Genomic DNA, 72089 nt, shown 5'->3' on the forward strand with positions numbered 1-72089 from the left:
GCAATTTCTCCTCTGAATGGGTCTTCAGGGAAGTGATATAAAATCTGAGAAACCTAACATTTTAAAAGGAAAAGAGAAAAGTAAAAAGCAATGGTCATATTTTGGTTCTTATTAAAGCTGACCACATCCCCTGTGCCCCTCCTTTCTACAGAGAGAAAGTCACTTACATTGATCTCTCCACCCCAATTTTTGTCTGTGTAAGATATTGAATGAATTATTCATTGTGGGAGTAGGAGGATTCTAAAAGGCCTGCCTGTCCTTCTCCCCACCTCTAGCCCTCCACAGCCATCCTCATCTTCTCCCATCAATAGTCAAACTGGCAAATAAGTCCCAGTTACATGCAAATCTTTTTTGTCGGGAATTAAAATACATGTGTGGAGCCTGCAGATCTTGTCTGTCCCAGTCACACTGTGCTGCGTTACAGGTTATATTCTACCCTGTTTCCTCCAACATCAGCCTCTATTCCCAACCTCCAGGAGGAGGTTGCCTAGCAACTGTATCTGCTTCTACCAGTGGACTGGAGGCTGCATCTTAAGTGGAAGGGAAATCAGTGGAATAGTGATGTGATTCTGCCAGGGCCATTCAACATCGATTCTGGGCTTCTACACAACAGCCTCCAAAGGGAAGCTAATAACACACAGCCCTGTGGATTTTTTCCATTCTCCTTTTCTCTTCCATTGCTACGTGTTTTTGTTTTTGTAAGAAACATTATGAGCCATTAGTTGCAGTTTTTAAGTCTCTTTAATATAGAATATGAGCTTATTTTTTTCTCCCTCCCTGTTCTGTAATGAGAGCAAGAAAAGCAAATGGAATGATTCTTTCCTATACAATTGTCTCCTAACTAAAAAGGAGAAAGAAATGAAAAGAGAAGAATGAGGGACGTTGACACAGTGACACCGGAACCTGCATTACAGGTGGTGGTTAGCCTCCATATGGGTGCTGGGAATTGAACCCGAGTCCTCAGGAAGAGCAGCCAGTGCTGTTAGACACTGAGCCATCTCTCCAGCCCTGATGCAGTATTATTTTCAACCAAATGTACGACATATCTTTCCTGCTCCTCTAAATATCAGGCTGTGTATAACGTTTGCACACAATGCCTAGTCTAGCATTGCTGATGGTTAGTTGGAGGAGTCAACAAACAAGGGGAAGGAGACTGACGCTGGCTTTTCTCTGTTAGATCCAGACAGGAAAGTAGCACTCTCTGGATTTATTGTGAGTTCCCTACACCTTGCGGGTGACGTGATGACTTGATGCAATCCTGAGTTAAAGGGAGCAATTTGTTGTTCTTCTTGCTCCATCATGACAACAGGAAAGTCATCATGTGGAGTTGTGTGTTGTAATGGCTGACTCTGCCGGCTTCATGGTGGGTAATCTAGCTGGAAGATGGCATTTCGGACATGTGCAAGTCATCTCAGTGATGGCAAAGCATCACTGGGAGCTCTCCAACAAGACACCTGGGAAAGCTGGGCCTGAAGAAAAGATTTTTGTTTTTCTTTTGCGACGAGCTCTTACTAGTCCAGACTGATCTCAGCATATTATAGAGACAAAGTTGGCTTTGAACTCATGAAGATTCATCTGCCTCTACTTCCCAAGTGTCAAGGCTAAAGGAATTTGCCGTGCTCTTTTTTTTTCATTTTTAATAACAGAAAGAATCTGAGGAATTGGCAGGGCAAGAGACAAGGGACATATAGTAATATAATATAAATATTGACAGGTCCAGAGAGTCATTCAAATTAGCTACTCTAGAAAGAAAAAATTTGCTTCCTTGGAACATGAAAGTAAAGAATAACCTCAGCAACTGAGTTGTCACTTCTAGGTCCCTGCTTGCCCAGAGCACAGGGCTTGACCTCATATAGGTGCTCAGTAAACCATAAGGTCTTCATATTGATGACAAGGGACATTTAGCCTCTCTGTACTCCTGCAGTAAGTGAAGGCTTGTACCAACAGCACAGGAATAAAAACACCCATAGAACCGGGCAGTGGTGGCGCATGCCTTTAATCCCAGCACTCGGGAGGCAGAGGCAGGCGGATCTCTGTGAGTTCGAGACCAGCCTGGTCTACAAGAGATAGTTCCAGGACAGGCTCCAAAACCACAGAGAAACCCTGTCTCGAAAAACCAAAAATAAATAAATAAATAAATAAATAAATAAATAAATAAATAAATAAAAACACCCATAGACAGTGCAAGGTGACAGGGAAGGGCAGAGGGTATGAACCAAGTGAGCTCCATCCAGCTATGCCTCAGAAGCCATGAACCAAGAGAGCCCCATCCAGCTATGCCTCAGAACCCAGGAGCACTGAGTCCTTAGAAGACAGTGTCTCTCCACAGGCTCACAGGGAGCCCCAGGATTGGGGGAACACATGGATGTTCTCAGGATGATCAGTTGTGATTCCAGAGTCAAGTCAGGTGAATTTCCCTGGGGGGGGGGGGGGTGTGCCACATCCTGTCCATGGTGCTGAAAGTCAGATCCCTTGTTGGGGTGTCTGTTAAAACCTGCCTCAATACTTCAGAGCTGGGAGAGTTGAAGCTAATTTCCCCAAGTGTCTCCTTTTGCCATGGGGAAAACAATGGCCCAAAGAGGAGAAGGCATTCACTCAAGTTTCCGAGCAGAAGGGGAAGCAGTCCCAGATGCCGGACCAGTCACAGCTCAGTTTCTCACTTTCTAGAGGCCTCCCTGAGAGACACCCACAGCCCAGAATCACCATGGGCTGTGACACTTCCAGGTGGCACTTCATAGAGACACAGAATCTTTGGTTTCACAGCATGGGTTCCTCTCTGGGCATGTCTTTGGCTGCTTTCTTTTCAATTTGCTCTCCCCCACCATCTGACCATCCCAGGCAGGCGTGCCTGCTGCAGCTTGTGCACCGAACCGGGCAAGGGCTGTGTAGCAATGCACTCTGAATTTAACATTACCCTTTAGGAGGGAGGCTCTTATGATCAGGAAATAAATAACTGGCAGGTTTCAGGAAGTCCATGAAACTTACAAGCTCCACAAGTCCCTGCCCCCTGGTCATATAAGCAGCAAGGACTGCTGGGAGGGATGAGACTCCCTGATCTGGCCAGCAGTCTGCAAGAAGAGCACTCTGCCTGTGCTAGGGGTGCTCTCTTCAGTGATGAAGCTGCCTTGAGTCATCCACGCTCCTGTAGTAAAGCCTCAGCCGTACTCCTGTAAAGAATCCCAGTAAACCCACTGTTTCTTCAGGTTGAACTTCAGTGGAATTGTTACTTTGTCTTTAGACAGTGTTAGCCAGGGTGTTGGGAGCAGTGTTGAATGGAGTCATCAGGATGGAGCTCTTTGTATGAACTTCCTATTTCAGCATCCACAGACAGTGTATCAGTGAAGCAGGCAATGCCCAGACATGCATGTGCTGTCCATGGCTGTCTCACAAGGAAGCCAGGGTCAAGTAGTGGACAGAGGACACGTGAACCCAGAACATTTGCGATTAGACTCTAGACAGGGAAGGTTGCCAAGAGCCCTTTGGGAATGTCACCCTTGTTCACATGACAGGAACAACCCAAGGCACTGCTGTTCTGGTGGTCATCTGACCGAACCCACATTTCTTTAGCCGGTTGTGACTTCCTTGGAGCGTCTGTTCCCATCTCCACACACCTCCATGAACTGTCTCAGACACTGTTCCATGTAACTGTTGTCATGGGAACTTGCCTCACGTGCATTTGCCTTCCTGATTTCTCCGGATTCTGTTACAGTCATCTCTTTGAGGACAAGGACACTCATTACTCTTGACAATTCCTGGATCTAGTGTCTGTCAAGACCTGTCACTCAGAAGCTGATCAGTGAGTGTTTGTGAATACCCGATTGCAGTCTCGTGCTTGCTCCACGCCACAACATTATAGAGTAATTGCCCAGCCATCTTTTCACAAGCAACTTCTCAGAACCAAGGAATCTGGTAAAGGCTAAACCAAAAGGCAGGGCTTTGGGGCGTTACTGCTTTGTGAGTAAAGTGACTATCCTTTGCTGTAGAGTTTTTGCTGTAGCTAACTCCCTTTCTGTTACATATTTGGGAATAAATTCATATGGTCCAGAACTGGCCAGGCCTTGTTGCTCTCTCCTAGGTTAGGTGAGCACAGAGATTTGCCTTCCTGCAGTTAAGTTTATCAGCAGGCACTTGGTCAGAATTTAGGCAAGAACATCCCATTTATGATATTCACAGGTCTCCAAGGACATAGATTTACTGCCTGCCCAAGCTGCTGCTCTGCTTTTACCCCACTTAAAGGATTTCTAACTCCTTATGCTCACTTTCACCTCAGTTTACTGATGATTTTAGCTCAGGACTCTCAAGGACAGCAGAAGGGATAATTAACTGAAACTCAGAGAAAGACCCACAACCCCCACGATCAGAATGGCTGATAAAGATGATCAGAACAGCTGATAAAGCCCAGAACTGATAATTTAGAGGCATGGGTCTCTTCTTTGTTTAGAGTAGTAAATCTAACTCCAGGCCTAGGTCCATAGAAACTGCAGCATCTGGTGTGTGTGTTATCTGATCAAGAGCCATCGGTTTCTACCTGACTCTTGTCTAGTTACCTGGTATCTTCTATGCATATTGGGAGAAAACAAGCATTGTGTGCTGATTTAAAATACAATCGGTGCCCTATTCATAATTTTACTGAAAATAAACCTTTTAGCTCTTACTAACCACCTAAAAATGTGGTGTAGCATACTAACCTTCCCCTCTAGAATTCCCTGATGATCTATTTCCTTTCTTAACTAACTTTCTCCATTAAGGAGCTCATGGGACATATTCTAGCCACTCCTTTGGATCTGTGTGTGTGTGTGTGTGTGTGTGTGTGTGTGTGTGTATGAAAACTCTTATCTGATTTTCTATGGGGCAAAAGAATTATGGTCCTGGAACCTGCTAGGGCTGGGGTATTGCTGGTTTTAATGGTATATATGACTGAGAACGTTTGTAATGAGGAGGATAAGGAGGAAAAATGTAGAACTAAGAACAATGTAGAACAAGAGGAAACAACGAGAAATGATGGATTGAGGAGAGAAGAATAAAGATTTATGGATAGACGGAACTTGTGAATAGACTTCTTCACCCTCAGATCTTAGCCTCTCTTTAGCCATTCCTGACATCCTTAATTGAACCCTGTAACAAATAAACAAACAAAAAACTATGCCTACATCTTAAAGTGTTTTTATTATAGCACACTTAGTGGTTTATGTTGCTTTTTAGACTCATTTTTATTTTATGTCCATGGGTGTTTCGCCTGCATGCTATGTTTCTGCACCCAACATATGCTTACTTGTGGAGACCAGAAGAGGGCATCAGATCCCAAGGGTTTACAGGTGGTTGTTAGCCGTACAGGAGGAGCAGGTTGGGCAGGGGAGGGATTAGGAGGAGAGGAAGGAGGGGAAACTGTGGTTGGACTGTAAAACAAACAAACAAACAAACAAACAAACAAACGAAAAGGACCTGTCCCATTTAGGTTTCTGTTCTCACTACTGAGTGGTTTCTAGAGGGTGCGGAGGAAGATGCAACATTCCAGCTTTTCTCTGCAATGTACCCAAACACATTGTCACAAATCTTACCTGCTGTGCAATAAGAGATCTGTGTGCTGTGTTTTCTTTTTTCCTCTCTTATTAAGGTTTTTTTTGATACAATCTTTTCTCATTTTACATAGCTATCTCCATTCCCACTCCTTCCCTTTCTCCTGCTTCCTCCACTTTCCTCCCACCTCTTCCACTCCTCAGAAAGGATAAGATTTCCCATGGGGAGTCAACAAAGCCTGACACTTCACTTCAAGGCAAGACCAAGGCCCTCCTCGCCCCCCTCCAATATCTAGGCTGAGCAAGGTATCCCTCCAAAGAGAATGTGTTCTTAGATGCCAGTTCGAGCACTAGGGATAAATCCTGGTCCCACTGTCAGGCTCCACAGACTGTCCAAACCTCACAACTGTCCTTCACATTCAACAAGGAGAACCCTAAGAGAGACATAATTGGATCCTCCTGAGAAGGGAAACAGACAAGATCTCCTGAGAAAATTAGGAGAGAGGGAGAAGGGAGGGTGGAAGGGGAGGGGGAGGAGAATAGAGGAGAGAGGAGGAGAACGTGAGGGAATGGGATCTTCAAGGGGGAAGGACAGTGAGACAGAGAAAGGAAAGAGATATCTTGATTGAGGGAGCCATTAAAGGGCTATGGAGAAACATAGCAGTAGGGAAAATCCCAGGAATCCTCAAGGATGACCCCAGCGAAGACTCTAAGCAACACTGGGAGAGGGTGTCTAAACTGACACTCCCCTGTAATCAGACTGATGACTACCTTTTTTGTCATCATAGAACCTTCAGCCAGCAACTGATGGAAGCAGATACAGAAACCCACAGGTAAGCACTGGTCCAAGAGAGGGCGGAGAGATAATATGAGCAAAAGAGGTTGAGATCATGATGGTGATACCCACAGAAACAGCTAACCCGAGCTAGTGAAAGCTCAATGACTCCGGACTGACAGTGGCTGCGGTTCTCTGTTGACCTTGACCGTGCTTTAGTTGACAGCAGTAGGGAGACCAACAGCTCATCACCCTTAGGCCGTTCCACCAGCATCAGGTACTTGAGGCTAAGACCTGGGCCTCCCAGCTGTGTATCCTGCAGGTCTGTGTACTTCTCAGACAGCTTTGTGTGTTGACCGCTGTCCCCAAGTTCTGCTTGGCCAGGCTGGGGATTAGTGACTGCTCTGCTAATTAAATCTGTCTCTGATACACTCTGGCCGCTGCTATCAAAACCCCATCAGGAAAACTTCCTGCCAAGAACCTGAACCTGAACTGTTAAGGGTTCTCATCATCCCTGGAACGTCGGCAAACTGTTTTATTGAACCTAAACTGTGAGCGAACAGTGTGACTCGTGCCAAAGCCCTCGTGCCCTTCCAGGAGTCTGGGGTTTGGTACCTGCGATGCAGAAGATGCTTGTGATGCTGCGACACTTAATTTTCATTGCCAGTGTGGCTGGATTCCATGACGCCCTCTGGGTAAGACTTTGAGGGAGTTTCCAGGGAGGTTTAGTTGAAGGAAGACCTACACTGAGTGTAAATGGCACCATCTCACTGGCTTGGGTCCCATAGTGCATAAAAAAACGAAGAAAGAAAGAATCCATTGGGAGAAAACCAGCATTCCTCTCTTCCTGCCTCAGGAGTGGATGTAACGAGAACAGCTATCTCTCACTACGGTGCCCTTCCAAGGTGATGGATTTTATTCCTTCTTAAACTGCAGACCCAAACAAGCACCTCTTTCTTAAGTTGTTTTTTACAAAGTATTTTTGTCACAACAGCAAACATAGCGCTTCTGTATGACTGTATCCAATAAACACTGTGCACTTTAAGACTAACAAATTTCCCTGGGGTAATTTTTTTTCATGTATCATCACAGTTTTTTTTTCTGGAGAAATTGAATGAACCTTTCTTTTTTTAAATTTATTTCTTTATTATATATACAATGTTCTGTCTGTGTGTATGTCTGCAGGCCAGAAGAGGGCACCTGACCTCATTAAAGATGGTTGTGAGCCACTATGTGGTTGCTGGGAATTGAACTCAGGACCTTTGGAAGAGCAGGCAATGCTCTTAACCACTGAGCCATCTCTCCAGCCCCTGAATGAACCTTTCTAACCCTACAGGGAAGAACCCTCAGAAACGTGTGCCTGCTTTCCTTTGGGCTTTATCCTATGCATTACTTCCCATTGCTGATTTTCTTTGGCATCCGTTCACAAATCATATTATTTATGCTAAATCATGTAAGAGCTTCCGTGGATCACAGAACTTAGGAACAAAAGTTATATGCTCTGAACCATTTCAGGATGTTGCACAATTAAGTGAGATATTTTGTCCCTAAATTAAACAGCAAAGAAAGACATATATTGGGAATCGAATAAATGCTCTTGGTTCAGTTTGGCTTGTTGTAGTTCTCAGTATGACCAGAAGATGGCGGGGATGACCCATAGATTCCCAACCTTGGGATAAATCCTGATGTCACTGTCAGTGGCCCCTCAGTCTGCCCCAGCTATACAATTGTCATCCACATTTTGAGGGTCTAGTTTGGTCCTATGCTGGTTCCTTCCCTGTCCGGCTGGAGTTGGTGAGCTCCCATTAGTTCAGGCAAACTGTTTCAGTGGGTGTCCCCATCATGGTCTTGACCTTTTTGCTTATATTCCCCCTCCTCTCACTCTTTAACTGGACTTTGAGAGCTCAGCCCAATGCTACACTGTGGGTCTCTGCCAGCTGATCCATCATCAGTTGCTGAATGAAGATTCTATGGATATTAAGATATTCATCAATCTGACTACAGGGCAAGTCTCATTTGGGCCCCCTCTCCTCTAATGCTTAGCTGGGGTCATCCTTGTGGATTCTTGGGAATTTCTCTAGTGACATGTTTCTTGCTAGCCCCACAACGGCGTCCTCAATCAAAATATCTCTTTTCTTGTTCTCATCTCTGTCATTTCTCCATCTTAGCAAGGAGACGAGGAGCAGGCAGTTTTCATGGAGGGCAGAGAGACCATTATCTCGGTAGCCAGTTGGGGTGAGGAGGACTTCCGGTGGGGTCACCAGAGTAGAAGCAGCGTCAGAAAGGCCCTGAGATCCAGGGCAAATGTAGACCCTGTCTGTATGTGTGCAGGTGACAATAGATGTGGAGCAGAAACTCTTGGGGCAGAACAGCCCTATGAAAGACTGGAGGAGACGCTGATCATGCAAACAGTGCTTAGCCCTGTGGTTAGCTGGCAGGTTGACAGCCCATCCAGGTATCCACCCCTTCACAGACTATTTCCAGGAACAACAGGGTCAGGGGCTGAAAGGCAGCTTCCTGACCTTGGGACTAAGTACACACAAAAGCAAAAAAACACTGTGACCAAATAGAGCACTTCCAGTGTGACCTGGTACCAACTATTGACCTTACCTTCTGCCATTAAACCAGCAGCGTCAGGGGGAAGCTCTGGCTCCGAGTAATGAAGAAATGTAAGTCAAGATGCTTCCTGCTTTTTCTATGCCCTGAAGAAATAGACATTTTATCTAGCCCTGTGGCAGTATACCACCCCGAATAGTTTTACACTCACAAGGAATGTGTCGGCAGGAATTAAGAAACAGAATCCTTTGTACGTCGGGATCTGATTGGCAAGGGACCTGGAAGGGTAACTCAGTCATATTTATGCTGGTATTTTGTGACCTCCACCACACCCCTCCCAGGCTCTGTGTGAAACTCTCACAGTGGGTTCCCTCAATACTCCAGGTTAATGTGGATTTTCCAAGGCAACTGCCGTGTTTAGATCTGTAATGTCCCCAAATGTCCTTGTGTTCAAGACTGAGTATCCAGCTTGGGGCCCTACTGGCAGGTGATAAAACCATGAAGAGATGGAAACTGGTAAGCAGTCTTATGTAGCTGGAGGAATACTCCTAAATAGATTGTGGGCAGTGGGTAGGCTTGTCTTTCCCCTCTTCTTCTCATTTCAGGCTGCAAGACAGATAAGCCCTCTTCCGTGTTAAGCCCCCACCATGAGACACCATGGATATCACAGGCACAGAAGCGAGAGGAACAAGTGACCCTAAAGTCAAAGCGAATCTTTCCTCTTTGTAAGTCAATCATCTCAGGTATTTTATTAGAGTAGCGAAAAGCTGATGGATACAGAAAAACAGCTATATTAGAAACGTAGCTCAGAGGCCGGTGGAAGGGCTCAGTGTAGGTAAAGTTGCTTGCAGCCAAACCTGGCTACCTGAGTTTGATTCCCAGAGCCCGTATGGGGATGAAGATACCTACAAACTGCCCCGTGCCCTCTGACTTCTATATGTGTACCATGGCATACACATGTGCGCATGGACCCGTGCACACACACAGGCATGCAAACATACACAAATAAATGAATGTAGAAAGGAAATATGGTTCAGAGCTTACTGAATTGTACTTCTTGAATGTCTTGTGTCTCTTCTACTATACTGCCCCAACTGAGCAACAAAGCAAGACTATTTACCCACAGGATAATCATTGCACGATTCCAACTACATGCTCCACCTGAAGTAGTTGACTTCTTAGAGACAGGAAATAGAATGGCAGTTACCAGCGGTGGTAAGGAGGGGAGAGTTGGGTGGTTACTGTTTAGTGTGTGGAATTTAAATTTGGGATGATGAAATATTGTTGGGGATGGGTTGGGGCAACCTCATAACATCATACATGTTCTTACTGACTCACACAGTTATTAATGGTCTAAGTGGTATGTTATATACATTTTATCAAATTAAAATGGCTAGAATACAATGCGGCTGTGGTCAGTACAAACAAACACAGTCCATTGTCAGGGCACGGGGTAGAACTATTTAAGATAAGATCACAGGAAGTTTTTCCTCGACAAGAATCTTTGAATAGAAGGGAAAGAGTCAGAGAGAAGAACACTAAAGAGTGAGAACATCCCAGCTAGAAGACAATAGTGTGGAGTCTAGAAGTGTTCTTCATGTACTGACAGTAGCAAAAAAGGGCTAGTATCCTTTATGGTGTATGCATGTGCATGTGTATGTAGTGGGTGTGCACAGAGCATATGTGTGCTCAGGTATGTGTATGTTCCTCTACACATACAATTTCAAGCAAGGAAATTGGTATGATTAGCCTCTTGAACCTGCTTATTATGGTAACTCAGTCATGAGAATTAGCCAGATGGATGTCAATTGAAGGGGAGATGGTGCTGCTTTAAGGTAGACACCCATGTTGCACCCCCTGGAGGCTTCTGGGTAAATCCTCCTGAGGAACGTCTAATACAGTCCTAAAGAGAGTTGCTTATTAATCTGGGGTTGAAGGTCAGCATGGATTATCCCTTTTTTATCAGCGTTGGCTCCTCCCTCACTTGGAGGCATCTGTCAGAGTTCCCAGTTGAGTGGAAGTTTGAATCCTTGCTGTGTCAAAGTCCTGCAAGTCCTTTCTGGTGAGTGGATTTGGGTTCCTCTGTTCACGGTCAAGGGATCTGATTCATGTCTGAAGGCTTGAGGTAAGAGGCAGGTCAGACAGAAGTCATGCTGGTGGCCGCACTTTCTCTGCTTGCTGGGCCCAGTCCGTTCTCTCAATTATCTGTTTGCAAAGAAGACATTGCAAGGAGAGTGCCGTGGGATCTAAGGCCTACAGGACTGGGATGTTATGGTCTCCTAGCGAGGAATAGCTGGAAGAAAGCCTTGAAGGACATATGTGATGGGGACAGAGGCATTCCACACAGGTGTGGCTAGTTGCCGGCAGTTTGGTCATGCACAATCTAGGAAGTAGAGAGGAAATCTACCAGAGAGAAATTTACAGACTAAATGCTGTCCCAGCAACCCCGTCTTGCTGTGTGGAAATGAACTAGCAAGAAGTGCACTCAAGTTCATTCGGATTGGGGTTAGTAGACTTACTATGTGATCAGAGTCTGGTCCTGTCTCTTTTAATCACTAACCCACAGTTTACTGTTGAAAACCGGGGAAAGAATAACTAGCTGATCTTGGAGAGAAGTCGTCTATTCCAGTGTGAAAAGAGGATTTGGGCTGCAGATGGTGTCCAAGGGTAGGTAGGTGAGATCCTTTAGAACAGTGGGCTCTATTCATTCCCATCCTCTAAGGCACGAGACGTTAGTGGATTGGTGATATGAAGCCGTTCTGCTCTCACTGCCATGAGAAGCACATTCATAACCTGCCCGCAATGAGAGGAGTGACCTGGGCCCTGGTGACCTTCCTCAGAAGGGCCTTCATTGCGTCTTACGTTGTTATGCCAACCTTTGTTAACTAACAGACACAGTATCGTCAGTGATTGCTTTTCAAAATACCCAGTCTGGACACTAGCGGTGAGTAATCCACATGTACAATGTCTGTCCCCAAGTTACAGGACAGAGGTCAGTATGGTAGATACATGCTGATGAACTGAAAGGGACGATGTAATCTTCCATGATTTTCCCCACACCAAGGTGAGGACCATGTTCCTGTTCCCATCACTCCTTCTCCTGGGTGTGGTCACAGCAGCTTATGCAGAGTCTGTAATAGAAGGTGCTCAAAGTACCTGCCCTGTGATTGCCTGCAGTTCTCCAGGCCTGAATGGCTTCCCAGGCAAAGATGGACGTGATGGTGCCAAGGGAGAGAAGGGAGAACCAGGTATGCATTCAACTGATTTCTTTGCTCTTAAAAATTAGTTTTAATTATGCAAGGTTTGTGTGTGTGTGTGTGTGTGTGTGTGTGTATGTGTGTGTACACAGTCATGCACTCATTTGAGTGCAGGCTACTTTGGAGACCAAAGACAGTGTCTTCTTGGAGCTGGAGTTACAGGCATGAGACACCCCAAATGGATGCTGGGAACTGAACTCATGTCCTCTGTAGTATTAGCTCATGCTCTTAACCACTGAGCCATCTCTCTAGCCCCTTTCTGTGAAACCTACGGCAGATACTTATTAGGCATATTGTTCTTTCATCAACAACATACTGTAGCTCAAAACACACAAAGCTCCAGTTCTCTGGCATACTGGATGTCTCCACAGAAGTGTGTGATGCTTGTCTTGCCTTTCCTGAAAGTAGATCTCATGTTGGTCTAACTTATGGAACACAGGGGCCTTATCTTACCACAGGGGATTAAGCATCAAACCTTTGGAAAAAGAGCAGCAAAAGCATAGATATCAACCCAAGTTTTGTTTGTCTTCCAACAGGTCAAGGGCTCAGAGGCTTGCAGGGCCCTCCTGGAAAGGTAGGACCTGCAGGATCCCCAGGGATTCCTGGGCCAAAGGGAGCAGTGGGGCCAAAGGGAGCAGTGGGACCAAAGGGAGACCCCGGAGAGCATGTCGGTAAGGAGATCATTTCAGATTGTCTGGGATGATGACATTCAGGGTTCTGGAGCCCAGAATACTGGTGGGGTGTACTGTTTCTCAATACTGCAAGGGTAGATGCCCAGTTCTGCTTCCTGATCAAGTTCCCATTCTGTAGGCTGTGGTTTTTTTGTTTTGTTTTGTTTTGATGACCATGTCCTTTGCTTTACAGAAACTTTTCAGTTTCAGGAGGTCCCATTTATTAACTGTTGCTCTCAGTGTCTGTGCTGCTGGTGTTATATTTAGGAAGTGGTCACATATATCAATGAAACACACACATATCTGAGAGAGAAACAAATAAAGGGATCATTGATTCTCAGTCTGTCTTCAAGCTTAAATATAGGACCAAATAGAATAGGGGACAGAAAGGATTCACAGGTAAGCAGTCCCGCTAAGGGGTGCTTTCATTGACGATTGTCCCCAGCTGTGGTTCAGAGAGGCAGGCTAAAAAAAGTCCTTCTTGCCAACATCACTTGAGGGGACCAGTCTGATTCCCACAAGCGATCATTTCTGTTCTCCACTGTTGGCTTGCCCTCATGGGGAACTGCCTTATCTTGGGAGGGAGGCTGCTCTGTGAGAATTTGGTCTTCCTGGAATCTGATGATGGCAGCCTTGAGCTGTTGTCCTGGAGGAGGGTGAGATGGGTTAAAAAGGCAGTATTTTACCTCTGCTGCCGTGCAGAGCTAAAGAGGTGGTCGAGAGTAAAGGAGCACGAAGTAGAGACAGGAAGGACAGGGAGGACACTCATTCTTTCTACCTTCATATGCCTCGTAAGTTTAAACAAGGAGTCAAGTCTTTATTTGTTTATTTAAGCAAAAGTAGCTACTAAGTGCCTGTTTTAGAATAAGTATCAGGCAAAGACTGATATTTTAGGCCAGGTAAAAACAGATTGTTTTCTCTTTTAAAGTATATCCACGTTAAAAAATAAAAGCAAACCTTGCTTCTTTTTTTTTATCTGAAAAAGATACCACGCTCCCCAATATACAAGGTTTTCATCCTCATCTTAACAGTTCTTTTTGCTGTTTAATTTTCTAGAATACGACACTAGAGAAATCGATGCGGAAATCGCAGCTCTGCAATCAGAGCTGAGAGGCTTTAAGAGGTGTAAGTATCCTTCCTCTCTTGTTAAAGGCAACCTAACGTTTGGGAATGGTGGAAGGCAGAGTATTCTCACTGCATGCATATGATTTTTCTAGGACCTGAAAAAAATCGCTCATATTTTGATCTCATGATACCCTCCCAGCAATCATTTGGGAGAAACAGAGGCAAATGGGAATTCAATTACTTACTCAAATTCACAGAGTTCAGTGGTAGAATTAGCTTATACGTTGCAGTGAGCGTGACTCTGGGACCCCAGTCCTGTGGGGTCAGATCTTTGCTTACCAAAAATAGGATGCAGGCCCCTTTGTAATGCTGGGATCTAGACCAGACAGTGGAGCCAATATGCTTCTCCCAGCTGTGGCTAGATAATCCCAGACAATTTTGTTCGATTGTAAGTTAGCAGTATGGTAGGATTTAGAACTCCAAATTACATGTGCTCTGTAATGAAGACCTAAACCTACAAAGGCATTGAGCCTATTGATTCATATTAAGACGGCAAGGAAAAGCAGCAAGGTAAACAGCTCAATTCGAATTTTAGATAAAAGAAGCATGTTTTGATTTGCGTAAGCATTTCACAAGGGGGCTCATCTTCTTACGTTTTAGGGGTGCTCTTCTCTACGAGTGGACAAGTCGGAAAGAAGTTCTTTGTGAACAGTGGTAGAAAGACGAACTTTGACGGAGCGAAGGCTCTGTGCGCCCTAATACAGGCCTCTGTGGCCACTCCCAGGAATGGTGAGGAAAACAGCGTCCTCCAGAACGTGGCTAAAGACATCGCCTACCTGGGCATAACAGATAAGAGGATTGAAAACCGGTTTGAGGATTTGACAGGCAGCAGAGTGCACTACACGAACTGGAATGAGGGTGAACCCAACAACACCGGCCTTAAGGAACACTGTGCGGTGCTCTTATTGGATGGCAAGTGGAACGATGTCCCCTGTGACGACACCTTTTTAGCAGTCTGTGAATTCTCTGAGTGAGGGGCTTTCTTTCTCAGTCCTCCTGGATCTTTTACTGTGCTCCATAAGTCCACAATTTGTTCTGAAATATAAAATATATACTATTAAACATTAGCTGCCCAATTAAACTATAACCCTTTTTCTGAATAGTATTTTCTTGTGAAGGTGCAAAAATAAAATGAGCTTGGTCTTTTCATTTATGATGAACACGTGTGCTCTGCTGAATCCTCTTTTTGCTTTGGGTTGGCGGTTTCTAGGGTAGTGACATCACCCTAGTTAATTCCACAGTTTCTATGCCCAGTCTGCCCAGTCTCAGGTGTTAAAAGGGTCTACTTATAACTTTATTTCCTTCCTTCCTAATGCGGTGCTAAACTATGTACAGAATGTAAGTGTAACGTAAACAGATTAATGAATTCCCTCTCAATCTCTCTTACACATACACACACACATACACACACACACACACACACACACACTCAGACACTCCATCCATCCATCCATCCATCCATCCATCCATCCATCCATCCATCCAACTATCATTTGTCTGTCTACTGCCTGTCTGATAGGCTTGCTCGGCTAGCTTATGCCCCGAAATAATTACACGGACACTGTATTCTTTTAATCACTGCTTGGCCCTTTAGCTCTAGCCCTTACTGGCTAATTTTGATGTCCCGATCAACCCATCTCTAATAATCTGTGAGCACCGGTCTTACCGGGAAGATTCTAGCCTAAGTCCATCCTGGGTCGGAGCTGGGGCATGGCGTCTCTCTGAGGCATCTGCTCCGGAGAGGAGAGCTGTGCAGTCTGAGCTCACTTCCTCTTCCTCCCAGCGTTCTGTTCTGTTTACTCCTCCTACCTATGTTCTAACCAATAAAATGGGCCAAGGCAGTTCCTTTATTAGCCAATGACCTTCCTCCATCATTTGCTGTCATGTAAGTGCTGAGAATTGAACTCTGGTCCCCTGGAAGAGCTCTTGGTGTTCTTAACCAATGAGCCATCTCCTAAGCACCAAAAATGTAGTATTTTCTTTTATCTTTAAGATTATAATATAATTACACAATTTCTGCACTACAAACCTTCCCATAGACCCCTTCTTATCTTAATTTTTAAGGAAGCCTCATTTATTAATTTTTTATTAATTAAATTTATTCATTTATTTTACATCCTGACCACAGTTTCCCTCTACTTTCTCCTCCCCTTTCCTCCCCCACTTCCCCTCTGCACGCCCCAACCCACTCCTCCTCTGCTTCTGTTCAGAAAGGGGCAGGCCTCCCATGGGTGTTAACAAAACATGGCAGATCAAGATGAGGTAGTACTAAGCTCCTCCCCTCATGTTAAGGCTTGGTAAGGCAACCCAGTATGAGGAGTAGGTTCCCAAAAGCCTGCTGAAGCATCAGGGACAGGCTCTGCTCCCACCGCTAGGAGTTCCACAAGTAGACCAAGCTACATCACTTCATACATATACAGAGGGCCTAGGCTGGTCCCATGTGGACTCCTTAGCTGTCAGTCCAGTAACTGTGAGCTCCTACGAGTCCAGGTTAGTTGTCTCTGTGGGCTCCCTTGTGATGACCTTGACAACCCCCTTACCCCGGCTCAGATAATCCTTCCTCTCTCTCTTCAACAGGTTTCCTGGAGCTCAGTCCAGGGCTTGGCTGTGGATCTCTGCATCTGTTTCCAGCATTCACTGGATGAAGGTTCTCTAATGAATGACAATTAGGGACAATTAGGGTAGTCACTGATATGTTTGCAGGAGATGGCCAGTTCAGTCTACCTATCCAGTATTGCTAGGAGTCTTACCTGGGGTCATCCTTGTAGATTTGTGGGTGTTTCCTTTGCACCAGGTTTCTACCTGACCTCCAAATGCCCCCCATCAAGACATCCCTTTCATTACACTCCTTCTTTATCCCGTGCCCAATCCAATTTCTCACATTTACACCCCCACCCACCCCTTGTTTACCCAGGAGATCTATTTCCCCTTCCCAGGAAAATCCGTGCGTCCCTCTTTGGACCTTCTTTGTTATCTAGACTCTCTGGGTCTGTGGGTTGTAGCATGGTTATCTTATACACAACAGCTAATGTCCACTTACAAGTGAGTACACACCATGTTTGTCTTTCTGAGTCTGGGTTACCTCACTCAGGATGATCTTTTCTAGCTCCACCCATTTGCCAGCAAATTTTATGATGTCATTGTTCTTTTTTTTTTAAATATTTATTTATTTATTTATTATGTATACAATGTTCTATCTGTGCGTATGTCTGCAGGCCAGAAGAGGGCACCAGACCTCATTCCAGATGGTTGTGAGCCACCATGTGGTTGCTGGGAATTGAACTCAGGACCTTTGGAAGAGCAGGCAATGCTCTTAACCACTGAGCCATCTCTCCAGCCCCGATGTCATTGTTCTTAACAGCTGAGTAGTACGCCATTATGCAAAGGTACCACATTTTCTTTATTCATTCTTTGGTTGAGGGACGTCTAGATTGTCTCCAGGTTCTGGGTATCATGAATAACGAACATAGCTGAACAAGTGTCCTTGTGGTGTGATGGAGCACCCTTAAAGGAGATTCTGTTCATTTAGAAGCTGTGGCTGGCTCAGAACTTAGAGCCCTGACATGAAGAAGGAAGACTGTGAAAACTCTGAGCTCCATGGGGCTCCTGGAGAACGAGCCACCTTTTCTCCATCAGGAGTGAAGTGTGGAGCCCTGATCTGGGTTGGCCAAGAGCAGAAATGGGCTTAATGGGCTTTCCTAAGCGCATTGCAGAAACTTTGGCCCACTTGATTGATGAACCACAGCCTAACTGGTGTGGGATAATTGTCTGTATTCTGTCAATCATGTTTTAAATAAATGCTGATTGGCCAGGCAGGAATTATAGGCGGGAAAACCAGACAGGAAGTAGAGGTGGAACAAAGAGAACAGGAGTATTCTGGGAAGCAGGAAGCTCCCTCCTGCAGTCCTACCCAGATCATGGAAGAAGCAAGATGTGACCTGCCACGCCAAGAAAGGTACCAAGTCATGTGGCTAACATAGATAAGAATAATGGGCTATATAAGTTATAAGAGCTAACACGAGGCCTGAGCTAATGGGCCAATCAGTTTTATAACTTATGGAAATCTCTGTGTGATTTTCTTTGGGGTTTACCAGCTGTGGGAACTGGGCAGGATGAAAACCCCAACAAGAAGGCCCTCGTGTTACACCTAACCTTTAGGCCAAGGTGCGCAGCCTCACTATTAGGCTAAGAGCACAGAATTTTTCTATCTTGCCAACATCTGTGACTTAGGTCTCTTGATGTTCACAAGGTGGGACACATTTCAAGAGGTTAAGTACCAAATTCTTATCAGAACACGCCACCTTCTAGTACTGAAATGACTAAAAGGTTTGCATGGTGGTTATATAAACGCTCAGTCACAATGGTAGGCTCCCAATGGATACAGCAAGCGTGCCTGTTAAATGATTGCCACTGGCCATCTCTGGGCTTTCACGTCTTCTAGGACTGCCAGCCTTGCTCAGGGCTACCGCCCTTCTCCCACTCTTACCAGACATCCACGTTACCCCCATAGCTGCAGAATCATCCTCTGTGATAGGTTAGCTTGCCGTAGCGTGTTTGAGAGCACTGTGGCTCTTTTTCTGCTGCCTCCACAACTGCTTCATCCCAGGCTTTGCCTCCTCTGTGTGTTATTCTGAGTCAGCTTGCTGCAGGTGCAATCACTTTGCTTCTGACTTTGAGTTGCCTCTTCCCAACTTGTTACTTAAAACAGTATTTTATTATTATCTAACTTTTATTCTCTCATACATTACATACTGACCACAATCTCCCTTCCCTCCCCTTCTCCCAGTCCCTACCCCCACATTTCCTCTCCCCTAGATCAATTCCTCCTTTTTCCCTTCAAAACAGATAAATGAATGAATAAACGAATAAATAAATAAATAGAAAGAAATGAGTGGGCCTCCTAGGGATAGCCAACAAACATGACCTAACGATTTGCAATAAGACAAAGAACAAATCCTCACATCATGCCTAGATGTGGTAATCCAGTAAAAAGAAGGTAAAGGGTCCCAAGCATAGGCAAAACAGAGTCACCCCTCCCCCCACCTCCTCTCCCACTGTTGGTGAGAACACCAAGCTACACATAAAGTGTTTGCAGACTTAGCTTCAACGGCTATGGGGTCTGTTTGTAGTTTCAGTTTCTCTGAGTTCCTGTGAGCCCTGTTTAGTTGACTCTATGGCCTGTGATTTTCTGGTGTCCTTGACATCTCTGGCTCCTACAATCCTTCCTCCTCCTTTTCTGTGAAGCTCCCCGGCTCCACCTAGTGTATGACTGTGAGTCTCCATGTCTGTTCCCATCAATTGGCGCACCTTGGATGACAATTGGGTGAGGCACTGTAGGTGACAGGACTTTTCTGTCCTGCCAAGCAGTTCCCAAATAACCACATTAATTATAAATGCTTGACTGAAATCTTAGACTTGTTTTTTCAGCTAGCTCTTATAAGTTAAATTAATTCATTTCTATTAATTGTTGTGATTTCCCGAGGTGTGTTTACCTCAACCATGTATTGCCCATTCTGTTTGCTCTGTGTCTCATGGTGTCTCCTCGAGATTCCTCAGACTCTGTCTTTCTTCTTAGCGAGTGTTAACTCTGCCCCCCAAATCCTGACTAGCCATCAGCCAGTCAGCTCTTATTACCAGTTAGAGTAATACATATTCACAGTGAATGAAAGGATTATTCCACAGCATTTTCCCACCTTTTTGTCTAATTAAAAAGGAGGGCTTTAACATAATAAAGCTATATATAACAAAAAAACAGTTATCAAGTAAGAATTGTAGTTATAATATCCAGTCCATTTGTATTTGGAAAAATTAGAGAAAATGCTCTATTATTTATCTTATTTTGTGAATCTAAAATTTTATACTAAATTTACTTTTATCACAACTAAAAAAAACCTGTAAGTTTAATTATTTAGTCTTTAACTTCATCAGAGACTCCAGAAGGGTGTAATATTACCTAATGACAGGACATCTGGCTGCCTGGACAGTCACCCAAAGTTCTTCTTAACATTGGGGCATTCAGTTTTGGCCTACAGGTCTAGTATATCTGACAGACATTTCTGAGAAGTAGGGAATTTTGGAGTACTGTACTACTTTGTCTTGGCAAAGTTTAGCAGTCACTTTCTTTTGTGTCCTTCTTGTCCAGTATGGACAGCATACTGTCAGCAGTAGAGGAAAGGGCAGTTTCTTGCACTGGTTTCTATATCAACTCGCAAATGCTCCCCATTTCCAGTCATCTCTCCTCAATACTTTTTCACTCCATTTCTCCCACCTCCTGCCCACTCCCTCCTAATTCCATCCCCACCCACCAGCAGTCTACCTGCACAATCTACTCTATTTTCCCTTCTCAGGGAGATCCATGTGTTCCCATCCTGTTCCCCAGCTCTTCTTGTTACTTAGTCTCTCTGGATCTGTGGATTGTAGTATGATTGGCCTTTACTTTACAACTAATGTCCACTTATAAGTGGATACATACTATACTTGTCTTTCTGGGTTTGGGTTGCCTCACTCAGGATGAGGTAACCCATTTACTTGCCTGGAAATTTCACAATGCCATTGTTTTTAACAGCTGAGTGATATTCCTTTGTGTAAATGTACCACATTAAAAAAATATCTTCTTTGGTTGAGGGTCATCTAGGTTGTTTCCAGTTTCTGGCTTTTATGAATAGAGAAACAGTGAACATGGTTGGGCAGGTGTCCTTGCTGTAGGATGGAGCATCCTTTGGTTATATGCCCAAGAGTGGTACAGCTGGGTCTTGAGGTAGATTGATTCCCAATTTTCTAAAGAACCGCTATATTGATTTCCATAGCCTGACTTGTCACTCTGAACAGGTAGCTGGAGACTTAGAGATTTTGACTTATGATCATGACTTTGACAATGATATGAACTTGGTGGACAAATCATACACGATGCTGGTGCTTCCCCAGCATGTAGTATGGAAGATAAAGACAGTAGAAATGAGTTTATCAGAGGTCTATAATCATGATCTACCTGTAGTTAAGCAAAGCTCATTTTGGGGAAACCTTTGTATGAAGGGAGACTGGTTAGTAGCATTTGTTCAAAGGTGTATTGTGGAGTTCAGGTTCATGCACTCTAATTTTTGAGGACACAGACACTGAAGTTTTAGTCTGAGCTGGGTCTCATCAGAAAGCCGAATGTCTTAACCATTGTGGAAAACTGGTGGGGAACTGAAAGACTTTCGAGCTCACACTAGCTAGGGAGATGTATTAGCCATATCGTGTTGTTCTTCACGACCTTTCCTGTCTGCACTTGAGCATGGTTCCAGACACGATTCCTAAGTGCTCTTAATTCGTTTATGGGAACTTTGTTTTTGAATGCTGGAGATATATCTTAGTAGTAGAAAATTCACCTAAGGGGAGAGGCTCTAAGTTTGACTCTCAGTGCCATAAGAATAGTGATGATAGAGGTCTGCCCATTCCTTTATTTTGCATCATTTTTTGATAACCTTATTTTCCAAGGAATCCAACTTTGTAAATTTATTGCTGTAGTTCATAGGCATCCCCTACAATGCAGAGGCCAGTAGTGATAGCTCTTTTTTAATTAATGATATTATTTTGACTATGTCAGGCTCAAAGGGTCTAACAGACATTGATAAATATGTTTTGATCGGTTGCCTAAGATTATAGGTGAAAAATTGGCAAAAACCCTAACAAAATAATAAAAAACAAACACAATCAATCCATCCCCCCCCCCCAAAAACTGGAACAAAGCCGGGCAGTGGTGGCGCACGCCTTTAATCCCAGCACTCGGGAGGCAGAGGCAGGCGGATCTCTGTGAGTTCGAGGCCAGCCTGGTCTACAAGAGCTAGTTCCAGGACAGGAACCAAAAGCTACAGAGAAACCCTGTCTCGAAAAATAAAAAAAAAATAAAAAAAACTGGAACAAGAATTTAGGTGCTTTGCTGCACAATTTTAAAAACAACACTTACTAAATTCTTTCTTATAATTAAACGTTTTGCCCCCTGAGTTTTGGAGCATGCCTTATAACTGGAATATAGGATAATATTGTATAAAGAATATAGAAGAGATGTAAGGACTAAGAACATTTATATCCTCACTTCTTCATCCCCACAAAATTGGCTGACTATGCTCTCACACCATGACTGCATATTATTATTTGAAATGACTCATCCTGGAAAATATCAAGGAAGCAATCTACTGTGTGCCATTTTTAGTGGCTGTCTTCATTAAGACACCAGAGGGCGATCTCCTACTGAAGTATCACACACACTACCAGGAATTCCATCTCAAGACGCTTACTGTGTAGCAAGGAATGTAATTTAGTAAAATCATGTTTGTGTACTTCAAATTGTTGCTTTTCTTTTTTTTTTTTTAAAATTAGGTTAAGACTCAGAGTTGTTCCTCTCCACGGAAATCTTTAGTAAAAGGCGAAAGATTTATACGATCTGAAGAGAAACCAGAGTATCAAATTGTTGCTTTTCAAGAGAAACACATTTTGAAACTTAAGTAACTAGTGTGATATTCCTGCTACTTCAGTTGCCATTGGAAACATGAAAACTAAGATCCTTCAAAAAAAAAAAATAACAAGTTGCTCATTTATGCAGAGAGAAAATTGTTGAAAAATTTAGGGAGATGCTGAACAAACTGTGGTTGCCAAAAATAAGTCAGGCAATATTGCAGGTCATGTTTAGTTGTAGAAAAAAAGCAATATACTGTCACGAAAATAACATGACCAATTCAATAACTCTTACTGACACCCCACCACCCTTTCCTCTGCCCAGACTGGGTGATTTTTAAACACAATTTGTATTTATCAATCCTACCATAAGTTACATATTTTAGACCAGTGAGGTTTTCCTCTCCTCCTCCTCCTTTTTTCTTCTTCTTTAGGCCCCTTGTGACCATCTGTCATTCTCTAGTCCAGGCTAGCCTGGACATTACATTGTAGCCCAGGCTGGTCTTAAACTTATCATGATCCTCCTGCATAAGCCTTGCAATGGCTGGCTTACAGATGTGAACCATCTTATCTGACAGAACATTTTCCTCAAACTGATAACCACGGGAGTGGGGATGTAGCTTGATTGTCACAGTGCTTGTCTGGTATGCATGAAGCCTGGGTTCAATCCCCAATAACACATACACTAGGCATGATGTGGCATACTCCTCTAATCCCAGCACCTGGGAGGTGGAGGTGTGTGGGGGAGCAGATGTTCAAGGTCGTCCTTGGGTACATGGCTGGTTCAAGCCAGCCTGGTCTAGATTAGACCTTCCTTTGAACAACAACAACAACAACAACAACAACAACAACATCAACAACAACAAAAAGGCAAAATAGTGCTACTACTTTAAAAAATTAAAATAAATAAATTCCTTAAGATTATCTAATTCCAAGCTATTATTTCTTTAAGTTTTAACCTTTGTTATCATCTTTGTTATTCAATGTATCTAGGAAGAGGTGTCCATTGTACTTGATTTTCACGTCCCTGGAGTTACACTTAATGTATCAGACCACCTCCTTTATCAAACTTATAAAAGAATAAGTTTTATTTTATTTCAGTGTACCATGTACTCAAAGTGTGATCTCCAACAAATTCTAAGGTCCTATGAGTAAAAATTTCAAAGCACATCTGTTATTATTAAAGCACCATCTATCTTTTAACAAGAGTTGTAGGCACATTATAACATGGTGAAGCTTTGAAGTTTGATGAGAAGGGAGTTTTGGAAATATTTTTTCCTTTTTCTTTTTTTTTCATTTTAAAAGATATACGTATATGTACACGAGTGTTTGATTGATGTTTTATATTTATCTTGTATACACTTGCTGGCAGAGACTATAGAGGGTGCTGGAGCTTTCTGAGCTGGAGGTATAGGGTTCAGCTGTGGGTCATCATGTGAGTGTTAGGAACTGCGCTCAATTCTCTGTAAGAGCTGGGAGCTCTCTTAACTGCTGAGTCATCTCTCCAGCCTCTTGTGATTTTTTTGTTTTTTTTTTTTGGATTCTAATTCCATGAAGTCATTAGTCATGTATCTTTGTTTTATGAATTTCTGCCTAACTTTAATTAAGATTAGAAAATTGATATAATTTGAATATTATTTCCTGGCAGGTGCTCCACTTATTTAATGGTAATTTGTATCTCTTCTTTGACATTATCAACTCTTGAAAACCATTACCTTTGTGTAGTAATTTGTTTGTGGGTTTACAAGGTGATGACATGATAATCCTAGCATTTCTTCTTTTATTAACAGAGATTAGGGAGGTTTTCCTTATCTTTTTATTACATTTGAAATAAAATCCATATAGAACTTGTAAGCCAAATAAATGCATGATATTCTAAATCTGATCACATCTCTTCTTCCTCTTTCTTCTCTATCTTCTTCTTATATTCTTCTTCTTCTTCTTCTTCTTCTTCTTCTTCTTCTTCTTCTTCTTCTTCTTCTTCTTCTTCTTCTTCTTCTTCTTCTTCCTCTTCCTCCTCCTCCTCCTCCCCCTCCTCCCCCTCCTCCTCCCCCTCCTCCCCCTCCTCCTCCTCCTCCTCCTCCTCCTCCTCCTCCCTCTCTCTCTCCTACTCTTTCTCTCCCTTGTTTTTGAGGCAGAGTTTCTCTGTGTAACCCTGGCTGTCCTGGAACTCTCTTTGAAGACCAGGCTGGCGTCAAACTCACAGAGATCCACTTGCTTCTGCCTCTGAAGTGCTGGGATTAAGGGCATTCACCACCACCCGTGGGCTTCCCCCATCTCTTTAAATCTCATAAAACATGAGACAAAGACAGGCTAGATAACTGGAGCTTAACTAGCATTTCAAACTAGAAAGAAAGCACAGCATGGGGCAGGTTAGAACTCTGCCTGCCTGCCTCTCACATACAATTTAGTAGTAGTCAATGAAGCCTTCTTTAAAACTTTATATAACTTTTTTTTTTTGCTTATTTTAGGAGACTAGCCCCTCTCTCCACTTTCAATCTTTTCTCATTTTCTTCATTCTTGTACATTTGTGAATTTTCTTTTCTTTTATCGATCCTTTGTGGATGTCACCTCATGAATTCTGATCCCACTTATCTCCTCGTCCCCTCACATCTGTCCTCTGCCCTTGCAGCCTCCCCCAAAACAAAATCAAATTTAGAAGAAAAACCAGAAACTAAACCAAACAAAGAACCAAAGCATAGAGTAAAAATAGAAACAAAAGCAACAACAACAACAACAACAAAAAGAAGACTCTTGTCATGGAGGCTGTGGTGTGGCCCCTTGAGTCACACAGTGTACACTTTAGTCCATACAGCTTTACTTGTAAGTGTTCATTGCTGTGAGCCATTGATCTGGTTTGAGGCCTCTGGTTTCTGCTACACCACTGGTAATGGGCTCTCATTGGGTCTCCTCTTGGATAGCTTGTTGTCCTGTGTCATGGAAATCCTGCTATTTTGGATCTGTAGGTTCATCCCCTTTACATGTTCCAACAGTTCATAGATTTGGTGGACGCTGGGGTAGGCCAACAGAGCCCTGGTTCTGAGCCTGGGTGCTGGCTGGGTTGGTCAGCTTGCTAGCTTTCCCTCATCTTCACTACTCGGGGGAGCTCTCTTGCACTGCCCAGGCTAGCTCACCCAATGCAGCCTACAGTCAGGAGCTCGGCCACTTCTCCTGCTCTTGGGCCCTCAGATCTGGGTCCCTTTCACTCATATTGCCTGGGTCAGCTCTACTGTTTTGCTCAGGCAAGGTGCAGGGCCCTTCCCAACAGCAGGGTCAACTCTAGTGTGTGGCCCAGACAAGAGGTGTCTTATTTGGTTGCACACTGCAGCGGGGGAGGGTCAGGCTAGCTCTCTTATTCTTGTGACCCCGGGGCCAGCTCTCTCACCTGTCACAGGTGATAATGGGTGGGGGACATCTTTCCCTCACCCTTGCTACCACATGGCAGATGAGGTCAACTCCCCTGTTCTCATGCCCTCTGGGATGTCTCACCTGTGTCCCCGACCATGCTGAAGAATTGTCCTCCACTCTTAAGTCAAGAGTTGTCAGCAGATAGTGCTACTAGCTTTACCAATTAAATATATTCCAATTTGTTAGTGAAAAAGTTGACGGTAGGGGATAGCAGGATTTCTCAAAGTTATAAGACTAGTAAGCGACAAAGTCAACATTGATCAAACCCATGTCCCAGAGCCTGAATTCAGAAATGATAACTACAACCATTCTGATCTTGTCTCATTGGTTAGTACCTAATATTTCAGTATTGAACTCATTAATAATATTCATAGTTAAAATTGGTCTATTATTGTGCTAAGATAGTCAATACAATTAGTCGGTTGTGATGTAAATCTTGGATATTTTTTTATCGCTTGAAATCTATGCCAAACAAATTGCATTGAAGTCTAAGGGTTGAAACATTAGAATCGGTCCTTGTCAGTCTTATCTATTCAATGATATTTGTCTTTATTTAGATGTTACAGGAAACTCATCTTGTAGGGCTGGAGAGATGGCTCAGTGGATAAAAACACTGGCTGCTCTTCCAGAGGTCCTGGGTTCAGTTCCCAGCACCCACATGGCAGCTCACACCTCTCTGTAACTTCAGTCCCAGGGGGTCCTTTGCTTTCTCCTGGTCTCCTCTGCCACTGCATGCACATGGTACACAAACACACATTTCAGGAACAACACTCATACACATAAAATTGATGATTCTACATTAACATTTTGAGAAATTTACATTAGCAATTTTCTGCTGATTGCTTAAAGCAGGAGATTATTGTAGTATCTTTATTGTTATAGTAAAAACAGCTCCTTATTTTTTAAAATATTTATTTATTTATTATTATGTTTACAATATTCTGTCTGTGTGTATCTCTGCAGGCCAGAAGAGGGCACTAGACCTCATTACAGATGGTTGTGAGCCACCATGTGGTTGCTGGGAATTGAACTCAGGACCTTTGGAAGGGCAGGCAATGCTCTTAACCACTGAGCCATCTCTCCAGCCTTATAGTAAAACCAGACCACACCCTAACAATGTAAACTTCCACTATTATAGTGCTATAAGATATTTTCTCCCAATGTTTTGTGACTGAAAAACAACTAACCAATCAACAAACAGAAAACTTACGAAAAACCTTGCCAGACTACATGATCTTGCCTCAAAAGACAAAAACAAAAATAAGATAAATGCAGGGGCTGGAGAGATGGCTCAGAGGTTAAGAGCATTGCCTGCTTTTCCAGAGGTCCTGAGTTCAATTCCCAGCAACCACATGGTGGCTCACAACCATCTGTAATGAGGTCTGGTGCCCTCTTCTGGCCTGCAGACATACGCACGGACAGAATATTGTATACATAATAAATAAATAAATATTTAAAAAAAATAAGATAAATGCATTTGTCATCTCTTTTCAATTAAGCACACTGTAAGAGTCACTAAAGGGAAAATTTCAGTTGTCTTTTTACTATTATTACATGCTGTTTTTCCTATTTTTTTTGAATCAGTTTTATTATGCAGGCTTGACTGGATTGGAGCTTACCATGTAGGGCCTCAAAATCATAGAGATCTGCTCACCTCCCCTCTTGAGTTCTGGGAATAAAGGCACAAGCCACCATCACCAGAACCAAGAAGATAAATAGGTCAGAGCTGGATGAAAAGTAAAACTTGATGGCATCATATCCTCAGGATTGGAACTTTTTTTTTTTTTAAATCAATTAATTAATTAATTAATTAATTTATTTATTTATTATGTATACAGAGCATTCCTTCCATGTATGCCTGCAGGCCAGAAGAGGGCACCAGACCCCATTACAGATGGTTGTGAGCCACCATATGGTTGCTGGGAATTGAACTCAGGACCTTTGGAAGAGCAGACAATGCTCTTAACCTCTGAGCCATCTCTCCAGCCCAGGATTGGAACTTTTATATGTCATCTGCACAGCACACGATTCCTGTGTCTATATTTCTGCCTCTCAGAATTGGGGGCAGTTCCAATTTCCCTTTCTGCCAACTAGTTTCTTTCATAGGCCTCTTGTCTGTGGGACAGTGGGCAATTGAGATGGTGCCTCACTGTGTAACCCTGGTTAGCCAGGAACTCTCTGTGTATAACAGGTTGGCCTTGAACCCATAGAGATCAATTAACTTGCCTCTGATTCTAGAGTGGTGGCATTAAAGGCATGTGCTACCACACCTGACCCTTCATGTGCCCATTTTGACCTCCCTCTCCACTCTACTCTCTTGCCACAATAGTGATAGGGGAAAGAACAGAAATAGGTAGTAGTAACTAAGGAATTGAAAAGATGGAAAAGAAGCCAAGAGAAGCCAAGAAGCAGACTGCAAATTACATAAAAGAATCACAATAATATCTACAGAAGTGGCAAAATCTTGTAGTAATAAGGGCGGCGGGGCTGCATCCCCAGCACCCCGGCTGCCTGGCTAGCTTATGCCCGAAATAACAACACACAAACTGTATTCATTTAATCACTGCTTGGCCCATTTCTATCTAGCCTCTTCTAGGCTAATTCTCACATATTAATTTAGCCCATTTCTAATCATCTGAGAGCACCGGTCTTACCGGGGCTAGCTCAGTCGGTAGAGCATGGGACTCTTAATCCCAGGGTCGTGGGTTCGAGCCCCACGTTGGGCGCCAAAATGTAATGGCGTAAACAAATGCAGACAGATTGTAAAATATATATATATAGCTTTAATGTAGAAATAGACCAGGAAAGCAGAAGCAACCGCTGGGAGCACGCTGGCCAAATTTATAGGCAAACATTAGCCCGAGGCGAACACGCCCCCCAAGGGGCGGGACTTATACCTACAAAATCTTAACAAAAACTTAAGTTGGTGAAGGAAAATTGTCTGTATTCTGTCAATCATGTTTCAAATAAACGCTGATTGGCCAGAAAGGAAGTATAGGCGGGTCAACCAGACAGGAAATAGAGGCAGGGTGATTAGAACAGGAGAATTCTAAGAAGGAGGAAGCCCATTCCTCCCGAGTCCTGCCCAGACACCAAAGAAGGAAGATGTGACCTACCCCACTGAAAAAGGTACTGAGCCATGTGGCTAACATAGATAAGAATAATGGATTAATATAAACTATGAGAGCTAATAAGAAGCCTGAACTAATGGGCCAATCAGTTTATAATTTTATGGAGACCTCCATATGATTTTCTTTGGGGGCTTACTAGCTGTGGGAACTGGGCAGGATATAAACCCCAACAAGCAGGCCCCAATGTTACATTAAGTTCTATATATAAACTATCAGTTTGTGAGTAAAGGATGTTCTTGTTCTAAGGAACAGCAAGAATGGGTTAAGTTCCTGCACCACATACAATTTTTGTGGTCCTCAGATAAGGTTAATGTTTAAATAGAGGTCAAGAGGAGCATCTCTGTGCTGTCCTGGTTAAGTTTTGCAGTCCCGTTTATCACTAAGTCAGTGTTATCTTAGATCTCATTTTTCCCAAAAGGTGGTCTTCGAAATTGTTAGAACTACGTAAAATCTTTTCCCAGAAGACAAGAGAGCCAGCATGAGTCTAATCACAATGTAAAAGACCTTTTCTGGTGATAGTTGAAGCAGAGATGTTCGTGAGGAACTTCTGCAGAAATCTAGGTTGAGATATTACTCTTCCGGACCAGAGCAAGGACTTGGAGGCAGGATGGAGCTCACAGAATTTCACGACTTAAATAATGGCACATGCCACTGCAAAAAACCTCCAAATTTTATAAAAAAAACCCAATTGTTTTATTTTTGTATTTTGTTGTGGGCAAAATGCCTAGCAGTGAACTTACAAAGCTGGTGGGAAACAAGTCATTTTTGTAAACAATTGGATTCCATATCTCATTTTATACATGTGTAGAATGTACTTTGATCATCTTTTACTCTCTAGGGACTTTTCTTACTCCTCACCCTACTTTATTTTTTTGTTTTTTCCCCTACTCCTAAATTCCACAATGAGAGATACTTGTCCTTGTGAACCTAGCTTGTTTTGGTTAACATGGTAATCTTTAGTTCTTCCTGACAAACTGGTTCCATAACAGGCTACGCTACAATAACACAAGTCTGCAGATCTATCTGGAAGGTGACTTCAAGTCTGATTGCTGATCTAGGCCTCATTATTCAAATCTAAAGTCTACATGCCATTCACTGAGGCAATTGAATAAAATTACAAGATGGGTTTTTATTTAAAGTGAACCAAAATTAATTTTAGTTAGGTTTGACATTCAGTTTGCTCTATTTTTTATTCTTCCACCTCTTCATTCAATATTCACTAATACAATGGTAGATAACAAACAGTAGGAAGTGAAGGAAAATATATAGAAATACTCATTCTTCCATAAAATTATTACACTATAGGGTTGTCTTCTTTTGAATGTGGGATGAATCTTTTTTGCTGGATTTTCATAAACACATTTCCTGTTTGTTATCTCCATTGACAATATTAATAAGTGCACCTCAAAATATGATGGTCAATAGATAACTGAACTGAATGTTCTAGTTTTCCCAAAATGAAGGATTTTTGTAAACAATTGGATTACTGTCACTAGAAAAATGTATGAAGTGATAGCTTTATAATGTATGGCTTAGCCATGAGCTCCTACCCTGGGAACCAGCATTTAGATACCCTCACGGTTTTCTTCATGATGTAAAAGCTCTTCAGCCAAATAAACCAATGACTGACTATAACTAAAACGGATCATCACTCAGTAAATACCTGTTGAATGCTTATTTTGTACAAGACATGATTTTGATCAATGTGAAAATAGATCTTAAGATTCTCCCTTGCTCAGGAAGATAATTTAGAGAACATTCAGAACACAATCTGTATGTCTAAACATCATGAGAGGAAATATGACGACAGTGGGTGTCACCAAAGCAAGCATGCCTCTCGACTTTTTTTTTTTTAATCCTCTAGGCCTGATGATTTTCACCTAAGAATGAAGACAGAAGAATTATTTTAAGGACTAAGAGAGTAACATGAATGTGATCCATAAGAAATGCTTGGAAATGACTTTTTCTATCGAGATAAAAATATTTCAGTGTAACAGAAGCTCACTAAGAGGCATCCATGGACATTCAGAGATGGGAACGCCCCTTTGCAAGTGTTTATGTACTATGTTATTGTGAGGCAACAAAACCTAAAAGAGAGATTCACGATAAGCACAATATTTATACTCCAGTAAAGCAGAGTTCAAATTTCAGTTGTGTCTGTCTTCGAGTGTCCTTGCCAATTTACTGGCATTCTCTGTGAAGGTTTCCTCTCATATAAACGGGGGTAACTGGAGGTGCCTCATACAAAGTTGACATGTAATGGTTTCCCACACAACGTTGTAAGTGTGATTATGAGCATTAGCAATGTTACAAAGCTTGAATCAGGGCCTCAAAATTCCAGAGTGGTTTTTCTTTCAAATCTCGATGTACGAGACGTTGAGTGACAGCGACATCCCCACAGCTCATGTGTTTTTCAGTTCCCACTTTTACTTCACTTCATTAACACTGAGGAGTCTTATTGTGAGCCTTTTGAGAAAGAAATGGAATAGAATTCTCGACTCTTAGCTGTTATTTGAATAAGCAGATCCTTAGAAACAAACAAACAAAGCAAAGCAAAACAAAACAAAACAAAAACCCCCAAATAAAACCCTTAGTTTTTTACTTTTTTTCTGCTTAAAGTTGGAGGTCGTTAATTGTTATCTCTGTCCATGTTCAAATATGAAGAATGTCACATTGCCTCAGTTCTGGGAGGGAGGGCCCTTGGGTTATTGTAAAGCTAGAAGGTTCTGATGTATAGTTTAAGCTAATCAAGGGAGCCTTCCAGTCAGGATGTGGAGTCACTCCCTGTGGTGAGGTTGTTAAATGGCCAGGAATGAGACATGTCCATAATTAGAGAAGGATTAGGTGTTAGTGATCCCAGCGATCAGGGAGCCTGTGCCCGGTGCGCCAGTCACGCTGGCCGTTTCCTCCATCAGTCAAAGTCAGAAACAACATAATGAGGGGCAGCCTAGTAAATTCCACGGAGCTGAAACTATCTATTAAAAAAATAACTCAGGTTCCTGAGGAATGGCTTTGGAAACGCCACACGCTAGGAGCAAAGCACAAAGATAATGCGGTAAAGCAGCTGGAGGAAAGGTAGGGCAGGAAAAAGAATTCCCAAGAATTGCCACGAGTAGCAAATGAAGGAACCTATTGACACACCTTTTCTTTAACAAATCTTTTTTTGGAAAAAAGGAGAGTCAAAAAAAAAAAGGTGCAAAAAGGTCATTACGCTTTTCTGGAAAATGTATTTGTTAAAAGCATAGAAAATTGTTGTAACCTAGTGTGAGCAGCAAGGCCAGCGGAGTGGGGGCTTCTTACTGCTCATCTTTCTTCTTCTTTTCTTTACAGAGGAAAGCATCAAAGTACAGGGTTATAAATATAATTAATATCTATCACCAAAACATTATTAATAAAAATACATTCAATACATTAAAACATTTCTATTCTGTCTTACTTGGTTCTCACTCCTTAATGAAGTAATGAAATACTGTATTCTATCTATCTATCTATCTATCTATCTATCTATCTATCTATCTATCTATCTATCTATCTATCTATTTGATTTTCGAGACAGGGTTTCTCCGTAGCTTTTTGGTTCCTGTCCTGGAACTAGCTCTTGTAGACCAGGCTGGCCTCAAACTCCCAGAGATCTGCCTGCCTCTGCCTCCTGAGTGCTGGGATTAAAGGCGTGTGCCACCTCCGCCCGGCGAAATACTGTATTTTATATTTGAGTAAATTAAGTATCATGAAGGAGTGTCTATCCTTGAATCAGTTGCCTCCAGGACTGTACTTCTAATAAATACATATAATATGCTTTTCTAAGATCTCATCTTTACTATACCAATGCAGGCAGGTTCTATAGCATTGTAACAGAATCTTAGAAACTGGTTTTACAAAATTATTTAAGGAGCTGGAGGGGTGGACAAGTGGTTAAGAGCATCTGCTGACCTGAGTTCAGTTTCAGCACCCACATCATGGGGCTTACAGCCTCCTGTAACTCCAGTTGTAGGGGAACTGATGCTTCCACCAGGCATCCATGCATGTGCATGCCTCCTCCCACAAAGTAATTTGACCACCTACCTACTTGGGCCTATAGAAAATTAAAAGCAGATTGAAAGTCTTAATTTTGTACCTGTAGTTTGGCTGAAGGCACAGAGATAAATTATTGCCTTAATCTTTCTTCCTCAGTCCAAAACAGATTACCTTTTCAGATGAGGACAACGATCTCTGAAGGCAAAGTTGCACGCTCAGTGATGAAGAGATAATAACAATTTCAGAATAGATGGGGCTAACACCATGATGATGAGTCAATAAGAGACGAGACAATGATGATGGGTCAATGATAGACAAGACCATACCTGCTAGGGTAACTTGCCTACTTCTTGCCTTCTGTGTAAAACTAAACCTCATGTCAGCACCGTAAAGATGAACTTGGAGTCACTAGAATTCTTTATTTGTTCTTCCCAATGTGGCCATGTTCAGTAACTCCTCTTTCTGTTTTTCGCCATGACTTTTTTTTTTTTTTAACTGGCGTCTGGGGACCAGTGGGTGAGTCTAGATAATTGAGGCTACTGGAGCCTAGACTTTTACCCTAAAAGCTCCAGTAACAGTGTCGTCGTTAGGGTTTCTATTGCTGTGAAGAGACACTATGACCACAGCAACTCTTATAAAGAAAAACATTTAACTGGGGCTCGCTTACAGTTTTAGAGGTTCAGTCCACTATCATCATGGTGGGGTGCATGGTGGCAGTCAGGCAGACATGGTGCTGGCTACATCTCGATCAGAAGGCAACAGGAAGTGGACTGGGACACTGAGCGCAGTTTAAGCAAAAGAGACCTCAAAGCCTATCTGGACATTGACATACTTCCTTAAATAAGGCCACACCTACTTCAATAAGGCCACCCCTCTCAGTAATGCCACTTCCTATGAGCTTGTGGGGGCCAATTGCATTCATAACTTCCACGCACAGCATCATGCCTGTGCTTCTTCCAGTAAGCTAGGTTGTAAATTCTAAATACATTTATATACATTTATTTGCTTATATTTGTGGAAATTTTAAAAAATGTTTTAAAAATGCCCTGTAAAGATTGAGTTCACTTAGAACTAAGGTATCAGGGAAGTGGAGGGACAGCCGACGACATGAGCTTCCTGCTTCTGACACAGTAACCTCCTTGAGGACTTTTGTTCTGAGATGCCTACTGAGGGGGAACCAAGATTCTTGACTTCACCACAGGAAAAAAACCAATCTGGATGCTGCATCCATCCAACACAGCCTTGGAGTTTATTGGGGAGCTAGTTCAGCAGAGAGAAGAACTCTGGAGAAGGATAAGGCAGAGTGTGGGTTTGAGACCCCCAAGAGAGCTAATCATCCGTAAGCTAAGTAAGCAGCGGTATATTTGACTTTGGTGACTCTCAAGTGACTTCTCAGGGAGCTGCAGAGGAAGGCTTTCTTTTTCTAGTAAATGAGATAATAAAGTGATTTCTGGTGTTCTTTGGATGGCATGACACCTGATCAAGTAACCTTATGTCATATGGATTGCCAGGAAGTTAGGATTGTGTGTGTGCGTGTGTGTGTGCATGTGTGTGTGTGGGTAGGTGTGTATGTATGTGGATACCAGAGGTCAATATCAGGTAGACTCCTTCTGGCACTCTGTTTTATTTTCAAATTGAATTTATTCTTTGGCAGTTTCATATACATATGCCATACACACTCACATCTCCTGTTCTTGCGGTGGCCAGTCCTCCTATCGGCATCAATCCTTTTTCCCTATGTCACACTTTCATTTTGTTATTATTTTGAGGTAGGCTAACCCACTGAACTTAGTGAGTTTGTAGGATGGTCAGGTCTCCCCACGTCCTACACGAGGATTACACGTGTGTGTTGACACACCGACTTTTCTGTGTGTATCTGAGCACAGGTACTCATGTGAGCATGGCAGACACGCTGCTGACTAAGCCATCTCCCCAGTGCGTTCAGATGCTTTTGCTGTAAAGCAAAACTTAGAGTGTTTGTGATATTCCCAGAGAGTAGCTGGGAAAGCAGTAAGGTCACACTCAAAGGTCAGGTAAGCTTAACCTTTAAGCATGGTTCATTGCTGTTTTAGAATTCTTCTTTGAGGTATCTCTAAATAAATGGACTGTTGTCTCTATGCAGATGGCGTTCATAAAAAATGTTACTCTTTCTAGAACTCTCGACTCAGCTGATCAGAGGTGTCAAAGAGACTCCCAGGTAAGGGGCTCCTTTGAAAGATTTCTATATCTATCAATACTTTTTTATTAAATAATCTCTTGTTTACAATTTAAAAATTTGCGTTTATAATAAACCAGAGTTCATATACATCAAGCAGCACAAAATTGGTAAAGGTGTTTTGTCCTTGGAATTGGAGCCTTCCACAGTGTTAAATTAATTGGAGAACGGTTTACCTCCTGAACTGGGCACCTGTAGCCAGGGAAGCCAGCTAACTCAGGCTAATCTTTGTAACTATTTGTTGAATCCATGTACACTGGCTTCACATTTTACCCAGAAAAATATAGATTTTTTTTCTGATTTATTTGCATATTTTTGGTTATTGTTTATGACTATGATCTTATGTTCCTGTTGTTTATTATTTTTTAAACCCTGATTCCTTAGACTGCCAAAAGAATTTGAAAAAGAAAAAGCCTCCCTTGAGGCATTTTGACTGAAGAATCCTGTGTTTTGGCAGTGGAACTGCCAATTCTAGAGGATTCTGTGGAAGGAAAAGAGAACCAGAGTGAAGCCACAGAAAGTGTCTCTTCATGTCTCCTGAAATGGCGTGGTTTCCTTTGTGTCAGTCTTAATGGTCTTGTCAGCCAGTCATCTTAATCACCAATGCTATTGTTATTGGTCATCCCAATTCAATTTATTCCACAGTCCTGTTCCATCAGCAAGAAAAAAAACCTTCAGTTTCAGACTAATTAGGCTAGCTATGATTGGGCACAGGCAATTCTGTGAGTGACGATTTAACCAAAAACCAGTTTGTTTTTTTGCGTGTGTGACAAGTCAATACAATTCAATGAAAAAGAAAAGACATTATATTATATTCTCTATGTGAATACTATGTCTCTCTCATATCAGACAGGACATTTCAAAAAATTTGGAGCTACTTTTTGTAGATTGTAAAGATTGATTAGAAATTATTCCAGTGCTAAATCAACCTGAGAAGGTTTGCGTGTGTGCACACATACATACATATACATCATATACATAGATATGATACAACACACACACACACACACACACACATAAATATGTGATGTAGGCTTATGACTCTTTATCAGACAAACTGTCAACAAACAGTATAGAATTATCATTCCTGAGAGAATGTATTTACATGTTTGGCTGGAAGTTGAACCAGACATTACGAGAAGGCTACAAATATGGATTTATTTTGAAAAAAGAATAAATAAACAGACAGTTGTATGTTCCCTCAATATAAGCATTTTAGTAAGGACCATGAAGAGAACAACTCAACAACCTCCCGAATGTATAAAAGGCAAAAATTCTGTGGTTAAGATGCTCCCAGTCATAGTATTTATGTCACCCCAGAGCGCTGGTATTTTTAGATCTCCTCAGTTTCAGTACCACCAATTTTATCAGATGATTTGGTTTACCTGTAGGTGGGAACATTATGTTCAAATTGTTTTACTGGGAAAGCAACAGCGAGTTTGTCTCAAGTTCATCTTCATGGATGTATAACGGAGGAGGGATAGGTGTAGAGCTGCAGACATCTATACATGTTAGGATTGCAGGACCAGGGGAAATGTCGCATTGTGAGACGCAAAAGTGAAATGAAAGGTGCTCTCTCCAGCATACAAGAAGTGCCCCAGTACATCCCCGAAACTCGAACGTAGTCCATCCAGGAGACAAGCCACGACACACAGGTGGCTGTGACAGTTACACTTGGAGCTTTCAAAAGAGTGTTGGGCTTGCTGAAGACTGAATCCTCTGCAGAGCGAGGAGGTCAGGACATGAAAATAACCTATCCTTCAAGACTTAAAGTCAAACCATCAGCCTCTAATTTGTGATGTGTTAAAACTTGTGATTTGCAAAACTTGGCTGTTGGGAGCCTTTATATTTGTGTGGGTATAACATGGTCTCTGTCTAAGGAAATTAGTCAAAACTATGACACCAGGTAGAAAATAAATAGTATAAATAGATGAAAACTTGGGAGAAATTTAATAAAAACAAGTGTAAGGCTGGCTGGTTTATTTGATATTTTTTGTTGCCATTTTTACTATGTTAATTCTACCTACCCCAAAATATGGGAGATCTTTCCATTTTCTGGTGTTTTCTCCAATTCTTTCTTCAAAGATTTAAAGTTCTTATCATACAGGTCTTCCACCTGTTTGGTTAGAGTTACTCCAAGATATTATATGTTACTTGTGGCTGTTGTGAGGGTGTTGTTTCTCTGATTTCTTTCTCATCTCATTTATTATCTGTAAAGAAGGGCTTCTGATTTTTTTTTGAGTTAGTCTTGTATCCTACTATATTACTGAAAGTGTTTATGAGTTGTAGAATTTCCTTGGAAGAATTTTGGGGGTCGCTTATGTAAACTATCAAATCATCAGCAAATAGTGTGAGTTTGACTTCTTCTTTTCCAATTTGTATTTCCTTGATCTCCTTTTGTTGTATTATTGCTCTAGCTAGAATCTCAAGAACTATATTGAATAGATATGGAGAGAGTGGATAACCTTGTCTTGTTCCTTATTTCAGTGGGATCACTGGGAGTTTGTCTCCATTTAGTTTGATGTTGGCTTTTGGCTTGCAGTATATTACCTTTATTATGTTTAGGTATGTTCCGTGTATCCCTGCTGTCTCCAAGACCTTTATCATGAAGGGATGTTGTATTTTGTCAAAGACTTTTTTAGTATCTAATGAGGTGAATGTTTGGTTTTTATCTTTCAGTTTGTTTATATGGTGGAGTACATTGACAGATTTTTGTATGTTGAACCATCCCTGCATCTCTGGGATGAAGCTGACTTGATGGTGGATGATTTTCCTGATGTGTACTTTGATTCGATTTGCCAGTATTTATTGAGCATTTTTGCATCAATGTTTATGAGTGAGATTGGTCTGCAATTATCTTTCTTAGTAATGTCTTTGTGTGGTTTGGTTGTCAGTATAATTATAGCCTCATAAAAAGAGTTTGGCAATGTTCCTTCTGTTTCTATTGTGTGGAACAATATGAGGAGTATTGGCATTAGTTCTTTTTTGAAAATCTTGTAGAATTCTGAGCTGAAATCATCTGGTCCTGGGCTATTTTTGGTTGGGAGACTTTTGATGTCTCCTATTTCTTTCGCAGTTATAGTTCGATTTAATCTGCTCATCTGGTCTTGATTTAATTTTGGTAAGTGATTTTATTTAGAAAATTGTCCATTTCCTTTAAGTTTTCCAATTTTGTGGAGTATGAGTACAGGTTTTTGAAATATGACCTAACTCTGTATTTCCTCCATGTCTGTTGTTATGTCCCCCCTTTCAGTTCTAATTTTGTTAATTTGGATATTCTCTCTCTGCCTTTTGGTTAGTTTGGATAAGAGTTTCTCTATTTTGTTGATTTTCTTGAAGAATCAACTCTTTCTTTCATTAATTCTTTTTAATGATTTTTTTTTGTGTTTCTATCTTGTTGATTTCAGCTCTCAATTTGATTATTTCCTGCCTGTCTAATTCTTCTGTGTGAGTTTGCTTCTTTTTGTTCTTAGAGTTTTAAAATGTTCTGTTTACTCACTGGTGTGGGATTTTCCAGCCTCTTTATGTAGGCATTTAGTGCTATAAAGCTATAAACTTTCCTCTTAACACTGCTTTCTTTCATCGTGTCCTGTAAATTTGGGTATGTTGTGTGGTCATTTTCATTGAATTTTAGGAAGTCTTTAATTTCTTCCTTTATTTCTTCCTTGATCCATTGATGATTCAGTTGAGCATTGTTTAATTTCTATGTGTTTGTGGGTTTTCTGGAATTAGTTTTGCTGTTGAATTCTAATTTTAAGCCATGGTGATGTGATAAGAGACATGGGGTTATTCAATTTTTTTGTTTCTGTGGAGGTTTGCTTTGTCATCTAGTATGAGATCAATTTTTGAGACGGTTCCAAGAGGTGCTAAGAAGAAGGTATATTCTTTTATGTTTAGGTGGAATATACTATAGATATTTGTTAAGTCTGTTTGATTCATAACATTTGGTAGTTTCCTTATTTCTCTGTTAATTTTCTGTCCGATAGACCTGTACAATGGTGAAAGTGGGTTGTTGAAGTCTCCCACTGTTAGTGCGTGGGATTTAATGTGTGATTTAAACTTTAGAAATGTAAAAAAAAACTGTTTTATTATAGCACCTACTGCTTCTGGGTCTTACAAACTTTTTGCCCCCTCTTTCTCAATGATTCCCAAGCCTTGAGAGGAGAAGGTATGATATAGATGTCTCACTTAAGGATGAGTATGTTGCATGCAGTCTTTTATTTTTAAATATTGGCTAATTGTGGGTTTCTGTGATAAACTCTGCCTATTGCAAAAGGAAATATCTCCAATTAGGACTGCAAGATGTCTTAGTCCATGAGTATTATAAGTTTTTAAGATTCATTCTAATGCTATTTTTATTTAGCAGAATGATATTAGTAGATCATACCATAGTGCCTCTGATCTATATAGTTACTGGTTCATGTCCCAGAATTAGTCCTATTTTCTGTAGTGAACCCTAGATCCAATAAGAAAGTATTTGGCTACTTCCATAACATTCATGCCACTGTTGAATCAGTGTGCATAGGCTGCAAGGACAGTCATTATTGTAGCTTTCAGGATTCATAGCTGGGTGACATCCATGAAGACTTTTCTCTTCTGGAAGGCATGGATACTGCCTTCCAGGACTATTAAAGACAACCAGTAGGGGATACACACTCAGATTAACATCAGTTCTATTCCTCTGGGTTCCATGACTTAAGTATGTGGTATTGTTAGCAATAGGTTATTACTGTCAAGTTCTGGAGAGCAACCAAGAGCAATGATAACAGCCTACATTTTTGGGGTGATGGATGGGATTCCTCTGAACAATACCTTTAATAAAGGTAACACACTGGTGTCTTGGAAAGGCAATGCCCTTCCTTATATGGTAACTGCATTTATATCCTTTATATTATGCATATATTTTAAGAAGCTTCCAAAGTAGTAGGTTTCCAAATGAACATCTCAATGGTCTTTGGAGTTAGTTATCTCTCCTTATACTTCCTAGTCTTATGGTTCAACATCTATAAATCAATAAATATTACCTACCACATAAATATATTCAAGGACAGAAACTACATTGACAAATATGACATTATTTCATGATAAAAGTCCTGGAGAATCTAGGGCTACAGACTATATATCTCAATACAAAATCAATATACAGCAGGCCTACAGTTAATGTCATGCTAAATGGGAGAAAACGTCAAAGAATTTTTACTGTAATCAAGAACAAGACAAATATGCCCATTACTCCACTCCTGTTCTTTAAAATTCATGGAGTATTAACTAGGTTAATAGGACAGATGAAGGAGGGAAAGTGGATATAAATAGTAAGAAAAGATGTAAAATAATTCTTATTTGCACATAATATGATTTTATACATTAAAGGTCCTAAAAGTCCATCAGACAAGTCCTACAGCTGATAAATGCCCTCTGCAAAGTAGCAGGACACAAAACTAGCACACAAAGTTAGTCATCTTTATAAATACCAATAATAAACATACTGAAAAAGAAGTCAGAAAAATAGTCTTATTTATAACAGCCTCAAAGAAGATTAAAATGTAATGGAATAAGTTTAATCAAAGAAATGAAAGACTTGTACAATGACTATTGTAAGACACTGAAGAAAGATAGCAGAAGACAGGAAACCCTTCCATGCTCATAGATCTATAGATTTAATATTGTGAAAATGGCCAGCCCACTGAAAGCAGGCTACAGATTCAATACATTCCCATTCAAAATCCCAATGCGATTCTTCACAGAAAGTGTAAAAGCAATCTAAAGCAGAAACACAAAATACCAACAATTTTTTGACAAATAGGTTAACAATACACACTGGAGAAATGACAGCATCTTCAGTAAATGATGCTGGTCAAACTGATAGCTCCATGGGAGAATAAAACTATATCCTCATTTCTTATTCTGTTGAGGTCTCAACTCCAAATGGATCAAGGCCCTCAATATAAATGCTGATTCCTTGAATCTGATAGAAGAGAGAATTGGGACTATGCTTGAACAGACCCCAGTAGCACAGTCATTATGACAAACCATGAATGGATTTCATCAATCTAAAAAAATCTTCTGTACAGCAAAAGACATCATCATTCAAGTGAAAAGGCAGCCCACTGAATGGGGAAAAACCTTTGTCAGCTGTATATCTGACAGAGGCTGAGTATCTAGAATATATAAAGAACTCAAAGAACCAATTAATTATTGGGATATGGAACTAAACAGAGTTCTCGTAAGAAATACAAATGGCTAAGAAGTATTTTTAAAAATGTCCAGCATCCTTAGTTAGCTACCAGGGAAGTGCAAATAAAAACAATTTTGAGATTTAATCTTACTTCTGTCAGATTGGCTAAGAGTAAGAAAAGCCAAATGACAACAAATACTGGCATGTATGTGGGGAGAGGGAACGTTTATCCGCTGCCAGTGGGAGTACAAATTGGTCCAGCCACTATCGAGATCACTGTGAAGGTTCTTCCAAAACTAGAAATAGATATAGCACGTTTACCAGCTATGCCATCCTTGGGTCTATACCCAGAGAACTCTATATACGGCTATAGAAATACTTGCTTATCCATGCTTATTGCTGCTCTGTTCACAATAGCCAGGAAGTAAAATCAACCTGGATGTCCATCAACTGATAAATGGGTAATAAACATATGGTACATTTATACAATGTAATATTATTTGACTGTTTAAGAAAAATAAAGTTCTGAAATCTGCAGGTAAATGAATGGAATTGAAAACAATCATTCTTATTGAGGGAACGCAGTACCAGGAAGACAAATGCCATACATTCTCTTGTATGTGGATGCTGGCATTGAACCTTTGGTTGCCTGCATATCAAAGGAGTTGGAGGGCTTCCAAGGGAGGAGAGCTGGAGCACAGTGGAACAGAAGGATGGAATAATGAAGAGTTAACTTTCTGAAGGCTCATGTTTTTAAACTGTATTATGAATATCATGTACTTTCCAAATATTTTAATACAGGTTTAGTCTTGGCATTCTGTCCACTACATAACAGAGTACAATTGACGCTCAAGGAAGACATGCCAGCGTGTCTTTCTTAAACGTACGTACACATTTCAGCTGCAAACCAACTTGTTAAAGAGGGTGACATTAAGCGGAAACCACGATCAGAATATACAACATGATAAAACGGGAGTGAAATTAGATTGATGCCACTTTTTCGTAAATAATGCATTCTATAAAACTGAGACAATATTTACAGTACTTACTGAAGAAAAACAAAAGTAGTTCAAGTTGGTGTTAAGGTTACCCTAAACTAGACACTAGGGGACTCTAAGTTGTACCCAAACCCACCAAACCCACACTTGTTTCATGGCTTTGACCAAGCCGGGCAGTCTGTGGCCATGATTATGTATACAAACCGCCTACATCAGGTGTCATCTGAAGGTCAATGTGTTTATGCCAGCTGGTTTTGCTCCACATGTAGAATGCCATGCAGTTGTTCTGGGCATGGTGGTCAGAGTGGAGGCCAGCACAGCTGTACTGAGTGGACTGCCAGAGACAGGCTGATTATCTAGGCAAAATAGGCAGATGGTACAATTTGGGAGTTAATGGAACATCTTGGTTACAAACACTCTTTTTTTTAATTGATAAAATTTATTTATTCTATGTGTTTTTTACATCCTACATCTTGATCCCCTTCATTCCCTATCTCTTCTCATCTGCCTTCTGCCCCTGCACCCCTCCCCCAAATTAAAACAAAACTCAAAAGAAAAAAAATGGAGAAAATAAAATGAGAAAAATTTAAAAAGAGGGAAGGAATTAAAATAATCTCATCTTGGAAGCTGAAGTATGAGCCAACAAGTCATGCTGCATACTCTTTTATCTATACATCTCTACTTGCAAGTGTTCATGGCAAAGGGGTCTGGTTGGAGGCCCCTGGTCTCCACTACACGTTCGATGCTTGGCCCCCACTAGGACTCTTCCTGGACGTCCCGCTGGAATCGTGTGCTTACAAAGACTATAAAAGCTTGTATTAACTATATACTGATGATACAATTGAAGTGATTCTTGAAATTTACTACATGGATTATTTATAGATACAGCCTGCCTGTCGCCTAGCCAGTGTCTATTAAGAGAATATATAATGGTGAAAGCCAGGCAATATTATACCATCACACCAATAAACTCTAAGTTTTTAGCAAGTAAGTCTGCAGAGCAATTGAAATTTTGCAAAAGTTTGGTCACCTTTAAACTTCCTTCAAAGAGAGGGTCAGAGATACAACTCAGTGGGTAAAGGTGCTCACGTGGAAATGGTGACCTGAGTTCATTCCCAGAACCCACAAGATGTAAGGAGAGAAGGGAACCTGCTTCTGTAAGTTGTCCTCTATGGCTACATGTGTGCCACGGTACACACCCCCTCCACAAATACATACACAAATATAATAATAAAAGTATCGTAAAGAAATAAGAAAAAAAAATCTGACTCAGAGTAACAATTTTTACATAAGATATAAATTACTAAAGAAAAGCTCTTAAACGTAGTATAGTAAATGATAAGTTAGAAACCTATGTTTTAATGTATTTAAGTTTTGTTTAGAAACATGGTGTAAGGAAAAAATCTCTTATGAACATAACCTATAAACTTGACACAGAAATTGTAATTACACCTAGCATTCGTTACAGCACGTGGTTATCAACATTTTTTAAAGTCATGAAGTTGTATTCTTATTATATCAAAAAATGGTGTAGGAGGTGAGAGCTCAGTCAAGGGAACTCTCAGGCCAAGCATTCTCTTGTAAGTTCACTTAGGTCATCTACACAGTAACACGATGGTCTGGTAGTCTACACTCTGAAACATAACAATGGAAGTTGAAATGGCACCCGGTGTTAGGGATGGAAGATACTTTAATGGAATCTCTTTCAAACAGAACAATAATGTCAATAAGTAAAACTTCTTAGTGAGACGTCTAAGGTGATAATAAAACTCCTCTATGCAGATGTATTACAATTTATCTCTCCCACTATAGTTCTGGAAGCATTGAAGTCTAAAATTTTAAATGTTTTTTTTCAAAGTCAGTGTTCCCAATAAATATTAGTAATAGCTGAAACCCTGGTTATATTAATATTTGTTTATTTATTTTACCACGCTGCTTGGAATCAAAATAAAAGGTGAGTGCCCTACTGGTAAACTATTGTTATCCTGAAAAACCCAGTTTTAGCTGTTCTTTAAGTTTTCACTTTGTATGTCTACTATTGTTTTTTAAGAATGTGTTAATTTGTATCAAATATATTTAATATTTCAACGTGATGGTTTGGTGTCATGAGCTAGGTGAAGCAATAACTATAGGGAGGGAATTAGAAATTCTTTCCCAAACAATTTGAGTTTTATCCTGCAGATGGCAAAGAGTATTTGATAAGGGCTGTGATACGGTGAATGTAGGATGATTCAATGCCATAAACCAGTGGCATTCTATAAAGTATACTAAGTCAAGAAAGAGCAGACAAAGCCCTGTAATAACCCAAGTGTGAGCAAGATAAACCTTATCCTGATACCAGCTCAAATGGATAAGGAAACTCAATCACGAAAAGCACTAAGGAAAACCCATGTTCAGAGTTTGTCTTACTTTTAGATCAATCTGTGCATATTTACTCTGATTCAAAATTCTCAGCAGGGTGGTGATGATCTAGATAAGTTAGTAATAGTACAGCAGTTCAATGAAAGCTCTCAGAAAGTCAGAAGCATTCTGATTTTCAGGAGTTTTATACTGAAGGATTGCAGACCATTGCTTTCTCTGTGGTTTTACCTTGTAAATCTAAATGACTAAACCAATTACTTCTTAGTGAGGATCAGTGTGAAACATATTGTCTGCATGATGCCATTGTTTCTACTGAAGCACAAATTGACTACGGCAAATAGGTAACTTTTACTCTGACTTCACACACAAAATGTTTGTTAAAAAAAACCATAAATATTTAATATGGTTTTAGAAAAGCCTTTGGTAGGAGGAAACTAAACATCCATTTGTTTTCTATTAATTTTTAATAAATATTGATTAAGTAGAATGAATTACTACACAAAATTTCTCTCTCTGAACAATGTATATATATTATACATATAAAAGGGCCTACTATATATACAATACTAATAGCTGTCAATTTACTATATAAGTTATATGAGAATTACTTAGGCATTGAGTTGTCTCTATGCCAGCAAATACTCTTAACCACTGAGCCATTTTTCTAGTCCAATAGAGGAAATTTTATTCAGTTCAGTTCTTTGGTATTTATTAATTATTTGAATAATTTGTTTTGTATATCCAGTTAACATTTCTATTCCTTGTTCATTTAGTCTTCTAAAAACACGTAAACTGATGACTATTTTAAATCCATTGATGTTTCTTGCAGAGGGCATGAGTTAAGTTCACCGGACTCTCATGGTGGCTCACAAGCAACCTTAACGTCAGGCCCAAGGAATCTGACACCTTTTGACCTCTGCAGGCACGAGGCACACATGTGGTACCCATATATATGTGCAGGCCACACACCCATACACATAAAGTAAAATCAACATTCCTAGAAAACAAGTGCATCTTGAAAATAAATTAAGAGCATTGAAGAAACCAGTTATTGACAAGGTATTGACTATGAGTCATAACTTGGAAAATATTTGAGGACAGTTTCTAAACCAAAGTAATTATCCACATCTATATTTAATAGTTACTTAACTTACTTACTAACAAATAAGTTTAAATGTGAATGAGATAGAAGATATGTCCTTAAAATATAAAGAAACTATGAAATCAGTTGATAACATAAAAACTTATAAACAAATGATGGACTATAATGATATAGGAAACATGAAAACAAACTATTAGGATAAAGATAGATAGTATAATAAAAAATGGGAGGGCATTTAATCCTTCTAAATGTGTGTACACACATCTGTGTATATATACGTGTGTATACATATATGCACACATCTGTGTATGTATATGTGTATATATATAATATGCACATATTTGTGTGTGTATGCTACCTTTCTTCCTCCATTTAAAAACAACTTAGGATACCCTATGATAAACAATTGCTACAATGGAGATCTGTAATTAATTTTGGGACTATTCAAGAGTGAAATGGGGTATATTTATTAGATGGGGGGTTTCTCGTGAATGAAGAGTGCAATAAATGCAGTCTTTTAGCCTATGTGCAAGGGACATGTTCTACGAACTCCCCTTGGATGCTGGAAGCTGCAGCTAAATGAGAAGTAGCAGCATGAGTAGAGAGAGGTATAAGACAAGGTGGGAACTCAAGGTCATAAGAGGACAGCCCCGACTTATGGAGTGTGCGCTGTGTACATTATCGCTTAGTCATGTAAGAGTCTGGAGAGAAGTTTCTATCATCTTATTTTAGGTATAAGGAAACTAAAATCTCCAGGAGTTGAGCAATATGCCCAAGTTCCCAAGTGATAATTTGCATTGCCATTTCCGATTCACTTCTGTCTAACCACAAACTGCATGCTCCTAGCCATCACGCCGATGTCAACAGCTGCTCTATTGTGACAGAAGCACAAGGGGGAGGCGAGTATGTAGATCTAATGGTGATTCTGAAAATGGGCATGGGAGAGATTAGAAAGAGGAAAGGGAAGGGGGAATGATATAAATATAGCTAGATTGAAACTAAGAAAATGGAGACAGTTGGACGGGTGACTAAGAGATCTGAAGGACGAGAGGGACTTGGAAATTCCTAGCTAGGGAAGGAGAAATGAATAGGGATGATTTGAGATGTTCTCACAGGGAACTGAGGAATGCGCAGTGGAATCCGTGGGAAGTCAGCTTTGGCATCTTGTAAGCTGTAAAATTTGACGCATATTCCTTGTCTGTGGGATTGGTTACATTGCTGAGGGGCTGGCCTCTGTGCTCCATACACCTGGCTCTCCTTCTCCGTGAGGGAAAAGTTGAATGTTGTACATCTCGGCTACCTATAGTGAACTCATTTACTCTGTACACAAATTCAATCATTATATGAAAAATGGAAATGGATCACACCTAAATAGTGGGTGAAAAGAATAAATCATCCATGTCCTTTGAAGATTAATTAGTAGGTAAGATTTTCTTACGGCTGAAATGAACCGGAGAAATTGTACAATTTATCTATAGTTAATCAAGGTACAAAGAGAAATAACCCTAAAGAAGTTTTAAGAACAATGGAATTGCTTTATGATTGGATTCTCTTGTTCCTTTGTTTTTACACACACACACACACACACACACACACACACACACACACACACACACTGCTTGTATTTTTATAGACAGCTAATTTTCACATAAACTATATGGAGTGGACAGTGACCATTGTCTGGGTTTGGGTGGTAAGCCTCTGTAACTGACAACATAATCCTGGCCACAAGAAGGGGTATAATTTAGACATAATGTCTCAGACCTTTGGTCACAGTGGTTCACTTGAGAATGGGCAGATGGCCCGAGCGAGGCCAAAATGTGCACCCATTCCTAAGTATTTTCCTTGTTGATGAATAGAACAAGGGTTTCTGTTGAAGTTGATGGGATGCTGTTAGTCCAGGATGCTAATGTTGTTTTTTTTTTTCCATAGAGAAAGACAAGTTGAGGTAAAAGACATGAAACCAGCACACAAAAAGCAATAGAAATAAGAAATGTCTCAGAGGTAGATCGGGTCCTTGGATCCCATCCTTTCGGATTCTATCCTTTCTTTTATAGGTTCAAATTCAGTGCACACACACACACACACACACACACTTCATTAATAATGCTTTTGAAAGATTACTTCTCCCAGTGCCATAGATGTAGTAGGTGAAAATGAAGAAACCAGAGTATGATCTTTCTGAGAGCATATCCTTGTTATTAACAGATCTTTCTATACTGTGAAGGCTCAAGAAAACTATAGAGACATTATGAAAGGCATTTTAACAGCAAGGGAGCTTTGAGGAAGTCATTGAAAAATCCTTCACTTACATTTTTCTATTTCTTTTTTCCTTTTCAATTGTCCATTCACTTCTGCTTCTCTTTCTCCCCCTTCTTTCCCTTACCTCTCCTTTCAGAACAAATTCATCCTAACACCTATGAAGTTAGGGAACTGACTCAAAGCTCCTGGGACTCAGAGGAAACAGCTGAGCACAGCCCCATAGAAAGACACTTCCTCCATGCAGAGCTGACAGGGTGAGCAAGGAACAGCGAGAGGCTGAAACAGACCCCAGTTCCTCTGTGTTTGATGATTTCCTGTGCCCTTGTGTCCTCTCTTCTCTGAGCTGGTGCCACACCAACCTTGAAACAGCTTCTGACATTTTTCACTTAGAACTTTACAATAATCAAAGCTGACGATGGCTCTCATACACGTGTTCACCTCTCCTGTCTCCACCTCATACAATTCCTGTCCTGTTTGTCGAGAGGAGCTACTTCATCTTCAAGTCCCTCCTGAGAGGCACCAACTGAATAAACCCATTTTTTTTTTAAAAAAAAAACTCATAAGGGAAGGAACACTATGATTCAGTATGAAATGTCAAAGCCAGGGAAGGAGTGTTTGGGTTGGGTAAGGAAAGTCTTCGTATGGGATTTATTTACAGACCTTATTTGTGGTTTAGAAATCCTGGAGACTGTAATGATATTGTATGTTTGTGTGTGTGTGTGTGTGTGTGTGTGTGTGTGTGTATGGTTAAGTATTGTATGATATGTGTGTATATATATGGTTAAGTATTGTATGATGTGTGTATATATAAATATATAGTTAATTATTGTGTCATAGATTGTATGATAGATAAGTTAATAAGACAAAGTTAGGAACACGTAGTTAGAAGACTTATTCATTCTAGAATAGCTGATATTATCCGTTCTTCAACAAGAGAAATATTTTTGTTTTATTAAAAGGTAAAGATATTTGTATTTTGCTTGATGAAATGGCTCTTATGTTCCACAAGTGGTAATCTCAGGCATATACTCCTACTCTAAAGAAATACTTAACACTCAAACAATAAGACACAAGCACATTTAAAAGAAACATTCAGACCTACAGAGGGTAAATGGTAGCCTAGAAATAATTATCATATTGTTATAGAATAAACAACATATGGAAAATGTAAGCAGTGGTGGCAAACTCCTTTTCATCAGTATTTTAACTTAAAATTGTTCATATTATAAATTTAAAATAAATTAAACATAAGATAGAAATTAACATATGTATTTATGTGGGTGATAGGTTATATACATAGATGTGTATATATGTACATAATCCTATACATATAACTTTGCATATATAATTTCATATGTATACATAACACCTCAATCAAGGGAAATGTTAGATCTGTTTTATAGGCTCATTTTGTTCTCTTTCTTACTCCGTCTTTCTCTCTGCCTCCGTCTGTCTGTCTCCTTTTTATTATTTCTAAGCCTTCTGAAGAGGGTGTCTAGACTACCACCACTTCCTCTCTTCGTCTTCCTCCCACCTCAGTCTGGTTTTTGTCTCTACCACCCCACTGAAACTGCTTTCACCCAGAGATGTGGCCATTAAATCAGAGGGGGAACTTTTGGTTCTTAGCTTCCTTGACAGCCAGTAGCATTTAACACCACTCTCCACTTCCTCGGACTCTCTTTTCTCTGAACATGCTCACATTTCTTTCTAATTATTTGGCCCTATCTTAGGCTGTATCTCCCCACCCTGTTTTCATAATTGTTAAAAAGGTTTTCTTATTCTGAAGCTCAAATGGAGGTAGCCATCGTCTTTGACCCCTCCTCTTTCTTTTTGTCCTCTTACCCAACCAACTAAATATATCTTCACTCTGTCCTCACATCCCTTCCCACTGCTGCTATCTTAGTAAACACTCTCATTATCTTTCACCAAGTGATTGCGAGAGCATCCTCGCTAGTCTCTCTCTTTCCCGCTAGATTTCTGACCTGACATCCATTATAACTGCCACCACTATGATGATATTAAAACCCATTCAATGCTTTTCCCACTAACCACAAGATAAAGCCCAAGCTCTTTGGGATAGATGATGTATCCAACTTTTCTTTTTTAAAAAGTCAGACATCATCTCTTTCAGTCTTACACATAACACTTAGGCACCGGACTCTGTCACATTTTCCACCGTTGTCCTGGCGTTCTGTGCCTACACAACTGCATGGATCAGCTCTTTTGCCTCTTAAACTAGACGGCCCCTTTACTCTGGAATCTGAAATCCTACAGTCTCTTAGCTTACTCTAAAAACTTCATTGTCTGCTCATTTTTTAAAACTGAGCGTGAGTGAAAGTGTTGTCTAAGTTTCCCTTATTATATTTCTTCTTACTCAATTGCTAAATTCAACTGTTCTCTGTAAAATCTATCTTTCATTTATTTTTCCTTCTTTCTTATTTCTTCATATCCAATTTTTATTTGCTATTGTAATTTCCACCTGTAGAAGAAAGCCTGTACCCACTCACAGGTGTCTATTACAGCTCTACTATCTTTGACTAGTTTAATGTCCCACTTCCTTATTCTACCTCTTTTATAACTTATCTTAAATCATCCATGTTTTGCAGGCAGAATTATATTTCTATCCTAAAAGCTGATTAGTTAACCTAGCAAAGAGCCCTTTCCTCTTAGTTGGCTATCCAATACCAAGTGGCCAGCCCACCCTGAAATCCTAAACATACAGGCACATATATGTCAAATATAACAGTATATATTATGTATAAATACAACTACATGTAATATATAGTATATAGCGGTAATTAAAGACAGAGAGGCTGTGAATTTGAGAGAGAACAAGAAAAGGTATATGTGGGTGGTTAGAGGGGAGAAAGCAAGGGAGCAAAAGATGTAATTATATTTTAATTTCAGAAATAAAAAAATATTCAATAAAAACCTGCAAATCCATTTGCATGGACCGCAGGAACTCTTTGCTTCCGGCTCCTACCGAGAGTTATGCTTCTAGTCTTTCTCTTCGGATTAAAAACCTGCACACGGCCAGTCATTGAGCATTGAAAGTAGATCTTTTCAGAATATTTTATGAGCTATTATTTTTATTTCTGGAAGATAAAATTTAATAACAAGAAATCAAAAACTAAGACTTCAAAGAAAGGAGCGTAAAACTGAGATGTAGGTGGAGAAAAACTAGCAGATTTGTAGATGTCTGTCCTCTTATATTCTCTATGTAGCTATTCAAAGAAAAAAATCCAAGACCTCACAAAAATGGCTTTGATAACTACACATGGTTGTGTCTTCTGAAGAAGCTAATCATCTCCTTTCTTTGACGGGTAGCTTTAAAAGGGTTACTATCAGCTGGCTGATAATGCTATTTTCTTAAATATGTTGTTAATAATTTCCCTAATGTTAAAAATATTTAAAATTGTAAATACTTTAATTTTTGTTTTTAAATAAACTTGGAAGCCCTTGAGTTTTCCCAGCTAAAGTATTTTTTCCTTCTGTGTTATCCTCTCTTCACAGAGCATCATTCGAAGCAAATTTATGTTTTGAGTCTTGGCGATACTCCAGAGACAACATTACCAGCAATGACTTTTCTTCCAAAAATCCAGAGAATGCAGGGCAAGCTTAATCTGGGCGCAGCTAATTGTATGTTTGTAAAGCCTGATGCTGCTGTTTCTTTCCTCGTGTGTTTATTTTTAACACAAACGTATACACTCTACCCATTGCGGTGCAGCCACAGCCACAACCTCTAAGCTTCCTGAGAGGTTACCTCTAGCATTTATTTATCCAACATCCAACAAATATTTATTGAGCACTTGCACGCAGTGGTCCCAATTCCTACCTTCACGAAGCTTCCATTCAAGTAGATAGTGTTTATGGAGCATTTATTTCATCATGTGTTTGGTTAAGTGTTTCTCCTTGCATCTCCTTGTTCCTATTTTAAAATCTATTGTCATGAAATAATTAGTTACCACTACTATTTTATTATTTGTTCATACTTAAGAAAACAGGAGATTAGGGAGACCAAAATTATGAAGCAAATCAGTGTGTCTAATTCAAAATTCAAAAACTGTCTTCCTTGGATAAAGTGTTGTGCATATATACAGTACAGATTCCTGAGATGTAAATTTTAGGTGATATTTCTGCATAAATTCTCTAAAAGGGAAAGGAGTCAACTGACAGAGATCTTCTCAGTTCCTTGGGCTTTCTTCTTCCTTTGGCTTATATTTTCCTAAGGCCAGCTATCTAGGGGCTAATACTGACCAAAAAGAAAAGGTTTCAAGACACTGAAACATATCCATGGCAGCTCAGATTCCTCCTGGATGTTGTTTCCAGGCAAGCATGAAACAATCTATCCTATGTAAACTACTGTGTGCGGTAAATCAGTTCATTACTGACACCCCAAATAATGTCTTTGCTTCCCAACTGAGTGGTTTTCAGAATGTGGAGTATTTTAAACATTAGTCCTTACTGCAAGGTGGCTTCCTATCATACTGGAGTTCTTGTTTCGTGAATCTGGTGTGAGCTGGCTTGCACCTGCCTCTCTGAGCTTACCTCCTTCTTTGCCTTCTACACTCCCACCAGTTCAATATTATTTTCATTTTAGAACTTGGACTTTTCAGGGCAGTAACATGACCTTCTGGTGTGATGCTCTGAGTTCTTTGTTTCTGTCCTTGGCTGTGTCTTTCTTGTCACTTAGCTGTTAGGCTGTCACCAATTCATGGTGATCTCCTCCTACCACCCACTCTAAGGATACCACAGTAACTCTTGATCCTAACGCCTTGCTTCATTGCTGCCATAGCACCAGAACTGCCATTTGTGGGAGTTGTTGATGCTTACTTTTTCATTGAGCTGTCATGTATCCCACTTCTACGAACACAAAGTCCGTTAGAGCAGCCACGTTGGCTGCCTTGTTTTCATTTAGGCAGGACCTAAATAAGGTTTGGTACAATGATAAGTTAAATAATTATTTGTTGAATGAATAAATGGTTTAGTAAGCATTCCCCTCAGAAGAAAAAAATGAAAATTCTGTTTATTTTACAAAGATTACACAATATTTTGGAAACTACAGAAATATTCCAGCTTCTTTGTATGCGGAATATTTGTAGGTTGTCTTTATTCCTCATCCTGATGACAGTTATAAGAATAAAGGAGCAAAGATAAACATGAGTTATGCCGATAGTACTGAGGTGTCTAGAAATGAAATAAGAACTAATACATGTCTATTGCTCCTTTGCTTTTGTGGACTCACAATACATATTTGGTAATGTTATGCTATTAGACTAAAGGCTGCCAAATAGCAAATGCCTTCTCTCTTTGTATCTTAACTTGTTGGAGGTGTTTTCCCTGAGTTTCTTCTTCCACTGGTTCTGCAGTTCAATGCAGATAGAATTGTTGCAGTGCTAGGATGAGGTTGGTGGAAATACATGAGCTTCTTTGAAATCAACTGCATGACATTTTCACCAAGTGAGCCAGTCCTGCTTGTGAAGATGAGCTTTCCTTCCTGGGTCTGATGCTGACTGCCGGTGTCTCTCTGGCCACCAACCTGATGCTTGTAACACAACAAAAAAGCTAAAATGACATGACTATTTGTGGTTAATGGTACTGTGTATAACCAAGAAAAGCAGAACACAGGAGCTGAACTTTTTAATATTCCCAGAGGTATCATTTCCAACTCATGATGGAAATACCCCAAAGCTTTCTCTTTTAAATGTAATACATTTCTAAGGAGAAATGAGTTGAAATGTGAATTGTAATTTGCTGATGTATATCTAGTATTTTATATACCTAAATGGATAGTGTTCTTCTGCGGTTTCTTATTTTATAATATAGCACTCATGTATGCTGTGTTAAGATATATGGTAATAGAAGATCTTCTAGAGATGCAAGGGAACAACTTAATTCATGAAACTGCTTTGAGTAATATCTCCCTTTAAGCCTACACAAAGATGAAATCTTACTTGGATGGGATTGTCATAACATTTTAAATATTTTTAAAAATTTTATTTAATTTTACGGGCTTTGGTGCTTTACCTACATTCATGTCTGTGTGAGGAAGTTGAATCCCCTGGAATTGGAGTTACAGATAATTGTGAACTGCCGTGCAGGTGCTGAGAATTGAACCCAGGTTTTCCGGAAGAGCAGTCAGTGCTCTTAACCACTGAGCCATCTCTCCAGCCCCCATTCTTAAATATTAAAACTTAATTTCACCTTGTGTTGGTTTTACTTTTGTCAGCCAGTCTCTTATTCTAAGCAGTCCATTGTGACTTCGAGGGCAATATCCCATCAAGTGTGATCTTGGTGAGTGGTAGTTCCTTCCAGCTTCTAGAGGGTAGGTTCTAAGCCTAACACACTGAATAGCTAAGGGATATTGCTAAAGCAATCACGTTGTCAGAGACTTTAAATACTAAACTGGCAATGAAAGGTTATGAATAGGTAAATGTATTTTCTAAACCCAAGCACAGTGGTGTCTTTATCTCCTAAGTATTTCCCAGTCCTTTCAAGGTAGAGCTACTCTAAACTCATTGCTTGGTGACAATGACTTCTCCGACCTTATCTCTTAGGACCTTGAAAAATTCTCATACATTAATAATTTTGAACAACTGTTAAGGGTTTATATGTGACCTGACCCCCCCCCCCCGAAATGTGCTGAAGTTGTGACCCATGCCTCAAATTCTGTCTATATTGGGAAATAAAATCTTTATAGAGGCAATAAAATTTAAGATGAGTTTGTGAGGGTGGAATCCAATATGACTTGGGATCCTTATAAAGAGAGGAAATTAGAAAAAGAGCGGTGGGTATAGAAGGCATCATCTAGGGATATCAATATTGGAATGATGTACTTGTACAGTAGGGAGTGCCCGAGGCTTCTGGAAGGCAAGCGAGACATACATGAATGCTATTTCTGTAGGAACTTGGAGGGAGCGTGACATTTCAAGACCTGTGAAGCAGTTAGCTTCTGCTGTTTAACGTCTGGCTTTGGGCACTTTGTTTTGACAGTCATAGGAAAACAATGCCTGCCTACTGCTTTCTAAGAGTCATGTTTGTCTTCGTCTACTCAAGAAAACACAAAATACAATGTGTTAGACATTTCCATGGGTTCGAAGGAGTAAATATTACGTGATTGCTTCAGGAAAGTGAATGCGTTTCAGTTAGGCGCTGTAGGGCACTGTAGTCAAAGTTTAGTCAAATTGAAAGACATGTAGATCTTTCCTCCCTCCCTCCCTCCCTCCCTCCCCCACTCCCTCCCTCCCTCCCTCCATTTCTTTCTTACTTATTTTTTCTTTTTTTCTTTTTACTTAAAAATTTCCACCTCCTCCCCTCCTCCCACTTCCCTCCCCCTTCTCCTCTCCCCCTCCCTCTCCAGTCCAAAGAACAGTCAGGGTTCCCTGCCCTTTGGGAAGTCCAAGGTCCTCCTCCCTCCATCTAGGTCTAGGAAGGTGAGCATCCAAACAGACTAGGCTCCCACAAAGTCAGAACATGTAGTAGGATGAAAACCCAGTGCCATTGTCCTTGGCTTCTCAGTCAGCTTTTCTTGTCCGACGCATTCAGAGAGTCCGGTTTGATCACATGCTCCATCAGTCCCAGTCCAGCTTGCTTTGGTGAGCTCCCATTAGATCAGCCCCAACGTCTTAGTGCGCGGTCCTGACTTCCTTGCTCATGTTCTCCCTCCTTCTGCTCCTCATTTGGACCTTGGGAGCTCAGTCCAGTGCTCCAATGTGGGTCTCTGTCTCTATCTCCATCCATCACCAGATGAAGGTTCTATGGTAATATGCAAGATATTCATCAGTATGGCAATAGGATAGGACCATTTCTGTATACAGAAGGATTGTTCTGCAACAGGTCCTCAGTATACACTCCTAACCACTGAGCCATGTCTCCAGCCCCAGGACCAGAATATTTGCTATCATTCAATTCATTAAAATAATGATATTTCAATAATACAAAGAAAGAGACACTTAGACTAAACTATCTAAAGTTTAAAAAAGTGTTGTGAAAAATGTGATTTCTTTCTAATCTCCTCAAAGACAAGGAAAAGCAGTCTATTTTATGTGGGGGAGAAAACAGAGCTTTAAACTTACTATTCATGAAAGAACTTCTAATATGGTAAGGGTCTTCCTGCTGAGGTGGAGGCCAAGAATGGTGGAGATGATGGGTTTTAACATATTTAATCACAGATACTCTTGAGAAACCAGAAATCACAGTCATTCTAAAGATTTTTCTCGAGTCTCCCAAAGGGACAATTGTTCTTTTTAGGAAAACAGTTAAAGCTAACTTCTTATACACAGGGGCTTTCTCTTATTTTTTTGAGGCAATATTTTTGGTTAAAGGAACCACATGACTCTGGAAAGGTAAACGTTGTTCTGAAGTAGAAGAGAGAGACACCCAACCTCTTTAGGCTAAAACTACCTCCAAGATTTCTCCCTTTACTCTTTGCATAATCCTTCAAGATTATAAATATACTTTTAAAGTAGAGAAAAGAAACCCAACCAATAAAATGAAAAAACAATTGAATGGCTGCATTGAGTTAACATGGTTAAATACTTTAAAAAAATCTGTCATAGTTTAAAATTAAAAAAGATTGTAAAGACAAGAAAAAGCGTTTATTGTAACACAAATTAGGAAACACATTGTGTGGGGGCTGCTCAGTGGAAAGAACTCCACTGTGGTAGATTAAGACCCCATCTATGAGCTGTCTGACTTTCCATGACAGCCTGAGCCCCAGGCCCAGAGATGTGAACCATGTGCCTCAAGTCCCTGGAACTCCTGCAGCTCTTTAAACATCCAATGTTTTAAATTTCTGAACCTCGCAAATGCCGTGCCTCTCCGGTGTCCCTCCTCTGCTCCAGGCAAACATCTACTTATTCTGATCAGAAAGAGTCTCTGGTTCTCCTTAGTCTACACAAGACTTCATTTTAAACATGTCACAGGCCTTGCCTTGCCCAGCTTTCTCAACAACCCTGAAAGGCAGTTGCTGTAATTTTCAAAACCCCATTCTATGGTGGAAGAAACAAAAGAATGCAAACGCCTGTAGTTTACCCGGGGAGCCAAGGCAGTGTGGAAGCTCTGGAATTTGAACCCAGGAAGTCTGTTCAGTGGATGCTTGCTCTTAACTATTCTATGTTCTTCCTTTGAGAAGTTTTCCTGATTCCCTAAACTAATCAGCGCAGCTACACATGATGGCACGTGCCCATAATTCTCATATTCCACTCAGAAAAATATGGCAAAATTGTGAATTCCCGACCAGCCTGAATTACACAGCAAGTTTGAGACCAGCCTGTGACTGCTAGCAAAAGCCTGTCTCAAAAGGGAAACAGCGACAAAGAACTGATAATCTTTTAACATCTACTAGTATATTTCTAGAATTTAATGAATAGGTTCCAACCTGCACTAAATCTTGCTTCTTAAGGAGCAAAATAAATAAATAAAAATAAACTTATACTTCATACCTTTTCCCCCTCCTAAATAATTTACAAAAAGCCAATCAGAAATAATACTCTCCGGGCAGTGGTGGCTCACGCCTTTAATCCCAGCACTCGGGAGGCAGAGGCAGGTGGGTCTCTGTGAGTTTGAGACCAGCCTGGTCTACAAGAGCTAGTTCCAGGACAGGCTCCAAACCACAGAGAAACCCTGTCTCGAAAAACAAAACAAAACAAAAAAACAAACAAACAAACAAAAAAAGAAATAATACTCTATGAACCAAAGACAGAAAGAGCATTCTGTTAAACTTGAAAATCAATTGCCTTTTATCATGACTAAAATAGCATGCTTTTCATTAAAGCATAAGCTTCCGAATGTCTTAAAGACAATCAGTTTTCTACTTAAAAACTGGGCAAGGAAGTGTAGCTTTCTCTCACTGAAGAACGCCAAGTTCTCCCTAAAGGACTGCGCACCATTACCCACTGCAAGCCTACCGTAACTACCTGCTCACTGAGCCCACTAGACTAGGCTGTGCTACTCATTTCAACACTGCACTTCAAGAGACTAATTACAGTGGCAGCAGAGCGCAGGGATTCAGTTAACACGGCCACGTGGGATAAAGAGACAAATAAAGGACCCAGTGAGCAGAGAAACCACCGGAACACAGGGAGCGAGAAGCTGGTATAATTATATTCCTGGTCAAAGAGAGGTCCAGGTGATCACTGCCTGGGTTCTGGCTCTGTAAGGTAGCACCTTTGCAATAGATTCTTTCAGCAACTGACTAGCAAACTCCTCGTGCTTAGGGCTATTAATTTTCTTCCTTCCTTCCTTCCTTCCTTCCTTCCTTCCTTCCTTCCTTCCTTCTTTCTTTTTTTCTTGCTGCTGTTTAACTTTCCACATTTGTAAGCCTGGTACTCATACAACTTATCACACATATGTGACAGACTGGCATCTCTTCAGAGAAAAATTCGTTTCTTATGAGATGATCACTTCCGCTCCAGGGTGCAGCCTCACCATCACAGATAACTACCCCTGTTTGGGTGCACGCTACAGGTTCACAAGTCGCTTGGGCGAGTTTGAGTCTCATGTCACAGAGGTGTTTGTCTATCAGTTCTGTTGTTTCTGGATTCAAAGAGATTCAAAAAGAAAAGGTAAGGGGGCAAACCAGAAGAGGACAAAATGGAATTAGGTCAGTGGCGAGCATCCTCCTTCACACCCTCCGTTTAGCCTCCATTTCATTTCAATGAAGGATTAAGGGCCAAATGCTATTTCCTTTAATAACTGCTCCTTGACAGCCAGTGGCACTGCAGGAATATTTTAGGGTAAGACCGTGACAGTATTAGAAACTTTTGTTTCCTATGCCCTTTCCTGGATAGGCAGCAGAGGTGTTTCTATTGGTGATATGGGTTGTATGGATAATAGTCTTACAAATGCAGAAAGTTAGGTAGCAGCAAAAAGAAAGAGAAGAAAAACAATAGCCCTAAGCATGAGAAGGATCTGACTAGTCAGCTGCTCAAAGTCTCTATTGCAAAGGGACTGCAAGTGGTGATGTTGTCTTTCACGGCTTCAGCTAACTTTTGCATGGTTGGGGATATAAGCACAATATTTCATCTTGATAAAAGCCCGAATTCCATCTTGGATAATACTCAAAATATCCAAGGACATTTTGGGAGGACTACCTTGTGAGTTTGTGAGTCTCTTCATTTAGTGGGTGATGTCTCGTCTGCTTTGATTAAAAGAGGGTTATTCTATAACAGGAAGAGCCCGACATGGGCAAGTAGGGCCTGAAGGTAGAACCACAGGAGCCTCTTATTGTGTTGCTGAACTTTTCACAATGTCCCAGTTATAAGGCAGTGCTGGCAAGTGAAAGAAGATTCATCTTGGAAGACTTGGCAAGCTTAGCTGCATGACCTTAGCTGTCCTCATGGCATAGAGGGTGACTGTTTTCCCAGTCATTCTGACAACTGAGCCACGTAGATTCTGTCAGAGTCAGTCAAAATACACTTCTTTTGCTGGGCAAGAGTTAAATCTATTATTTGGAGAATCCCATGGCAACCATTATTTTCTGCTGCTAATCCCCCCAGAGAGCTACACCACACCAGGTGTGACTGATTTTGCTCATCTGTTAAGGCAAACACGTGCCTTTTTGTTTCAGTTAGAAGATCTTAGGATCCTCTTGCTTAGAGGAAGGAGAGAAGTGTCCTCAAGCAGGAGAAGGAAAATGTATTCTCTAATCTCAGATAACTTGGCTGGGTTTTCTATGGATCCGTCAATAGGAGAGAGAGAGAGAGAGAGAGAGAGAGAGAGAGAGAGACAGAGACAGAGAGAGAGACAGAGACAGAGAGACAGAGACAGAGAGACAGAAACACAGAGAGACAGAGAGAGAGACACAGAGAGAGAGACAGAGAGAGAGACAGAAAGAGAGACAGAAAGAGAGAGACAGAGACAGAAAGAGAGAGACAGAGAGAGAGACACACAGAGAGAGACAGAGAGAGAGACAGAGAGAGACAGAGAGAGACAGAAAGAGAGAGACAGAGAGAGACACACAGAGAGAGACAGAGAGAGAGACAGAAAGAGAGAGACAGAGAGACAGAGAGAGACAGAGAGACATAGAGACACACAGAGAGAGACAGAGAGAGAGACAGAGAGAGAGAGTTCCCTGCATACTGAATTAGCTTGCTGGAAGATTGGATCTAACCTGGAATAAGAAAAAGACAGAAAGTTGAGAGTGGCAGCATCAGAACTTACGATGATATAAAGTGTCTTTTTTGATATTGTTTTTTAAAAGAGATGCTTGAGGTCCTCCATATTGGTTGTTCTCCAGTGAGATGAGTTGACTGTTGGCCCTATGAAAGGTTAGGAGGGTAATTATCGGCGGCTGCCATCTTCACTCAGGTACTGTGCTACTGTGGACCCATAACTTGATGTGCAAGTTTTAACAAAGTGTGAGTGTTGCCAGACTTTGTGTGCTCCTCCTCGGTTAGGACTTAATCATAGGAAAACCAAGCTCATGTACAGAGGTTAGACTAAGTTGAGTTGTTATACACAATAATTATCTTCATTGTTTCATTGTGGGGACCGTAGCTCCTGTATGGAGATCTGGAATGGTTGCTCATAAGTAATTTTAGATGGATTCGATTGTAGCCTATCTATAGGAGTCACTCGGATGCAGAGAGGAGTAGGGGACAGTACCTTTTTTTATGTTAGACTAGACATATTTTAGTTAAGTCTTTTTCAGAGCATGGCTTATCTTTCCCATCTTACTGTTTTCATCTTAATGAGACCTCCAGGCACAACTCACTAATAGTTTCCAGTCAGTTCCTGGGACTTGACTCTACAGTCGTGTTACTGTAGAGACAAAGGCAAGAACATTTTTCCTGTTAACAGAGTTAGACATGCCATAACTGGGAATGATGTTCTTTAGAAAACTCCATGCTACCTGTGAGACATCTTTTCTGTCCTAGTGAAATTTCTTTCTTAAACTCAATTGAAGAGATAGCCACACTGACTAGTAGATACTAGAAGTTTCCAACAGCCTGGTTACCTGGATGAAATATTGTGATCAGTCTAGAGGGATATGGCCCACCACACTAGATCTTCTAATTCTTGTTCACTGTTTCATTTTGGTCTTGTGCTTAGCACAGGGAGGCACGTTCGAGTTATCTCACTTATTGCTGGTTATCTGAGCTGTGACCTAAAACTTCAGTGGATGTGTCTTCCCCAGAATGAAAGCCTTGGTGACCAAAACTAACTATAGAAAACACAAACTTTTCATGCAATAATGTAACTCCATGAGACTTCATCTTCCAATGAGAAGAGACAGTCCTGGCCATTGAAACTCCATCCTCTGGTCTCTAAGGCTTGTTTTTAAAGACTCAGGAAAGACTGAAGTCAAGTTTATTTCAAGTATTAGGGGCCAAAAGCACTGTCCTGGTCAACCAGGCAATAGCCGTGGGCTGTGACAGTTTCCCTTTTGATGACAGGGACAGCGTATGAGAACCACTCTTTCTGCACGAGGACAGCTTCTAGACGAGTTGTACCTAGAAGAAGCTTTATCTCTTTATTATTAGAGGTCAGGACTCTTCTCTCTCCTCATAGAGACCTTTGGGCATGGGCAATCCAAATGTATATTTGGAGTCAGTAGAAATGTGAAGACGTTTCTGTTATGAAAACTTTAGAGGCTCTGGTAAGAGCTAGTAATATAGCCCTCTTGAGCTTAACTACCTTCAGGGAGGGGATCTAAGTCAGTGAGCTCTTGTAAAGTTACTACTGCGTGCCCAGCATGGCATCCTCTGTGACTCAGGAAGTTCCTCCCTTTTGTGAAGAGTTTGTCCAAAGTATCTGAGCAGATGGCTGGCTTGTCAGGTCTGATTGGTCATGGATACACTATCAACAACTTTCACATATGTTTTGATGCATGGTTAGAGGCTCCTGTCTTTCAGGCAACAAAGTGGCTGGATTTTAAAGTGGCATTGTTTGGTGAGTCAGGTCAGGGTTATCTGACAAGATACTTTTTAGCCTGATAGAAGTTAATCAATGTTAGTCTTTCCCTTCTTCTCTAGTAAAGTTATACCCAGCATGATCTATATAAGTTAATAGATAGTCCAATGGGAAGCTATCAACTTCTTTTGGCACATCACAAGGGGCTGCTGTTGTCTAGAGATAAGGAGACCATCCCTGAGCTATGTGCTAGAGATAAGAAAGTCATCCTTGAGCTATATGATCAAATTGCTTTGAGAACTGAGCTAGGAAACTAAACCCACATTTCTTCTTGATATTATTACATATAAAGTTTAAATGGTTTTGTTAAGTTAGGCAGTCTCAAAGTGGCCTCAGATGTCAGCTGGTCTTTGAACGTTTAAAAGCAATTTTTTACTTTATTGGCTGAGTTAAGGGCTCAAGAGCCATCCCAACAAGAGCTATAAGTATTTAATCTCCATTCTCCACTAAATAGTTATCACCAACAACTCCTCAATTGTTTGTGTGCTAGGGGAACCTAAATGCTAGCAATAGTAATTATGTTTTTTTTTCTGGATATCCATTAGGTCTTGTTGATGTTTCATAACTGGGCTCCCAGATAGACAACTTGTTCCTTGTAGATTTGTATTTTAGAAGGGGACACCAGATGCCCTCATTCAACAAGGTGATTAAAGACCTGAATGCTGTTTTCCGGGGGAAAAAATTCATAAATGAGACTGATTTAACTGTTACAATCTCAAATCTTTAGTTAACATCTCACAAAGGTGATGGTGAGATTTTGAATGGACGGCATGCTGCTGAAGTATTGGAGGACTGTAGAGCACCTTCTGGCTAGTTTTGTTCATCCAAAGGCCAACTTGGATGTGATTTGTTTTCAACCAGAGAGCAAACAAAAGCATCCTTTAGATCAGAAATGGCGAGCCATTTATCCTCTTCTGATTCAGACTGTAGGATTGGGTTCTGCAGAGTGAATGTCCTGGACAATTTCATTGATAGGTAACAGGCCCACCCCATTTTCACGAAGGGGTTTTGTCTAGCTTGAACTTGTGCAGGTCTTCAACGTTGTGTTACAATCTTTCACTCTCTGTGTTTGTATGTGCATCTGCCCTGTTGTGTCAGGGAAACAGTTCCCTGGAAGTTATTCACCATTTCTGGTTCTACAGCCTTTCTACCCTGTCTCCCCATGTAGATCCCTGAGGCTTGAGGGGAGGGGTGGGCTATAGACATCCTCTTTAGAGCTGAGCATCTCAAAGTCTCTTATTCTCTGCTGCATGGGCCATTTGTGGGTTCCTGTGTTAATTGCCATCTACTGTAAGAGCTTCTTTGATGAGGGTTGGGTCACGTACTGACTGATCTACAGGTATAGTAATATGCCATTAGGAGTTGCTTATTGCTATGTTTATTTAGCAGAATAATAGGTTTTCCCATTGTAGGGCCTATCTAGGTATGTGTTCTTGGCCTTATTGACGCTGCCAATATTAGGTTCCACCTCATGGAATGAACTTTAAATAAATTTTAAAGAGTAGCCAGTTCCTTTTATTTATGGCTTTGCAGCTATAGTTGGGTCAGTCTTCTAGAATTATTCCTAAGGGGTCTCCTGATAGCATAGAATTAATTTTTCTTCTCATGACATACAAATTATAATGGCGGTCTCTTCCGTTGACTCCTTAAATGCATCTTCCGTTTCTTCTTACTATTTGGTCGTATAGAATTTTAACATTTCCTATCTAGAATCAGATGGCTTAAAACCAAAACAGCCTTCAAGCTTAAGTAATAAAGATAAATTTAAAAAAGCAGACTACAGTTAAAATTAAATTTCCAGCTTACCTGTTTCCGTTTTTTAAATTTGTTTTTTTGTGTGTTTTTAATAGTGATTTAAGCCCAGAATGGTCTCAAAAATCTCAAACAACAAAGTAGCAAGAATCCAGCCATAATTTCAGAGTTTCTGGTCAATGGCAAATGGCATAAACTCACATTTATCTCAGAGCTCAAACAACAAGAAGTAAGAACAAGGCTAATATGCACCACTGGAGAAAGGACTTACCAGAAATGTTCCCTTGAAGGGAATTTCCCCCTTTGGGATTTAAACGCTTTTCTCTCTGTTTCAATAAGTAGTGATAGAATACAGAAAATGCATTTCAAAGTGGAAAGATCTAAAAATGTCCTGGAAAGAAAAGTGTTTCTAGTGGCCACTTGAGACCCTTGGTTCTTCTCTGTCTATCCTGGTTAGCCACGCTGCTGGTGACTGATGCCACAAGGGGTTTTTTCTCCTGCTTGGCTCGCTAAAGTTTGTACTAGTGTTTTAGGGCCAATGTCCCTGCTCTGGCAGTCCCAGCAAGCTAGGCTAAACAATTAAATTAAACACAAATTAAAGAGACGACTAATGTTGAAAAGAAAGAGAAGAGGTTTGCTTAATGAGGACACTGGATGAAAGAAAAATGAAGAGATCCGGTGACCCCAGGGCACTGACACAGATATTTAAATTTAAGTAGAGAAAAATGGCGGCCTGAGGAGTAGGCATGATTAAGCAGCTCTGGTCAAGGTGTGGTGTGGTTGATCACCGTCGTAGTTTTGGTTCTGTAAGGTGATCCCAAAGAATTTAACGTTGTCACCACCAGAGGGGACTATTTGGTTCTCCTAAGATGGATGTACTTTCTTGTTGGTACATGTGGCTTCACACTTATGGATAACTTCCTCCGTGTGTGTGTGTGTGTGTGTGTGTGTGTGTGTGTGTGTGTGTGCATAATCCACAGGCTCGCCAGTTCTTTGGAGGTAGAGTCCCTTGTTAAAAAGATGTTTCTATCAGTCATGTTCTTAGATTCCAATGTGGGTGAAAAAGAAAGATTAAGGAGACAGGCACAGAGTCAGAGGGACAAGTTGGTATTAGGCTAATAACCATTGCCTCTCTTCGCTATTATGGTTGCTTGTTTTTTAAACTCAGCTTTGATGTTTCTGTAAGACGACCCTGATAGGAATGAAGATACATTAAAGAGTCCATCATGGCGAGAGAGCAACAAACAGAGGCATGATGGCGAGCAAAGGGCTGAGAGATCAAACATTAACTGCAGTCATGAAGCAGAGAGCAAACTGGAAGTTGCCTGAGGTGATACACTCTCAAAGCGCACTCCCAGTGAGACACTTCCTCCAGCAAGATCACATCTTTTAAACTTCCCAAAACAGCTCCACCAGCTGGGGACCAAGGGTTCAAATGTCTGAGCCTACGGGGGCATTTCTCATTCAAACCACCACACTGCTCCAAAATGCCATCAAATTGACAACCCAGATTAATCATCATCACATTGCCTTCATTGACAATTTAGGATCATTTACTGAATAAATTTGTTTAGTAAGTGGTTTTAATAAAACATTGCAAAAGCCAAAAAAAAAAAAAAGAGTAGTGTTGTGAGCCCCAGCCAGGGAATTTCCCCCTTTATGGCTCAGTAATAGTTGTAACATTGGGAGTATTCCTCTGAAAGTCAGTGGACAGTCTTAGACCCATAGCTTGTTTCTCCAGCTAGATTCTGTGCCATGGATTTCTAGGAGGCCTATAAAGCACAGAGGCTATGTCAGTGTTGGGAGATATAACTAAGTCATCAACTTTTTGTAACCAAGTGTGAGGGATGGGGACATTCCTAAAAGGGGGTTGACAATTAAGATTTCATCCATATTTCTTTGTCAAGGATATAAATATTGTGGTGGCTTGAATAAGAACCTTATTCTTACCCTGTCTTGGAAACATTTGACAGTTCTGCTTATTCATTTCCTGATACTATGTATCTCGTCAGTGGTTAAGGCATGGGCATTTCTTTGACCAAAGGCCAGTTTTGCCAAGAAGAAAACAAGCTCCAGGTGGAGTGTCTTTGGTGCTCAACATTCTCTGGGGAATAGATCAGTGCTGCCAGGAGCAATTGTGTCTCATTTCAACAGAACTCTGAGTTATTTAAATGCCATTTCTACAGCTCTTTGAGGTGGTTGAAGATTATCTATCTATGCAGAATATAATCTCTATGTAACTAAAGAACCTGATTAGTCTAACTATAAGTATAACAAACATAGATGACTATTGATCTATAATTCCTAATACCTGTATAACTTAAAGACTAAGACAATAAACAACTGTGCAATAAATAAGGACAATGACCTCCAAATGTAAACAATGTGTAAGTATCTTGATCAGAGGTAGAAATGCAATATGGTAAATATATATCAATATATAAAAATGTTTTATACAGAGGTAGAAGCATGCATGTATACAATATTCAATACACTTTAACTTTGTTTTTTTCTTTTTCTTTCTTTTTTTTTTTTAATTTTCGAGACAGGGTTTCTCTGTAGCTTTTGGTTCCTGTCCTGGTACTAGCTCCTGTAGACCAGGCTGGCCTCGAACTCACAGAGATCCGCCTGCCTCTGCCTCCCGAGTGCTGGAATCAAAGGCGTGCGCCACCACCGTCCGGCTTAACTTTGTGTCAATATATAAGAATATATACCAATGTAACTCTCTATAAATAATAACTCACAGGTATTCACTCTATTACTCACTGTTATTATTATTAGTGTGAGTAAGCTCATACCAATCTATTATCTCATCCAATTTTTCCTTTTTTTTCCCCAAAGACACCCTTGAGCCTATAAAATTTCCTCCCAACCCCCAACCCTATTCGGATTATAATAATGGACAATAGTAATTATGGATCTTTTATTCTGTAATAAACAATCCTCGTAGCAAGCTGACGCTACATTGAAACTTGTCCTTTGCTGGAGGGCTGTTGCTAAAACTTCATGCTGTGCAAATGCAATCCTAAGTGCCTATTTTACTGTGCTTCATGTCCAGTTTCTCAGCTTTCTGCCTGAGCAATGTTCCAATGGACTCAGCTCAGCGTTCACTTGTAGGGTAGAAGGCAATTGTGAGGTCTGAACAACTCGAAGACCGTACTTCCTAAATGTGACTTTTCACCGACACACATATTTGGCAAATAAACATTTGAAGAGAGTCAAGAGAAGCCTGTGTATCCAAGCTTCAGCGTCGCCCTGTAATTACCAAGATTGAGCTTCCTAGAGTTTTCCCCCCCTCTCTTTTAAAATGCATTGCTTAGTGTTTCCTCCCTACTCTGTGGGCACAGTGTCTTTAAATCAGTACTTCTGGGAGGCTGGAACATGAGTGACTAGGAAGCCATCCCGCATTTGTAAATACTGAGGAGACCACACATGAAGTGGAGATACCAACTCATTATATCTGATCCTTGTTTAATATTACATTGAGTCCATCTCTGGTGCTTTAGTGTATTGAAATGTGAGGAAACCCCAGAAGGTATTCATTTCAAATACCATGACAACTTCTAAGAGCAGGGGAAACACTTTTTTAAAATTTTATTTATTTATTTATTTTTTTGCAATGCTATTTGGTTTTATTCGAACCTGCATTCACGAGCTGATTCTGCAAACACAGCAGTTAAAGAAGCCATCTGAGAAAAAAATCGTCAATCACACAAAGGAGGAACAGCCCCAAGAGGATGCTAGGCTCTCTTCATAAGAGGCCCACAAAGAAAGGAAAGAATTGGAAGGAATGAAAGAAGTTAGACCGCTCGAGGTTTGTAGGCTTGCAATCACTTGGTGTTTTCAGAGGAGAGAATTTCCCTGATGCTTAGTTCCTGCCTCATGCTGACAGTTTACAAATAAGAACAGTAAGCTTCCCTTGCCGAGCAGCCAGCTTGGAGCCCTCCTCAGAAGCAGCGGTGAATGAGGCTGACAGAGCTTCGCAGGCATTCCAAGCAGGGAAGGGCAAATGCTAATGCTTCAAGAAAACAATATGCTGGATCGGTAGGCTTTCAGCACTCCTTACAGTACTCCTTACAGTAATAGGAAATGAGGTTCTCCTACGGCTGGACTCTTTGTCAAATTTTGCTCTTGTAAATGAAAAACAAAACAAAACAAAACCAAAACCAAACCAGAACAGAACAGGGTAAGCTCTGTATGCATATCTTGCTGTTTCTGTGATGTACCATTTCAATTATGGATGATCATCCTCTACATTGCCCTGAATCCAGACACATACATATACACATGCGCTAACATACAGTCAGCGGAAAGAGTTATTAAAAAAACCTATATGGACCTGAGCCAGTGTTAAGTGAGACACCATGGTAAGCAGGCGAGACAAGAGATCTGTGTAATCAGTTCTGATCTGTCCCTTGGAAACTTTGCAATTAGGAAACTTTAATCTCATCCTCTGAACTCTCTCACATGTAAGTGGAGATCAAAACACGAGCAGATAGAAGTATTGGTAGAGAGCTAACATGAAATCAAGCACCCGATAGAGCAGAAACAACATCTCATTGGAAGGTGGTATAAGTGAAGTTTTTGGTTGCCCATTTAAAAGTAAGGGACTTGGGGTCAGGGCAGTTAAGGAGATGACTCAGTGTCACAGAGTCAGCACAGAGAAGACAGACACGGCAGTGGTTTGCATTTGCCTGTGTTAGCACTCACAGAGTTTTCTCTTCAATGTCTGTCTAAAATGGGAGCTGGGACAAAAACCCAAATGAAACAAAAAGCAAAAGCCTTGTTCTACTGGCTCTTCAGTGTAGCAGGCGTCCTCGAGGAACGCGATCACACCCGAGTGGCGGGTAAGCCAAGGACGCAGCAAACACTCCTTGGACAATTCTCACGTTGCTAAGTTATTCTAACCTAAAACACAATGTAAACCCAGTAAATTAATTGGAGATGTGAATTATTATGCTCGATTCTGAGCTACTGTGGGATTACTTTATAACTTCCATCTTCAGTTTCTACTTCAACAATTCTAAATAGCCATATTATGAAGTTGTAAAAGATAGTTTAGGGCAACGACATAAAAACAGTTTGTGATACATTGCAGTTATTAAATAAGAGTCTTTAAAAAGAAGCTGTATTTTAAGCCTGTCATTTTCAGAATGGGAAAACATTTTAATTTAGTTTTTGTTTATCATAACTATTCCTTTCAAATTTGATATCAAAGAAAATCTATTCCCTTCACCACCTCCCCTCTAAATTTGCTCTATGTCCTAAGAGTCCCCCCAAAATGTGAGAGCACCATTAGCCAGAGACTGTACTGATCAGGGCCATTCTGACAGGTCTTCTCATCCCCTACAGCATTGTTGGAACCTATGATTTGGTTATTACTGTTATGAAACACAAAAGATGACATTCTCCAGTCAAATGCATATTGTTTATCCCAGAATTCCCTTTTAACTCCAGAGCCCTGACCGGTTTCTTACTATTGAGCTAAGATGAATACTATAATAGGGAGGGAGACTTTAAAAATATTCTTGACTTTCCTTCCTTATATACTAGAACAAAACTGTCTAAAGGGACATTTCAATATTATTAGATAGGATTTTCATTTATCGTTTTATTTATGGTAGCCATAAGGTAGATGCTATTAACACACATTTGAAATGCAGCTAGTAAGATTGAAGAATTAAATTTCTAAATTTATTTAATGAAATTTAAATAGTGACATGTGGTTAGTTAACAGCTTGAGTTAAGTCTTCTGGACTCCATCTTGGACTCTTCTGACTAAATTCCTTAAGAAAAACCTGCCTGTGTACTCATTCACTTATTAATGACTGTAAGAATTCCACTAATTGTGCAGGCCCCTTGGTACTATGATCTTTAGACCCAGCTTTTTGCAAAACAAACATGTTTCCTGCCTTCATGGCAGAAAGAAATGCTTTTTTTTTGTCCTAAATTATGTGTATTTGCCTGGCAAACATCTACTTAGGAAGGAAAAGGAGGATTCTTGCTCACCCAACCATCACGCTAACAGGCACGAGAGGTGGAAATTGCTCCTCCGGTCTTTGGGCAGTGACCTTGAAAGTTGGCAGTTCCACTTCTGACTAAAAGCTGGAAAAATGCTCGGTCTCGCCAGTTCTGTTCTTGCCAAAAGGAGGTCTCGTCTGTCACCTCTTCCCCTTATAGAATACCGTTGCCTGGAAACTATACCTGAGGATGTGAGAGAAAATGAGATTCATCTAGACACCTCATGGCTGGGCCAATTCCTTTGCCATACCTCACCCAAGTTTCTGCCAGAAAAAGCCTCTGGGCTAACAGCTCAGAGGTACTCCATTTCCTGAGACTCACTCCAAACAACACAGGGACATTGATTTTTCTTTCTTTCTTTTTTTCTTTTGCTTAAGAGTCCTCTAACAAAATTTCTTTCTAAAAATTGCTCTCTGTGGTCCATGAGTTTCTCATTCTTCAAATTCTCCAGACGACAATCTGGAGGCACTGGTTCAGTGGAAGCTTGGCTTCTGTTTCTCCATCTCCTGAGTCAAGGCCCACCTAGGGAGGGAGAGATTGTCTCCATTGAACTCTCCCCAATTCCTTAAGACGTGAGACTGTGTGCTCTCCAGCACGTCCAGTCCTTTGACAGTTTTAACCTTTTCCCTGATACGTGCTTTGAATACTTCCTGGAACTTTCTTTAATCTGAGGGGAAACCGGCTGGGCTTCTCTTCTCGAGAAGATAAGGACTAGTTGATTCTTTCAGAGTGCAAAATCAAATTCACCTGAGAAAACAGAGCCTGGTGATTCGGTATAAAGATTCTTCTCTGTCTCTGGAAAAGGAAAGTTCTTCCTCTATTTGTTAAATTTCATAAAAAAAAAAAAACCGAACAAAATCTACTGTCTTCAACTCCATGTTTTATTGAGCATTCAAGTCATTGGATTAGGTATTTTAAGTAATCAAAAATCTACAAAATTTTGTCTCTGCCTTCCATAGAGCCTCAGATTGTAAAGAACTCAATTGAAACTATTCTGTGATTTTCTTTTTCTTTTTCCCCAGAAAACACAATCCCAGGACTAAAGAAAATGGTTCTATAGTTAAGTGGTTAAGAGCACTGCCTTCCCTTCCAGACAGCCCCAGGTTCAATTCCCAGCACCTACATGGCAGTTCACAGCTGTGTGTAACTCCAGTTCCAGGGGGATCTGACACCCTCATACAGACATACATGCAGACAAACAGCAATACACATACAACAGAAAACATAATTCCATCAATCTTCATAAAGGTTGAAGAAAAAAAAAGTGATCTAAACTTGAGAGCGGGGCCATTTAAAACAAATATAACAGAAGCACTTTATGTATATCCTTAACCATGCTCTCCCTGTGGCAAAGAACAAGAAAATAGTACAGTCACTGGTGTCAAAAGAGTAAATTCTAGTTGGGAACCCATGCACGTCTATGCACACATGCAAATGTACTAAACAATATAAAACCGTCTCTAGAACTACAGCTCTTACCAGTAAGTGAAGCCCAGCTTTACAGTCTCTAGGGGCCTAGAGATGCTAGACTCAGCTGGCTTAGTGGTATTGGTGTTGCTAGGCTTACAGACTGGGCCCCGGAAGTCCTAACAAGCTGGAACCCATCATCCATTCTCACTAGACTAGTTAAAGAGATGAGCAACCATGAAAGTCAGTGAACTGAGATTTCTTCAATGTGGTCATAGTGACACCCACCCCCATCTCAAGTCTTTTTTTAAGTCCCGACATGAGGCTTATGCTTAAATAGGTTGAAGGAATGCAGAACTTCTAGTTAAGATGTGGCTTCCACCCATCACCATGGCTCCAGCGTCTTCTACAAGGTGTTATGACAAGCTGTCAGAACAACATGGAAGATCTGCCTGGGAGACAGCTTCATTTGCGGGCTGACACCAGCTTTCCGTCTCTTCCTTCTGGCATGAGATTCCAGAGCACTTCCGTCATTTCTATCATCTGACAGCCAAAAGGAAGGGTCCAAATATCTCTTAGAATAGGTTTATTTCTGCCAGGTGGTTACATTAGGGCTCTGAACTCTAGAACTCTCTCAGAAAGGGAACAATGGCATTAGAACATACTGGTTCAAATCTTGCAATTGCCACCTAACAGTTTTGTGAGCACTGAAAATTACTGAGGTCCTTGAGGCTGCGGTTTCTTCACCTGTAAAATGGAAGCAACATCTGTCTGATGTGGGTAGTTTTAAAACGAAAGACAGTATGTGACCAAGGATAAGATATACCTCCAGTAAATGCTAGATTCATAACCGTTATGGGGGGATATTTGTCGTTCAAAATAAAACAGAGAAACAAGCAAAGCCCTCACACCGTAGCATCAGAAGGTACTTCTGCTCCACGATAGGGCAAGGCAGTAATTTCCTACAGTTGCAGTTTGGACTTTTCTACTTTTTCA

General features: G+C 40.7%; 1 protein-coding gene and 1 non-coding gene across 4 annotated transcripts; one reads left to right on the top strand and one right to left on the bottom strand.

Annotated features, from left to right (window-relative positions):
- The first annotated feature begins 10852 nt into the window (after nt 1–10852).
- On the top strand, nt 10853–15060 carry Mbl2 (mannose binding lectin 2). 3 transcript variants are annotated; one of them, XM_075975064.1, is made up of 5 exons: nt 10853–10909; nt 11912–12095; nt 12641–12775; nt 13832–13900; nt 14501–15060. In XM_075975064.1, the coding sequence occupies exons 2-5, from the start codon at nt 11921–11923 to the stop codon at nt 14872–14874; spliced, it is 753 nt and encodes a 250-aa protein (XP_075831179.1). In that variant the 5' UTR covers nt 10853–10909; nt 11912–11920; the 3' UTR covers nt 14875–15060. The 3 variants fall into 3 exon arrangements, with proteins under 3 accessions (XP_075831179.1, XP_075831178.1, XP_075831180.1); XM_075975063.1 differs by having other exon boundaries at nt 10904–10972; XM_075975065.1 differs by lacking the exon at nt 10853–10909 and adding an exon at nt 11486–11518.
- Nucleotides 15061–22222: 7162 nt separating this feature from the next.
- On the bottom strand, nt 22223–22342 carry LOC142851495 (U5 spliceosomal RNA). Its single transcript, XR_012910808.1, has one exon. It is a non-coding gene; the product is annotated as a U5 spliceosomal RNA (small nuclear RNA).
- Between the last annotated feature and the right edge of the window lie 49747 nt (nt 22343–72089).

Source organism: Microtus pennsylvanicus, chromosome 5 (genome assembly GCF_037038515.1).
Source record: "Microtus pennsylvanicus isolate mMicPen1 chromosome 5, mMicPen1.hap1, whole genome shotgun sequence".
NCBI lineage: Eukaryota > Metazoa > Chordata > Mammalia > Rodentia > Cricetidae > Microtus > Microtus pennsylvanicus.

Coding starts and splice junctions, on each gene's coding strand:
- Mbl2 (XM_075975064.1), top strand. CDS start 11,921: ATGTTCCTGTTCCCATCACTCCTTCTCCTGGGTGTGGTCACAGCAGCT. Junction 12,096..12,640: donor GGGAGAGAAGGGAGAACCAG/GTATGCATTCAA, acceptor GTCTTCCAACAG/GTCAAGGGCTCAGAGGCTTG. Junction 13,901..14,500: donor GCTGAGAGGCTTTAAGAGGT/GTAAGTATCCTT, acceptor CTTACGTTTTAG/GGGTGCTCTTCTCTACGAGT.